This window comes from Thermobia domestica, unplaced genomic scaffold (genome assembly GCF_964235325.1).
Source record: "Thermobia domestica unplaced genomic scaffold, izTheDome1.hap1.1 HAP1_SCAFFOLD_433, whole genome shotgun sequence".
Classification (NCBI taxonomy): domain Eukaryota; kingdom Metazoa; phylum Arthropoda; class Insecta; order Zygentoma; family Lepismatidae; genus Thermobia; species Thermobia domestica.
The window spans coordinates 1-72,089 of NW_027656143.1; the positions used below are offsets into that span (position 1 = coordinate 1).

Below are 72,089 nucleotides of genomic sequence, written 5' to 3' on the forward strand. Positions count from 1 at the left end.
TGTAGGCTTTTTATTTTGTTCACTAAGTTTTATGTGTATTAATTTGTAGCATAACTAAATACTATAATTTAATACGGTATGTGTAACATTTTTTTGTATCTAACTATGTCCATTATTTATTTTTTTGCATAGATTTATCTCCATTAACTTTAAAACCTTTAAGGGAAATTTTTACGAGTCCTGTTCAATTTCGCTAGTCAAGTTTTACTAAATGCTTATGCTAGAAATGTTTATTTACTTCTCTGAGTATATTTATTCTTTATTCACAGATACTTGGTGCATTCTAATCTTTTTTATTTGTGTATATATATATATATATATATATATATATATATATATATATATATATATATATATATATATATATATATATATATATATATATATATATATATACATGGGGGTAGATGTATTTTGATTTCACATACTGAGCTGTTTGAGCCCGAAGAAACCAAATGTATACAAGAAGCCGTGGATACTTGCGGAGCTGAAAACATTAAAAGCGAACTTCGTTTATCAATACACATTTCAGTTCAATTAACAAAGATCATCACGAGATGAGAAGAGCGATGTTAGGACTTTGTAGTGCATTTTAGCTGTTTGATTCAATAACGAAGCAGGCTCCGCCAAAACCAATCGGACAAATATTTTTTTTCGAAAAACACAGTCAATAGATGCGAAAAATCCTGGCATAAAATTCTTGTCTAATGCAAATAAAGTGTTACTGGGAACAACGACGCACGAATTACAGATTTATCGGCAAGTAAAATTGCTTCTTTGAAATACTATCCCTTAACGACCCGTGACACGGAAGGAACATTTTCAATGTACAGTATTGTTTTAAATGACAAACGCGCGCTTTTGCCAGAAAATACCGAAAACTACATAGTTGTCTATTGTGACATGAATGCATCATAGTTGTACAACAAATATATGTAGTTCAAGTAATATCTACAACTTTTTTTCTCTAAAGATAATAAAATTTCTAATTTAACTTTAGGTTTTGATTGGTGCATATTTATTCTTTTAAGTGCATATTTGCATATTTTCAGTGCATATTTTCGTGATTTTTAGCGCATATTTGCATGCATATTTTGCCGTTTTTTAGTGCATATCGATCCGAAGTCTACTAATAACTAATCAATCTTATCATTTTGACACTGCAAGATGGCACTACACCAGGGGCGTACTCATGGGTTCCAGCGGGTTCAGACCAAGGGCACCGATTTCTCTGTAAATTTGGGAGAGGGGCATTCAGATGCAGAAGGTATATATATATATATATATATATATATATATATATATATATATATATATATATATATATATATATGAGGATTTTAAGACAAATTGCATTCAAATTATGCCAAATATTGTATATTCATAAATACAATAGGGGCTTTGGGGCCCCCCAGAATCGGTGCCCTTGGTTGGACCCTCAATTTCGTATAACTCAACATACATTTGTATACTTCATCTCTATTTGTTTGAGTTCATTTGAATTCATCAGTATTCATCTGTGTTCATCTATATGTGTCTCATATTTGTATTCATCATGTTTTAATTGCGAAAGCATTATGTTCGACATGTTCGTAATGCTATATACATCTGTTTTATACAAAGATTGTTCTGCAATAATACACAATGTCACAGACAATATCACAGTTTGCATGCGAATAGACAGGGGCGTACGCAGGGGGTGGGTCCTGGGGGTCCAGACTTCCCCCCCCGAAATCCCGACTTTTTTGTAAATGTAGTCTACTTTTAGGGGCAATTTTAGAAATGTTCATATAATTTAGCCTCAAATTGTATTTGGACCCCCCGAAACATTTTAGACCCCTCCCAAAATAAATTCCTGCGTAGCCTCAAATTGTATTTGGACCCCCCGAAACATTTTAGACCCCTCCCAAAATAAATTCCTGCGTACGTCCCTGCGAATAGAGTATATAAATAAATAAGAATGTACTAGTTTCGATAAAGGAAAGGGCATGAAATGCAATGACTTGTTCAAGAACTCAACAAATAGATTCTATTACCTACAGGCCTGTCTTCCCAGACGAGCATACCGCTAGTAAATTATTTCCAATCAGCCCATTCCATTGTGTAAGCTACATGTAATTTGCAAAATATCTATTAAAACCAATCAAAAATTAAGAAATATGTAATATGATATAGTTACTTTTCAATTTCCGTAATAATAATAATATAGTGTCGAAATTTAAATCCCAATTTCTTAAACTACAGTAGGTCTAAATATTTCCCACACCCAGTGGAAGAGTATTACAACTCAAAAAATGGAAATTTTGAGTTATCATGGGTCAAAAGAGAATAGAGAAAAGAATACTACCCCTACCTGGTGGTATTTTCGCATAAACAAAATTAAACATTTTAACCTCTAGATGGCAGAAATACCAGTATTTCAGGCAGCAATTTTGGTACAGTAACAAAGTTTAAAATTTATGTATGCACAAATGTGTAATTTTGACTTGTAACAGTCTTCCACCGAGTGTTGTTTAGAAATGAAATAATAATAATAATAATTATAATAATAATAATAATAATAATAATAATAATAATAATAATAATAATAATAATAATAATAATAATAATAATAATAATATAAAAAGAATGTTAATGGTCCGGAAGATGCTAATTTAAATCGAGATTTTATTTTCTTTCCTTTTCACCAAAACAAAATAATAACTACACAAAGTGAACTAAAATGAACTAATAATTTTTCAGTTTTTCCTTTTTTCTTCTTCTTCTTCTTCTTTCTTTCGACCACTCAAAGTACTGGCCTTTTGTAGTATGAGTTTCAACACTTCCGACACAACCTTCTGTAATATTATAAACAAGGGTTGCCATTAAAATGAATAATAATAAAAATTAAATAATTATCGACATTAAAATAAATAATGATTAACATTAAACAATGCTTGCTATTAAAACTAGGGATACACACAAGACAACACGAGAGGAGATGGCCCATGAAATATTTTGTCTTGAATATGTAAAAGGAAAAAACTTACAAGGTTAGTTTAATTTTTAAAGTTATTTCCAAAGAATATTCACTTAGAAAGATACCAGCAATTATTATGTACTTTAAAAGGGTACACAATGACTAAACTTCATAATTAACTCTTCAAAATTAAGCTATATTAACTACTAGCTGAAATACCCATTCTTCGCATGAGTAAGATAAAATATCTAGGTAGACAAACTGAACAACGGAAGGAAAAGAATATCGGTCATATTCTACTACAGGCTGTCTACTAAAATTCCAAAATGAAATTTCTTGACTTTTTCGTGACCTTTTCTTTAGCAAACCAGAAAACTGCGTTGCACTCTCAAGAGCAAATTTGGATGCAAATTACGCCGAATTTTTATGCATGCGATAGAAGCGTGCTTTGCTTGCGATTTGGTAGCGTCTAAAGCCGATCATAGATATTTTCGGTGATGAATTTTGACGTTTTATAGAACAAAATTTTCCAGTTTGTACTTATATTTGTACAGATAAAAAAAAATCGTGACCCAAAAGCTAAATTTCTTGACTTTTTCTTGACTTTCATGACAGTTTTCTGATTTCGTGACTTTTTCGTGACATTCGTGACTTTCGTGACCGATAGACACCCTGTACTACTTTTACATATCTCGGTAAACGCCCCCTGATACCCTTTGGTTCGAATTTTGAAAAAAATAGACGCCTCTGACCCCCAATCGATAGGGGCTGTATTTGGAAGTCAATGCTTCTGGAAGCATCACCATTCATCTCAGCGACTGCAAAAACTATGGATTTGACACTAATATCTGTCATTTTGGATTATTTTTACATGTCTCAGTATTCCCCCCGATGACCCCCGGCCCGCATCCGAATAGGGTGAATTTGGAAGTTAATGCGATTGAGTTTCACCATTGATCTCAGCGACCGCGAGATCTATGAATTCGATACTAATATCGGTCATTTTCTATTATTTTTACATGTCCCAGTAAACGACTCCCTGGTTCAAATTAAAAAAAAAAAACGCTTCGTCTTGGTCTGGAGCCTGGACCAAGGTACCCGTGACCAAAATTTCGTAACTCTCGGTCCACTCGTCTGATCCCCAGGCCACACACAGGCACACAAACTCTATTTTATTTATATTAGATTATGTAAAAATAGTGAGTGCGGATATATTAGATAATACAATATAGCATATATATATATAATTCCACACTCATTCACTTCTATTAACCATCCGTTTCTTTTAGCCTAAAGGCATAACTATGGGACGTATTATATAGAATACTGTGGATATGGACTTGGTATGAATCTTATACCATCTTCATGAAATTCGACGTACGCCACTGGCATACAGGATAATATGTATATAGGCTTGAAGTTTGTTCTACAGGAGATATTCAACTATCGAGATCGGTTAGTTGGTTGTTTTGCAGTCTAACGTTCCTCTCAGCAGTGATGCTAGCGCTATTAATTTTCTTAAATATTTGGAGAGAAATTTTAGATCGTATAACATGGATCTTTAATCGCATAGCATAAGGGATAAAAGAATGAAATCGTAGTAAGAATTGTGTTGAAAGATAAAATGCAATTAGGCCTATGCCAATTTATGAAGCTATCGTGTAATTACTGATGTTATGTGTTCGTTTGTTTGGAACTTGATTTTTTAGCAGCGAGACTATATGAGACTTTTCTCATCTCTAAAGCGAGAACATTTACCACTTATTAACATACAGAATTAAAAATAGACGTATCTGGCAACCCTTAGCTGATACGTGAGGTATGTGTCAATCTTCACGATAATGAGATCTGATAAATCCACAATGAAAATATCATGTGAAACAACCAAGGACGCCGATTTCTCTGTAAATTTGAGGGGAGGGGCATTGAGATGCAGAGGATATATATATATGACGATTTTTAGACAAATTGCATTCAAATTATGCCAAATATTGTATAATTCATAAATACAATAGGGGTGCACATGAGCTTTGGGGGGCCCGAGCCCCCAGGATCGGCGCACTTGAAACCAACACCAAAATCAAATTATGTCGAACAATACCTTTGCCAACTACACGCCAGTTTCTGACCATCATATAGCAAATCTCACAAGATATGACGGAAGCAACTGACAATCGAACAAGACAACAAAAATGATCAGACAATTAACGAGGCAGCAATATTTTTTTCTGCCTTTTGGGCTGCCCGACTTTGAGGCCAAAAATATTTTTAAGCCTATGAAATTTAGTTGTTGGCTGCTCATCAGTCGCGCCCCCACTTTTCCACATTTTACAAACTATTGAGAAAATGAAAAAAATCCTAAAATTTCTCTACGTAAGTTTCTAGTAGAGGAAAAGTATCAAAACGGAGAAACGATTTTATGTTTGACACGGGAATTGGAACTAAAGGTCCAGAATGAAATTTTATTTGAATTTTTACAAACCAGGGCCTTTATTCTACAAAACATATGATAATTTATAAAATATAGTGCGTATTGATATGTAGAGTTAGGGATGCGCATGAGACAAGATTTGTGGCTGTCTCGTCTCGAAAATGTGCTGTAAAAGTGATGTCTCGACTCGAAAAATGTATATTTCTCTATTGGAAGAGCCGTGTCTCGACTCGAATTTTGTCAGGAAAATCCTGTTTCGACTCGTCTCGTGCGCATCCCTAGTAGAGATCATCTTTTTATTTCTTTATTTAGATATGTTATTAGAAGAAGAATTACATATTTAGAATGTTGTTAGAAGAAGAATTACATATTTAGAATGTAGCCTCTAAAAATGACATACCTAAAATACATAGTAGATATTTTGACAAAAGTAAAGCCCTGACAATAAATCCCTCGAAATATTTTATTACGTATCCTGTAATTTTATCTTTAATCTTACATGTTCTTGTGAATAGTTTGCGTAATACTTGTAGGATGGAAATTATAAGCAATACTAATCTCTGTAGTTAATTTGAAAACAACAAATAAGTGCTAATTAGAAAATAATATCATGGAATAAGTTAAGTAAGATGTACAACTTGATTATGATGCCTACCGTCTATCGGCAATAATCACAGACATAAAAGTCTTGATCCTCACCGATGCAGTCGGTGTGTACCCATGCTACAAAAGGTATGCACTGAACTGTTCTCTTCGACGACCCGCTCGGGAGAAACTCTCGGAAGTAACTCCCGGAAGTAACTTTTCCGCTCGCTACCCTAGTCAGCTCTTTTAAGTTGGTCACAAAATTTATATCATGGGGGTCAAGGTGAAACAAAACGAACCCTGCGGGGCTTCTAACCGGTCCCTACTCCTACTTCTTCTTCTACTACTACTACTAGTACTACTACTACTTACCTGCACAAAAGTAAGTAAATCACGTTTTTGAGTATTACTTTCATCCTATTTTAGTGAAAAGTGTTATGAAAATTTTAAAAAGAAATTGAAAATGTCCTTGGGCCGGGTTTCAACCCACATCGAAAGCGATCTTCGTCACTAGCCCGTAGCGCTAGAACGCTCGGCCATGAGGGCCGACAGCAACCAGCGTTTGATTTCTGATTTCTGCTATATGTATGCTTCATGGCAAGACACGGATAACGCCAATCAATCAGAACAGTGTACTTAGTTCCTACTTCCGGGTGTATTACTCTCCCGAGCTGGTTCTTTCTCTTCGCTGCTGTCTTGTGAATAGGGCCTTTCATAAAATATACATTCCGCATTACCACTATCTGTTGCAATGCATTTAAATCTTTTTTTTTTTTTCGTATACGATAAGGCATTGTCTGCTGTTTTAGATGGGTTTCTTCTCTGGTATTGACGTAATTTTACGTGATGGTCAATTTTTGTTGCCAGAAAAAGAAAAATCACACAAGATTCTCCTAGCTTTCTACAATTGCATATATCATAGCGATATTTACGTATGTTGGTTTATAGACCAATGAAAATAGAAATGTGAATTTACAGGATGGATTTCTATTAACCTTATATTCCACACGTTTACCCACTAAATAATCATAATTAGCCAAAACAGCTGAAATCGGAATTAGTTGAAAGCAAATAGCTAAACTGATTTTAGCTCATCAAATGTTAAGTTATACAACAGCAAAACCAATAACTTACCATGCATTAGTTACACTACTGTTCTCATAACGATACAAAAAACTTAACCACAAAGCAGAAACACGCAGCACTTCTCACAAAACTATAACCAATACTGACTATGGTTTTAAAAATATCAGTTTTACATATTGCACACCATAGAAGATGTACATAATGTCTCCGACATGGTTCAGCACCTAACAGTAGAAAGAAGGATGTGTCCGTTTACCTTACCAATCTCAGTTTTTGTAATTTTCCTCTACTTAGAAAATATAACGAAATTGAACAGTTTCTATTGTCGATATGTTCTCCATTATCAAAGCAAAACCAATTATGATTTTATTGGCTTATGTGACGAATTAAGCAAGGTAAGACCATCTAAAAATATTCATTAACTTATTAAGTAGTGTTTTGCGTTCTGTAGATAATTACAAAAAGGAATGATAAGATTTATTCTTTAATCCGGAACGGGTTTGGAGAAATGAAACTGATAAGCACTTACGGCTCGAATACACAAATCATAAGTTGCCACAAAGACGCTTTCGCAAGTAGGTGTCGCGCTACTGTATATAACCAATCTCCAGATGCGGCTCGTGAGGGAAGTCACGTGGATAAAAATTTAAATTTTATCGTTTCAAGCTAAAGGGTTTTTATATACGACAATTGGAGTATTAATTAAATTTCCTTTCGTTAATTTGATGCGATAAAACATTTCGTTTCACAGATGTGACTTCCCTCACAAGCTGCCTCTGGCATACACTTGATCAATTGGTATATATACACCCGATGTCGACACAGAGCTGTCTGGTGGTTAAATGGTGATATACGTCTCGAGTTCGATTCCAGGTGTTAGCTCCTGTGGCTTGGGTTGGATTCCACGTTAAACTGTAGGGCCACGTTTTATATAGCGTCAGTGCTGAGAAGGATGTTAAACTCGAAAATAAATAACTAACCGATCTCGATACATGTGTATCCCGTGTAAACCGAACTTCAAGCCTATGTTTATACGCCAGTGGCGTGCATATGTATGCCAGTGGCGTGCATCTAATTTAATGAAGAGAGTATATACTTCATACCCACTACATATTGATAATATTCTAATAATAATGGTGTAATATGACAGAAATCAATTACTAAAAGGTAGGGATAGCCAAAATTTTCCAGGATCCGGATTCCGGAAAATTTAATTTTCCAGAATCTGAAATTTCACTTTACGGATTTCGGAATTATTGTGAAATTAATTCTTGTGCTCTCTTATCGGGAATTGAATCCGGGATCATGTGCCCCAAAGGCGCACGCGCTAACTACTAGACCAACGGGAAAAACACCTAAACGTATATTATTATATACATATATATTGTCTATAACATATCCGCACGTCACTATTTTTACATCATACCATATCATACCTTGATTTCAAAGGGTTAATTATTAAGTATAGACATTCTCTGCCCTTTTAAAGTACATCACAATTGCTGGTGTTGTTCCAAGACAAATAGCTCTTTCTGAGTGAATATTTCTTTCGAAACAATTTTAAAAATTAAACAAAGGTTTTTCGATATATTCAAGACTAGGCATTTCATCAACCATCTCATTTCTTGTCGCGTCTCTTCTTGTTTGCATCGCTACTTTTAGTATCAATCATTGTTTAATAATAACCATTATTTATTTTAATGTCGATATTGTTTAATATTAATTATTATTTAACAACAATTCTTGTTTATAACATTAACCATTGTTTATGTTAATATCAAACAAGGTTTCTTTTAACACACGTCTTTGTTTAATATGAATTAATGTTAATTTTAACAGCAATTCTTCTTTATAACATTAATCATTGTTTATGTTAATTTCAAACAAGGTTTGTTTGAAACACATATTTGTTTAATATGAATTATTGTTTATATTTTAACATCAATTCTTCTTGATAATATTAATCATTGTTTATGTTAATTTCAAACAAGATTTGTTTTAACACACATCTTTGTTTAATATGAATTATTGTTTATTTTAACAGCAATTCTTCTTTATAACATTAACCATTGTTTATGTTAATATCAAACAAGGTTTCTTTTAACACACGTCTTTGTTTAATATGAATTAATGTTAATTTTAACAGCAATTCTTCTTTATAACATTAATCATTGTTTATGTTAATTTCAAACAAGGTTTGTTTTAACACACATCTTTGTTTAATATGAATTATTGTTTATTTTAACAACAATTCTTCTTTATAACATTAATCATTGCTTATGTTAATTTCAAACAAGGTTTGTTTTAACACACATCTTTGTTTAATATGAATTATTGTTTATTTTAACAGCAATTCTTGTTTATAACATTAACCATTGTTTATGTTAATATCAAGGAAGGTTTGTTTGAACACATATCTTTGTTTAATATGAATGATTGTTTGTTTTAACAACAATTCTTGTTTATAACATTAACCATTGTTTGTTAATATCAAACAAGGTTTGCTTTAGTACATATAATTTTTAATATCAATTATTGTTTATTTTGATATCATTGGATATTTTAATAACATTTTTATTATTAATTGTTGTTTAATAGTAACTTGTCCATTTCAATACCAATCATTGTTCTTGTTTAATAGGAATTATTGTTTAACATTAACTGATTCTTCGTTCAGCAATATTCTAATTCCAACCATTATTCATTTCAATATCAAACCAATGTTTATTTTAATGTCAATAGACCATTTTAACAAAGCATTGTTTATATTAATGTCAAAAATTGGTTATTTTAATATTAATTGTTGTTTGATATAAATTTTCTTCATTTTTATGTCTTTGCTAGCTTAACCTGCGCTCTGTACATAACGCATCATTCACACATATTAGCACGAATCTCCTTGTCATTCCTCACTATATCTGTACATGTTCCTTTACAGACACAAGTGAAGGACGTCTTGATAAAAATCGGCAAGGGATATCATAAACGGGAAAAATTTTCTATTATTTTTTCCAATATCTCGCACCGTTTGCAAGAGTTGAGCCTACTTTCGGTTGGAGTTTCTAATTCATGTATGCTCAGTGTTTTCTTTCTTCTTGCATGCAGTATGTAATAAGCAAATACATTACACCCACAATTATAATATCAGTGATATATGGTGTTCATTGGGCACAACACTCCAGACAATCAAGATTCATCTTCGACTGGAGAAATGGTTATCCTTCATTTTCATTATAATTTGGCCATGAAACAAACGCCTGAAAGACATACAACCCATGTATACAAATACGTTGTGTTGGAATGTAAAACTCGTAGGGTTAGATGCTTTTTAAAAAAAAAATTCAACACTTCCAGTGTACCCCTAAAAATGTAATAAAGAAATAACGGTCATGCTTTTTTTTTTTAATATTCAGTTAGAACTGGATAGTTACACAAAATTTACAATGGACCAGCGAAAACGGCACGTTTCTAGCACTTGTGCTTTTCGAGATCTCATTGCCGAAAGGATTGGAGACGAACATATAAAATTTTCTTTGGAGACAAACATATAAACCTAGCATTATTTTAAAACTATTGTTTATTTTACTATGAAACATTTATTTTGTTTAATACAGTATAATTCATTGTTTATTTTAATATTGGCTATTGTTCGCATTAATATCAATCATTTTTCGTCTTCATGTCAATTGTACTCTTTACATTATGCTTCACTATAAATTAACATGTTTAATTTCACGGCAGCATATTTGTTAGTGGTTTGTTGACACTTTACTGAAAACAATTACAATTGACTCGTTTTTGCATGAATTAAACCAGTGGCGTAACTAAAGATTTGGGGGCCTCCCCGCAGACAGCGTGGAGTGGGGCCCCTTCTAAACGTCCAACTTCACGATTTGGGGGCCTCTGATGGCTTGAGCTTCCCCTCCCACAATACGGGGTCTGCGGGGCCCTTATTTACGCCCTTGAATTAAACTTTATTCCACGTCCACATATTATGTAATTACTAAATTTTATCTTCTACTTAAGTGCATTCTGTAAGTGTGGACAGGTGGACAACATCGTGTCCGTGGGTATCTCGGGGTATTCCCGTTTCCTCCCACTTCCTCATCCCACCAATTATTCCATCATCCGTCTTCCTTAGCTTAACAGGCGAGACGTTAAATTCAAAGATTCCATTTCAGTTTTGCTGAAGTGCATTCGTTTTAAAAAATCATACAAGTAGGGTCATTTAGGGAGATCTCGACACTTTAAAGGTCTGGCAAAGCTAGTGATCATACATGCACGCGAGAAGAAACATTCAGTACGTCGGTGACAAGTTGCATATGCAGAGAAGTTAATTTTGCCTGTTACAAAGGAAGCAGAACCCTCTAAAAATAGATATATACATAAAGCTTTACTTAAGAAAAAATGTCCATGTTATAAGTTTCAATAAGTCAAAAATAAGGTATAGCGGTAATATATATTGATAAAAGGAGGAAAAGGATTGGTATTATGATAGAGTATACCCTCTCTATGCATGTGTGTCACGCTGATATATGTTGCTTCTTACATGTTACAGTGACAACTCGTGCCAGCTTTTGTTAATCAATGCATTTAGAGGATAAATCGACAGTGATTATAGGTATTTCGACATGTAGTTCCTTTTGTTATAAAGAAAGTCATCAGACAAAAGGACTACTGTCTGGTTCATCTTAGTGTATACATCATAGGTTTAGGTTACATAACAAACACGATTTCTCAGCTTCTGGGTCTTTTAGTCCGGTATAAGCCTAATGGTAAAGTACACTCATGTCCAAAATTATTGTCGTATGTCTATAAATATGTTGGAGGAATATAATTTGATAACAAATTCGTACAGTGTTTCTTATAATGTTAGTTTATGTATAATCGGCAAAGACATGTATGTGGCAAATTTAATGTCAAAATAGCAGTAAATAAGAACAATAAAACGAAAATAAAATTTTCTTGCTCATTTAGCAACATTTTGGTTTACTCATTCTAATTTTCGTATTTATAATTATTTTCCTATGAAATTTACCACAAATATACATTTTCCGATTACACACATAGTATCAGTATTTAAAGTACCCTGCAAAATCATTATCAAATTATATTCTTACAAGAAGACAGTTACAGATATGCGACAATCATTTTGGACATGAGTGTACCTTTGGTTTTAGATTAGCAGAGTACATGTGTCAGAGATCCTGATATGTTAAAGAAAGCCTCTAATGCTCCCACTACACAGTACTCAGAATTGTCAATCTTTAATGTATCTTTCTTCCGCAGTTTAGTTGTAGTGAATTGCAGCAAAGTTTGCAAATAAGTCATATGTAGATAGTAGAAACCTTACATCTAGTATTGCATTGCGTTTTATGTTTGTTGTAAAGGACACTGTTTTCAAAGATGTGAAGGATTTCATTGTTTATATAGTGTCGACATCTCCCATATTAAGTGTCGAGTTCTCCCGCAAGATTTCCAAAATCTACTGATCCGCACCATTCCGTTTACATGTTCTTGCATTTGCAAGTACTGCATTCATGCAGAAGATTTTGTGTTTTATAGCTAGGGTAAGAAATATTGTCAAATATTATCGCTTTTGCAGAATAAAATTATCGTAACTTTCAGAAGTGTCGAGTTGTTTCTTAAGGTTAGTGTAAAGGGACAAATTTTGCCGATAGATGTCACTGCAGTTTTCGTATATCTCCCATGTATTTTTTACCCTTCACGAAAATGTACAATTTCTTTTATAAATTTCAACCTAGAAATTTCAATTTTTTAGAGAAGGAGCTTCATAACCTATTAAAGGGAACAATCCGTGCCGATTTTTTATTTAGAATTTTCTTCATTGTTGAAACAGTTCCATTGTCAAAGGCTTGAATATCCATTTCAATAATCAAGCCATTTCAACAATGAAGAAAATTCTAAATAAAATATCGGCACGGATTATTGCCTTCGATAGATTATGAAGTTCCTTTTCTAAAAATTTGAAGTCTGTAGGTTGAAATTTGTAAGAGGAATCGTGAATTTTCGTGAAAGATACAAAATACATGGGAGAGATACGAAGACTGTAGTGACATCTATCGGCAGTAGGCCTAATAACAACAATGATGAATAATTTGAATATCTTAAAAATCTTTTCTTATTGGCTACTAGTTATTCTCTCCAATCTTTTAAATAGTGATTTCTTTCTTAATAACGTGATGTTAAGGACCAATATGATAATTTTGGAAAGTATTTATTTTAATATAGTAAAATATGTGAATAATATTCACCTATGAATCATTAGTATTGCGCACACCTCTGGTTTGAAGGATCCCTCTTTTGATTCCCGGCCACGCGAGTTTGTGGTGGCCAACATCTTGTCTGTGATTTTTCCGGGATTTTCCTCTTTCCTCTCATATTCTCATTCCACCAAATTCTTTTAATTATCATTCTCCTTCACTAAATCATCCGTCCCTTTTAGCCTCAAAGGGGCAAAAATCGTCGGACGGAAAGTTAGAAATTTCATTTTCATTTTGATACAAAATGTGTATCCTAAAGGGGAAGGAAAAAGGGGGGGGCTCAAAAATGTGCCAAACGCAGAGAATACTCAGGAATAAGGATGACCTTTTTCGAAAAATATGTTCTCTGATTTTCGGAAAATTCGTTTTTTTTTCGAAAAAAATATCGTTTTCGGAAAATTTTTTCGTTTTCCGAAAAACTTTTCAGTTTTAGTTTTCGAAAAATTCCTTTTTCAATATAATATTTTTCGAAAAAAAAAAGTGTTCGACTCTACTCAGAAGCCCTTTAAGTTAAGCAGAGGAAACTCGGTAACCCTATATAAACATAAATACCTAATTAGAAATAACTCTTAACGTTTTCTAGCACTCCGTTTCTAAATAGAATAAGGGGCCAATTTCTGTAATATTTTAATTTTAACCAACTTAAAAAAAGATGATTTTCAATTCGATTTGTTTATGTATATGTTGTGATATATTGACTCAGAACTTCGGCATGGGTATACCGATTTTCCTTATTCTTTTTTGGTATGAAATAGTGGTGGGCACAAAAACAGGTTTTTCGGTTTTCGGTTTTTAGGAAAACTGAAAGCGGTTTTTGAAAATTTTTATGGGTTTTCAATAAGTTTTCACGGAAACCAGTTTCGGTGAAAACGAGCCGGTTTTGAAGAAAATCGAAAACCGTTTTGGAGAAAACCGAAATGTCGGTTTTTCGAATTTTGGTTTTCTGGAAACCGGTTTCCGGTTTTTACATAAAACAGTTTTGCCCATCCCTAGTATGAAGAAGTATACCTTCCTGGTGATCCCACATACATTTTATCAGGATGTTGTTATAATCTTCGGAGATAGAGATGAAACACGTTACCTGGTGCAGTAAAGTCTGTTATTTTATTTTTTTTAAAAAAAGTTCTTATATAATTATCCATTTTGTATTCATAGAATGTCAAAAGTGAGAAAAAATGTGCTGTTTGAAATGAATTTTTGATCATAGGAGCTGGGTTGATCTGTTTTTTTTATTATTACACTCTGAATCATCGTATGGGGAAGAAAGGGGTTACCTTCAAAATATTTTGCAATCATAAAAAATAAAGTAATTATGTTTGTATTATACACGTATACAAAATTATCTATTTTGTTTTTTCTGGTCAAATGGTTATGCAGCCCGTAAATTCTTACGAATACTGTGAATTATTCGTATCTACCTGTATTTTTAATTAAAAATTTCAATATTTACGAATTATGATAAGTCGACAATTTCGTCTCCAATCTGTCAAATCCGGGACTTGTGGGATCCGTGAAAATTAGACAGTCATACCCTTGAGAATTTGTGGTTGTTGTTGGAGGCAGTGGCGGATCCAGGGGGGGATCGGGGCGATCCCCCCAGAAGAGGAAACTTTCTTATTTTTATATATAAATAAAACAGAGTTTCGAGCTCTTAAAAGTAGCTCTAAGTAGCAGTATTACAACTCACCGCCCCCCAGAAGTCCGTCCTCAATCCGCCCCTGGTTGGAGGCAGGGAAAGAAACTATTACTACTTAATTAAAAGAATCCAGAATGAATTACGGAACGTTTTTATAACCCAACTTGAACTAGATTTTTGTCATGTTACTTTCTTTCGAGGGCTAATCCTAAGGAAATACGAGAGTGGATCAATATTTAAGCCAAAATAGAGTAACTGATGAGCCATTCAACTTGAGGATGAAGCTCCGTAGGTAAAATTTATCATTAAAAATAATCCAAAATTTCGGTTTTAGTAGAAAAGGAGGTAATTTCTATGATTGTACTCTTCACATTGTATTCGACTTTGTTATTTGTGATTGCACCACGGGAAAACGACTGACCAGTTTAAAATGTATTTTGAAACATAGTTACTACCTACCTAAAATAGGACTCTTATCATGTGACTTTGTTGTAAGGGCGTATTCTAACTAGGGTAGGGGTTCAAAAATTTATGCCAAAAATAAAATATGTTACGGATTTTATTCATTAAAATGTGTGTTCCAGGGGGGAGATGTTTAAATAGTTTCCAGAAACGTATTCTCTCCGTGAGTAAAACGAGCATTTCAGCTAGTTTTTTTTTTTTTTTTTTTTTTTTTAATGTCATTGAATGTATTAGCGATATAGACTCTACTTCGTTTTTAGTAAACAAAAAGGTACAACGTATTTTGAACGTTATTATTTTTTAAAAAAATGTTATGAACTAATTTGTATAAAAGGGAAAGAAACGAAATAAATTGAAGGCCAAGCTTGCACTATATAGATCCCAGAATGAATGAAGGATACTTATCATAGAGTATAAGCCACGGGTTATCCTGTGGAAATCTATACGTGACCGCTTTTATGTTCAGGAAGCGGGACTTCTTGCGCGGTTCCAGTAAGAGCATTCCTGCTCCCTTTATTCCGGGATATTCACAAGACATTTGAACTTCCAAATAGTTGTCCTGCGTGAGAGACACATTCATTCGATTGAAAACCAAGTTTTTTTTTCCTTTTGGATGAGAAGGTCTAATATATTTGAATGAAAAAGTTTCTTGTAGGTCTTATATCTGGAGAACTACATATAGTGTAGCCAAACCCAAACTATCACTTAACTCAGTATGATGTGCTTATTTGCTCTTATTTCACTATTTACTATACATCATCAAGTATCAACAATTAGAAATTATTAATTGGTAAATAAGCCACCCAAAAATTGACCCAACAAATTTCCTATTGAAATTGTGACATGAGCATAAGTCACAGATCGTTTCCTGGAAGCGGTGGTTAGAGGTCGTGTAAAACTAATTATTGGTCAAGATTGCAATCTTTCGATTCATTCTTTTGATTTATTTTCATCATTCCTAAAATTGTCTTTTGTACAAATCATTTCATAAGATACTTAAAAATAGATAAATAAATAAATAAATAAATAAACATAGAAAAATGTTATAACATTTTGTTTACTAAAAACAAACTATACCACTAATGCTACATGCATGGGCGGCGATTGGGGGGGGGCAAGAGGGGGCAGTTGCCCCCCCCCACTTTTTTGAAGTGACCACTTAACTCTTTTAAATTATATCATTTATTTTTCGGTGATAGGCTAGAATCTTCATTATTCGATTTTAAAAACATACCAAGAAAGCTTTTTACTTCTTTTTTTCTTAAGTCTGGAGACATTGTAGAACACGTTACATATGCTTTCACGCCTTTCTGCGTCTAGACGTAGAGTGTGATGATGTCATAACTAAAAAAATATTTTTTGTTATGACTTTTAAATTACTTTTTGCAGGGCTTACTTTTGTACCTAGAAGATTGAAATTTTGCACACACATTCAGTGCACCCCTTAATATTTTCCAGATTATTTTCAGATTTCTGCGATAAAACAGGGGGGTCCAGAGGAGCAAAAAGATTAAAAAAAAAAATATCTTTTTAACTAAGATCCCTTTTTTCGCGATTTTCCCTCCTCAGATACATGATGGAGACATGTGAGTGGTACCGTTTGAAAAGCTGTTCTGTTCTAAAAAGAATGATGTACGAACCGTGATTTTAGTATAAATAGGGATGTCTCAGGGAATTTTTACCTGAGATCCTTTTTTATACGGGAATCTGGAGTATTGTAGAGATATTATGTTTGGCGGGCTTACTTTTGCACCTAGAATTTTGAAATTTTGCACACACATTTAGTGCACCCCTTAATATTCTTCAGATTTGTTTCAGATCTCTGCGTTAAAACAGGGGGTACAGAGGGGCAAAAAGGTACAAAGAAGGAATATTTTTTAAACAAATAATCCATTTTTTTTTCATGATTTTCCCACCTCAGGTATACGATGGAGACATGTGAATGGTACCGTTTGAAAGTATTTTCTATTCTAAAGGGAATGATGTACGAACAATGATCATAGGATAAATAGGGATGTTTCAGAAAAATTTTATATTACATCCGGGTCATCTGGGGCATTATGGGAATGTTCTTAGTTCATTGGTAAACATTTTCCCGCACTTAGTTTTCAAGATAGAAGCTTGAAATTTTTTATACACATTTAGTACACCCCTTCAAGGGCGCCCATGGGGGGGCAAGGCGGGGCGCTCGCCCCCACTTAGAGGAAATTGTACTTCAGAATATCGAAAATCCAATAGAATTTTTACACTAGTTACAGCAAAATTTGGAACTATTTTTGAAACGTCGCTTATACTTGCCCACCTTGGAAACCCCAACATGGGCGCCCGTGCACCCCTTCGTATTTTTCAGTTGATTTTGAGATCTGTGGGTTAACAACGGGGGTCCAGAGGGGATCAAAGTGTGAAAAAAAATCCAAATTTCCCTCAAAATTTCCCCTTCTTAGGGACACGATAGGAAAACGTAAATGGAACCGTTTGAAAGTTATTCTATTCTGAAGAAAATGAGGAACTAACCTTGATCCTAGGATAAATAGGGATGATGCTGTAGCTGATTGACTGAAATTCAATAATTTACCTTTAAAAAGCCATAATTTAAAAGGTTAATGTATATAGTTTCATTTGGAAATGTAAAGTTTTTACATATATTACTGGTTCATAGAAAAAAAAAATGGTACCATATAATATTTGTCGTTGCGTAAGTGTGTATTGGTTATTTGTCTTCCCGTGGAGTTAAGACAGCTACAGGAATTGCGTTTTAATTGCAATTCAGAGGAATTAATATTACAATTGCGTCGTAGCATATGCTTGTAGTATTTACTGTCTTTCATTTTCTAAGAGTAATAACATACATTTAATGGCAAGTGTGAAATTAAAAATGCAAGTTGTTCATTAATCCTCAGTTTCAATATAACTTCTACAATACAAGTCTGATTATTCATTAGTAAGATTAATAATATCCTTTTTATTTATTTGTTTTACAAATATGTTATTAAATAATTTGATCACACAATTTTCTGACAGAATTTTAAGATGCTCATGAGCAAGGAATCAAGGGTTAGTACCTATGTGCGTTGCTCTTGTCAATTTACCTAATTAAATATGAAACACGATATACAGTATTTTAACTGAAAAAGATAGTATCCTATTAGTTATACAACCGTTCGTCAAACAAAGTGTTAGAAACAACCAGAAACAGTTACATTGATATACACATATTCAGATCATATCTTGCACCCCCACTTTTAACGTCCAAACGCCGCCACTGGCTACATGGCCAAAAAAATCTAATTAGGCTAAACATTTAATTTTTGTTTGACTAAAATATTGTCCAAAGATAAGACATATCGAGCTGAACAAAATTACATCCTTCAAGGAAAATTCTTATGCGTCGTTTTCGAAAAAAATAATTATAGAACTATATGAAGCTAAAAGGTATGTCGTTTGTTGCCAGCAATAATAAACTACATAGCTTTTCTTCTGCTGGGAGAATTTATTCATTTATTTATTTATTTATTTATTTATTTACAGTATATTGTTACGTAGCAAATTATACTGATTGTTGCTTGTCTCGTTTAGTGATTACAATAACAAAATACTTCTATAAGAGTACTTCTAAATAAAACAGAAAACAAGTATTTTAGAAATGATCCAAAAAATGGATCAAAATATTGCGATCTTGGTTAATCATTACTTTTTGGATCACAGGCCACAAAATTGTTGAACGACCCCTAAATCGAGTTTTCGTATTTTCTACGGAATAAGCACATCATACTGAGTTAAGTGATAGTTTGGATTTGGCTACACTGTATGTAGTTCTCCAGATAAAAGACCTACAAGAAACCTTTTTGGCTGAAATGTATTGGATCTTTTGATCCAACAAAGAAATGGATACAAAAATCAATCAGAACTACGAGATGTTAGATACCCGAAACTGTTACGTATTATAATTTAAAATACAGTGGGTTTTAAGCTTTGGTCAGTGTTTCTTTTGTTAAGAGAAAAGCTTATCGAAAAATACAAAAGTTTACTCAGAGAGTATGAAAACAAATTTCAAACAAAGAGAAAGACAACTTTACACTACACAGGAGAACGGAGTTTTGTAAGAAACAAAAAATAAATAAATAAATAAAACAAATTACAATAGAAACGCAAGGTTGTAGTGCCATTAAACAGAAGAGACGGTTTAAATCTCTCCCATTCACATTCAACAATCCAAATAAAATCAAGCAACAAAAAATGAAAATTATATTGTATGAGATCAAGTCACTGGGGAAAAATTAACCGTTTAAAATGAAATTTTGAATATTATCATATATATAATGGATATTATAAGGGAGATCAAAATTTATGGGCGTAAAAGGAAAAAAAGGAATATATCACAATCTCATAAAATATCCTGTATGTTATACTGTACATGCTATCTACAGAACATTTTGGTTGCATAACAGCATAGGATATATAGTTACCAAGAAAATAATTTTAAAAATACATAAAATTATCAATGCAATACTGCATTATCACCCAACTGCTTTACAAAATTTCATCTTTGTGGATGTAGCAAAATGAGTTAAATTAAGGTTGCATGATTTGAAGACGCAGTTCAACCATTGTAAATGAAAGAAAAAGCATGTAATAAAAGGACAATATGCCTGATCGTTTTTGAAAATTACTGTTTCAAAAAGGGGAAGACTGGCATTTTCTATAATGTTTTCGGCGCACTGAAAGTGGCGTTGTCCATTGTTTGTTGCATCCCGGGAAACGGCTGACGCGTTTGAAATATATTTCGGAACATCGTTAATATCTACATAGATTTAGAAGTAAATGCAGATAAAACTAAATATCTGGAAGTTCGTCGGGATAGTACCGTAATACAGCAAATTATGGATGCGTTAAAATTCCAAATAATACTTTCGAAAATTCGATACTTTCAAATATTTTAGGATCAATGTTAACAGACGAAAAGCATATTTATGAATAAATTAGATGTCGACTAAAAGCAGAGAATTCGTGTTATTATTCAGTTCAAAATCTTTTGTCGTGAATTCTGTCGAGGAATTTGAAGCTTAAAATATATAAAACGATAATCATGCCTGTTGTTCCATATATTCTTGCGAAACATGGTCGCTTACTCTCAGGGAAGAACGTAGACTGAAAGTATTTGAGAATAAAATCCTAAGACGAATATTCGGACCCAAGAGGAACAGGAATGGGGAATGGCGTAAAGTTCATAACAAGGAACTACATAATTTATACGGTTTACTAAACATTGTTAGGGTAATCAAATCGAGGAGGCTTAGGTGGGCAGAATGGAAGAAAACAGAAACGCTTTCAAAGTTTTAACTGAAAGTCCAGGCGGGAAACGACCATTAGGAAGTCCTAGACGCAGATAGGAGGACAATATTAAGATGGATCTCGCAGAAATAGGAATACAGACTAGAAACTGGATCCAGTTGGCTAAGGATAGAAATCAATAGAGAGCTTTTGTGAACACGACATTAAACCTCCGGGTTTCATAGGCCGTAGAGTTATAGTTAGTTAGTTAGCATCTACATCAAGGTAGTTTTTTTATCGTTTCAAATTTATGCCAGAAATAGAGTATCTTATGGGTTTCTATAACCGGAATTTCAATATATCTATCCTAAAGGGTAAGGGAGAAGGGTTCATTTTTTTAAACTTATTCTCCCCGTGCGAAGAACGTGCATTTCAGCTAGTATCACTACTACCAATCCAACAGTATATTTTACGATTTAGTATATTATCAATTAGAAAATTAGATGATTAATTTTATTATCAATTAAAATTAGCAAATAATAATATACCATATTGTTTCATAAATCTATTTTAACACGAACAGATAGAGCCTAGACCTACTTGTGTCTTGTCATTTTCTTGCTCTTAGAAATTTAGTAATTGGGTCTTGAAATTTAGACAACGATGTAGTTCAGACTTACCTAATTTCGCAACATTTAATTTTTGTTACTGATTTTGCGATACATAAGCCTATGTTATGTTTTATATATCTAATATAATTAATAATTAATTTATTACATGGAATAGGGTTCATAGATGTCCTGATATAACCAGGACAGTCCCGAATTGATATCTTCTCCCAATCTCCCAAAATTATTCAAAACTGCAAATGTCTCGATTATTCAATAACATCTAATTTAATTTAATTCATGCAATATTTAAAAGCTACTGCTTTTCATTAGACAGTAATATTCAATTAATAGGAATAATCTTCTTTGCCTTACCTCACTTTTGGTGAGTGTTTATCTATTCTGATAGTTCAGGTGAGAAATGAACAAATTATTTGACATAAGTCTCTATCTTTCCCACAATCTTTCTATTACCTTCGCCTCACAGAATTCTGAAATGTCATAGTTATAACTGTAAAGAGATTATGTGCAAGATTTATACTATAAATTGAAGAATTGTTTGCAAATTGTCAACGTGAGAAGTCAATGATCACCAAGTGGCTTCTCCAGACCACATCCCCTCCTTGACGTAGCAAATATCATATAATTAGTGAATTATCAAGCGATAAGTGTATAAAGTTTTTTTTATTATTAACCCCTTTCTGCATGATTTTTTTCTTTTAACGAAAAAAATAATCAGTATTGGAAATCCTCATATGGGAACTTGAAAAATGAATTAAAACTTGAATTTTAGATTTTTCACTTAATTCCGACGAGAAATAAGTAAGTGCCATATATGACACTTACAACTCACAAAGAACATGCCATCCCAGATGACACCAATATCTCTTATTCATACGCATTAATATCTCACACAGCAGACAAAACAGTCATTTGATACCTTTGATAAATCACAAAAAAAAAAAAAAAATGCTAAAGTGAAAAAAAGGGTATGTGCCATATATGGCACGGCATGCGGTAAGGGGTTAACATGAAATAATGGACAGCTGAAATACACGCATATAATAATATTCGTAATGCGAATATTTTACGTGCAAAAAGGAGATTGGAAATGGTGAACACTTTTAATATTAACAAAAAGGCGTCTGTGAATAATCAAACCAGCTTAAAGTGACTAAAAACAGTGAATATCTCAGCAATCAAAACAGACAAATATTTTTTTCGTCATGTTAACTTGGTAGTAAACATCTTGTTATCAATTTAGTTGTAAAAACACTGATTTTCGTCATCAGCATAAGAATATTTATTAGGAAATATTATTTGGACTTTCTACACTCAAAAATACAGTGTCAAAAACTTCCCGAAAGACAGAAATAGTTGGAAAAATAAGGACAATCACGAGTATATAGACAGACTTTTAATCAAACGATCATTCGTTCATTCCAATTCGGTCTACATCATTCACTTCGAATAATTAAACAGAATAAATCTCTGAGTAACAGTCACCAAGACATTAATCACATTAAAAAAAAAAAAATCACTAAATATCAGAACACTGTACGGTAGACATATGAGAACTCATTGGCATTTACATATTTTTTTGTAGTAAGCCTATATGTATGTTTCTTCCTTTTAGTATTTTGATTTTATGTTACTGACTTTAATCGAAATTAGAAATTATAAATTTAATTTTGGAAATTAATGTCCTCTAATTTAAAAAAAAAACAAAAACAAAAAAGAAACATATCACAGAAAACTATAAAATGACCTAATAATGTTTAAATGTTTAAATGCGTTTATAGAGTTCATATTTGTACACACATATACAAAGTATATGCTACGTTACTTGCGGATGAGCTTTTTATCACCAAAACCCTTTGCCTGTTTTTATTTATTTATTTATTTATTATTTAAAATGGCGGAGTTAAGGCATAACCTTTTCTTCCACTCAACCATTTACATTTTTTTCTTTTACAATCGAATCTCAAATAGAGCTTTTGTTAATTTTTTTGGAGTAGTGTATGTTTAGTGCAAGGGGTCCAGAAGCACGTAAAAACACAAAATTTACAGGAGAAATGAATGATGCAAGTGCTTAGACGTAACATAACGTAACCAAATCTAACATAAACTAACCTGAACTAACCTAAACTAACCTAATATTAGACTAGTAGAAATGAGCGAAATTCTATCATTTTTTGGAAAATTATGCGGGACCCCTACACTAATATAATGCAAACTAAACTAAACTAACCTAACCTACCCTAAACTAACCGAATGTTAACAGAAATTACCAAAATTGTAACATTTTTTTTTTAAAGAAAAGAGCTGGACCCCTTCTGTTAAACATAGGCCATTTTTTTTAACTACTACCGGGATTTTTATAAAGAATGAATAGAAATAAAATTAAGGCTATAACGGACTTTCAAACACGGCTAAGGAACTCTTGAGTATATCATTATAACCTTAGTCTTTTCACCTCTACATGTATCTATATGTATACGAATGATATAATGCTCTAAAATCTATGTTACATATATCTGGTGAAATAGGGAGCTGCATTTCAGGTTAATAACACGTCAGAAAAACCACGCCGTATATTTCATCAAAGTCAGTTTCTTAGAATTATTCCAGATGACGAAGAAGGAAAATATTCCTCCATATAATGAAATATATATTTTCAATTATCAGTGATGACAACTTCTTTGCAACCTTTCACAAGTTTATAATATTTAGTTTTATGAGGAACTGTGAAATTGGGGATATTGCGAAATTAAACATGCTTGCAACATCATAATATAATAAAATTTATCTAGTTTCTTTATGTTTAAGATGTTATGTAACCCGAAATGAAATTATGAATAACGGGTTGCATAAAGTCTCAGCGTTATACCCAATTGCCCGCATTCATCTTTGTGCTAATTATAAAAGGTGGGTTAGGGTATTCTGGAATATTATACAACTTTCAGTAAGAGATTTGTAATGCTGGTTGTAGAAAGAGCAGGGGCACAATGAGAATTCCTTATAATAAACGGCAGATGTCTCAATGCCTCATGCTATCCTGGAATGTTATACAACCCTACTTAAGAGATTTGTAATCTTGGTTATAGAAAGACAAAGGGTAGAATGAGAATTCTTTATAATAAACGACAAAACACTCAATGCGTGGCGCTATCTGGAATGCTATACAAAATTTGCTTAAAAGATCTGTAATGTTTGTTGCAGAAAGACAAGGGACACAGTGAGAATTCCTTATAATAAACGACAAACGTGTCAATGCGTCACGCTATCCTGAAGTGCTATACAATCTTGCTTACGAGATTTGTAATGTTGGTTGCAGAAAGCAAGGAGCGCAATGAGAATTTCTTATAATAAATTACAAGTATCTCAGTGTATCAATCTAATCGTTAATAGTAAAGAGTCACGCTAACAGATGTCACTACGTGATCTATCATTTGCTTATCTGACCCTAATAGATCTCGCTACCTGCGGGATTGTTGTGTATGGCGAAGTCTTGAATAACTGCCTGAAATATACATGTATGGAGTTTAGCAAACTAATAAGAAATAATAAAAGTTAAATGTGAACAATCGGAGTTTTTAACTGTAATGCTTGGACCGAGTGGTGGGAACAATTGGGAGTTTTTAACTGGCTGGAACGCTTAGATCGAGTGGTACGAACAATTGGAGTATTAACTGGAACGCTTTAACCGAATGATACACTGTTAACAATACTTTCTTAAATCTAAGAAATCGTTTCTTATCTGTGCACCGAGAATATCTTTTCTTAGAAACAAGAGTTTGAAACTTTAATTAATGAGAAATGAGGAAAAATAGATGACGTTGTATAAAGCTGAACGAGAAAATATATTGTTACTTTCCTCATGAATGAGAATTGCCAAATCTCATTTCTAAGAAAATATTGTCTCGGTGCACAGATAAGAAACGGATTCTTAAATTTAAGAAATTGTTTTTAACAGTGTATGATCAATTGGGGTTTTTAACTGGAACGCTTGGACCAAGTAGTGTGAACAATCAAGGGTTTTTAACTGGAACGCTTGAACCGAGTGGTGTGAACAATCAAGGGTTTTTAACTGGAACGCTTGAACCAAGTGGCGTGAACAATCAAGGGTTTTTAACTGGAACGCATGCACCGAGTGGTGTAAACAATCGGAGTTTTTAACTCGAACGCTTGGACCGAGTGGTGTAACTTCCCATGAGATAACTTTGAACTTCAACATACCATGTAAATCACATGAATTGAATCGAGTAAAAATTAGAGGTGGAATATAAGGAAAAAATGTAACAATCTATCAGGGAGGTAGAATTTTTTAATCTCCGTGATGGTTTGATTACTTCGTATACTTGGGCCACCCAATGGATTCATGACAACGTGAACCGGAAACCAGTGGGATTGTACGTTTCAAATTTTTAATTAATGAGGAGAATTAAAAGTAATTATTAATAAATTTTAAAATGTTCTGTTGTCAAAATAAAGAAATAAGGAAATTCTTTAAATTATAAGAACTAGATTTTTTTAGAAAATAGTTTTATTCACTTACCAGTTCATTTCGCCGCCGATCGTCTGTCTTGTCGCTTTTCTTTGTAAGTTCCGCCTTAAAGCCTCCTTCGGTAATCGAACTAGGATCCTCACTAGATAAAATGTCCATAAGATACGCAATATACGAGGTGGCCAATCGCAATGTCTTTATTTTCGACAGCTTCGTATCGGAAGGAACATTCGGAATACACTCTCGCAGTTCGGCAAAAGCGTTGTTAATACTCTGCGTTCGCCGTCGTTCTTTCTTGTTCGCCGTGTTTCGTTTCCGGACAACACGTCCAAAAGGTGGCCGGACACTGAACTCGGGACTGTCCGATAAAGCATGTCCATATTCTGCAGCTGACGGAGATGATGACGGAATTGGATATCCACCACTACCCGGATATTCGGATACTGGAGACATATCCGGGATTAACGATGAACCTATGCTGCTAGCAGCCGGTGACGTAGGGGTTGGTGGGCCTGTATTGTTGTATGATGCCCACGCCGTGTAATATGCACCAGAGTTTGTTCCCGTGGTAGTATCGGCTACCGATACAGTTTGGTGATGGTGGTGTAATTGATGGAGATGATGATGAGGATGATGTCCAGTGTAATAGGCTTGGTACAGCGGATCATTGCTTTGAGGTCCTGCAAGACTATGTTGGGAATAACTTCCAACCAGACTCATAGTTTGCAGAAATCACCAACACACACACACACACACAAAGCACTTTTCACAGAAACCAGGTCTCTCTGCTGAGTCTGGTCCACTCAACCCCTTTGGAGATCTGTTCCGTTTGATGAGATGCAGAAACTCTTCTGGGCCAAACTATGGCTCGTGTAGGCGGGGCGGGGCAGGTGAGTTTTTTTCTCTCCCTCTTTTGTGGAATCCCCTGAAGTCCAATGCGGAAAAGAGTCCAGTTGATACACACACTTGTTTAACTCCAGGACATGTTCACTTTTACACAGCAGTCATATGTGTAGATACGTGCAATAGACGCGTGCGCATCAACATATGTATATATATATTACATACAAACACACGCGCACAAGAGCTGGGGAATTTGAACAACAAACACTTCACTTGCATCCAGATACTCTTTGGTGTTTTTACCGGAGACACATCGTTCAGCAGAACTACCAAACAGTTCTGATAGCACTCGTCAAGTGTCAAACTGTCTGCAAGGACTTTTTGACGAAACTCAAACCAAACAAACTTGTGCAGGGGAGGGAACTAGCGAGTCACGCAAAAAAGAAAAAAAAAAAAGAAAAACGAAGAGCCTTTGGATACTCGAAAAAGTATACATAACGTTCATATGTGTATTTGGGGAACAACCACGCGGGATTTGACGTCGACGGCAAAACAGTTGCCTGGATGTTCGATCACCACGCCCGCTACAAGGCTCTACGCATGCTCCGTAACGACCCCGTCATTATCACCACATTTGTTCTCAATAATGGGCGGAGTTTGGTACGCCCCCCTCTCTCTCTCTGGCTGTGGTCCAGCTGGAACTACCTTACCTTTCCTCTTCCCTCCCCATTTACTAAATTCAACCTAGTTGCACCTGCGGAATTTCATTGCTTGAAATGTTGCCCTCGCTTGCTGACGTAAGCGAAATAAATAACCAATTCCACAGCAGTATCTAATGGGTGGATAACGAAATAAGGCCTATAATGTAATTTGTTCTTTATTAAATTTTATTTTATTTTATAACAGGGAAGAATAGTAAAGGGTATTAAAGAATGTGCATTTTTAAGATTAAAAATACTGCAAAAAATGAAAGAAACTCTAGAAATATATTTTTCTTAGTTACAAAATATAATAAAATCCACAACCAAGAAAGTGGGTTCTTTTTCTTTCTTTCTTTCTTTCTTTCTTTCTTTCTTTGATCTTAGTGTTGAGTTTTCTCAAGTCAAAGTTCTACACAAATAACACCCGAGCGGTACAAAAACTCCAGAAGGAAATTCAACGAGTTATCAGTGAAATTATCCAACAGATGTGCAAAAACTGTAACCAATTTATTTCATCGACAGAGTGAAAACTTGTAGACCTACAGTAAGATGCCTGATTGTCATATTTCGCCCTTAAATCGGGGGTTCTTGTACTTGCAATTATGTTTTAACATTTGTAAATTTCCTAAATCACAATGGCTATTCTGCAGGAATATTAAATGTGTGTTTTATCCAGTCCCCTCGTTTTTTTTTGGGGGGGGAGGGTACCTGAAGTTCTAGGGAATTTTAGTAAGTCGAAATGACAAGAGAATTGGGAAATATAAAAATTGTACCATGAAAAAAAAAAAAGAGACTTTTATGGAATATGAAAAAGAACATCGACCATAGACGAGAAGCACATGAATTGAAAAAACATAAACTGAACGTTAAATTTGAAACCAGCAATATCTCTCTCTCTCTCTCTCTCTCTCTCTCTCTCTATATATATATATATATATATATATATATATATATATATATATATATATATATATATATATATATATATATATATACAGTGGCGGATCCAGGATATGATCGAGGGAGGGGCTGAACCATAGTTTGCCGTTTTATCCAGTGTAAAGCAGGATTGAAGCCCATTTTATCCAGTGTATATCTGAGCGTCAAAGGGGGGCTATAGCCCCTATAGTCCTCCTTGGATCCGCTCTTATAGGCCTCTCTCTCTCTCTCTCTCTCTCTCTCTCTTTCTCTCTCTCTCGAGGAAAATCATATTCACGGAGAAATTAAAAGTCGACCAAAAGCAGGGAATTCGTGTTACTATTCGGTTCAAACTCTCTTGTCGTCGCGAATTCTGTCGAGGAATTTGAAGCTTAAAATATGTAAAACGATAATCATTCCTGTTGTTCCGTATGGCTGCGAAACATGGTCACTTACTCTGAGGGAAGAACATAGACTGAAAGTATTTGGGAACAAGATCCTGAGACGAATATTCGGACCCAAGAGGAACGGGAATGGGGAATGGCGGAAACTTCATAACGAGGAACTACATAATTTATATGGTTTACCCAACATTGTTAGGGTCGTCAAGTCTAGGAGGCTTAGGTGGACGGGTCATGTTTCATGTAGCTAGAATGGAAGAAAGTAGAAACGCTTTCAAAGTCTTGACTGGAAGACCAAGCGGAAAACGACCATTAGAAAGACCTAGGCGCAGATGGGAGGACAATATTAAGATGGATCTCGCAGAGATTGGAATACAAAGTAGAAACTGGATGCAGTTAGCTAAGGATAGAAGTCAGTAGAGAGCTTTTGTGAACGCGGTATTGAACCTCCGGGTTCCATAGGCTATAGAGTTATATATATATGACTTTACCTATATCTTCAAAAAAATTTGAGGGGAAGAATTTTCCCCTTCTATGGTGCCTGGATAAAACGCTGACTAAATACTTGCTCGTGTCGGGACAACAATTACCTAAATAATTAACATTATTTTCGCACACCCGGTGGAGGACTCTTACAAGTCAAAAATACACATTTGTGGGAACATGATTTTTAAAGTTTGTTATTTATCAAAATCGCTTCCTGGAATACTGGTATTTCTGCCATCTAGGGAGTTAATTTGTTTAGTTTCTGCGATAATACCACCAGGTAGAGTTTGTTTTCCTCTCTCTCTATTCTCTTTTGAGCGATGATAACTCAAAATTTCCATTTTTTGAGTTATAACACTCTTCCAGCGGGTGTGCGATTGCTGTTACGTTGAATAATAAGAAGGAATTTTACAAGCAATGTTCCTGTCACTATTAGGATTATGTGTAAATATTAGAAGTATTGTCTCAATGTTAGGAGTACATTTGTCACTGTTTAGGAGTATGGTCTCATTATTAAGAGTTTGCATCACTGTTAGGACTATACAGGGTGTTTCAAAACAACACCGACAACATTTGGGAGGTGATACCTAACACCAAGATAAGACGAAAATTATAGACCAAGCTGGGTGCACAAATGCTTCCTTTCGGAGTTATAGGCTGCCGAAAATATGAAAAAAAAAAGAACTATAAAGGTAATGAACCATAGCTGCAATACTATGGGATCTGTCGTAGTCGGGTCAAGACTTTATTTTGGAACTAGTATGTGCCCTATGCAAATATCCATGTTTCAAAATCCTGCTTTACTTTCGCAACATTTTTTTATAAAGGTAGTTGGTGAGTACTTTAAATTATATGCCCGTAGCCAAACTACCTCTATAAAAATTTATGCGTGAGTACCTTAGGATTCTGCACAATGAATATTTGGATAAAACACATACTAGTTTTTAAGTGAAGTCTTGACCCGACTAAGTTTGGTCCTATAGTTTTGGAACTATAGAACTTTAAAATTCATCCTTTTTCATATTTTCGACAGCCTATAACTCCGAAAGGAAGCATTTTTGTACCCAGGTTGGTCTATAGTTTTTGTCTTACCTTGGTGTCAGGATCAGGAATCACCTCCCAAACGTTGTAGGTGTTGTTTTGAAACACCCTGTATACGTGTCACTATTGGAAGTTTCTGTGTCACTGTTAAGTGTTTGTGTGTCACTGTAAGGAGTTTGTGTGTCCTTTTTCTGTGCAACGCTAAGAATATTGTACATTTAGCTATGTAACTAAACAATGTTTCCCCAATGTTTTAATAATAGGAATAAGGATGCGCACAGACAAGATTTGTGGCTGTCTCGTCTCGAAAATGTGCTGTAAAAGTGATGTCTCGACTCGAAAAATGTATATTTCTCTATTGGAAGAGACGTGTCTCGACTCGAATTTTGTCAGGAAAATCCTGTCTCGACTCGTCTCGTGCGCATCCCTAATATAGGAAGATAAAACAAAAAGAAAAGAAAATATGATAAGTGTTTTAGTTAGTTTAACGTCCCACGATTATGCCCTTTAGGCTAAGGTAGGCAATGATTAAAACAAGTGAACGAGAATGGAATAATTGATAGAATGAGAATGTGGGAGGAAACGGGAGTACCCCGAGAAAACACACGGACACGATGTTGTAGACCACAAACTACAAGACCGGGGATCCCACGCACTAAAGATAAGCACTCAAAAAACAAAAGGAAAAGAAGGAAATTTGAGTGACAAGTTTTGCCGATAGATGTCACTACAGTCTTGGTATATATCTCATGTATTTTTTTTACTTTTCACGAAAATTCACGATTTTTCTTACAAATTTCAACATAGAGATTTCAAAATTTTCGAGAAGGAACTTCATAAACTATCGAAGACAACAATCCGTGCCGATCTTTTTATTTAGAATTTTCTTCATTGTTGAAATGGCTTGTTTTGTTGAAAAGGATATCCAAACCTTTAACAATATAACTCTTTCAACAATGAAGAAGATTCAAAATAAGAAATCGGCACGGATTGTTGCCTTCGATAGGTTATGAAGTTCCTTCTCCAAAAAATTTGAAGCCTCTAGGTTGAAATTTGTAAGAGAAATTGTAAATTTTTTGTGAAAGTTAAAAAATACACGAGAAAGGTACGAAGACTGTAGTGACATCTATTGGCAAAACTTGTCCCTTTACACCAACCTTAAAGGTCTAGAGCAGCCATATGCTACAGCCAGCCCTCGGACCGCCCCCGACAGATGACCCACTGATCTGCCACCTAGTGTGATCCACAATCCACTGTACCCACGACTCACTGTGGCTCACTCTAACCCACCGTGATCCAACATGACCCACTCTGATCCACCACCCCACCAAATTCCATCGTCATCAACTCTGATCCACGATTCACGCCCTCCTCTCCACTGACTAAAGAGTTGACACTTGTAATAACACAAGGCTGTGAAATTATCACTAATCGGAATTTGAATTTCTAAGGTCAATCGCTCAAGCACCGCTCTGTTATAATACCAGTGGATCTGACCTTTATGATATAAAATGGTAAAGTGTTTGTCATATGCATATTACGATTAATTTTAATTTAATTATCATACATCAACAATTATTTCCTTGTTGAATTACAGATACTTTTCAGTGGAAAATAGGATGAAATTTGAAAGTCTCAAGTCAAGATAAAGTAGGCGAATGTAAAGGGAGAAAAACGTCAAATTTGACTGTGTCTAGAAAGCCAAGTAGTAAGTCCAATTGCTATTACAGTTCATATCAATATCCAACAGGTGTGTGAAGTTCTTTTTCATTTAGATATAGCCTACTTGTTTCAAGTAAGTAAACAGAAACAAATGAAAGAGGAAGAAAAATGAAGCCTTGAAATAAAACGTAGACACATTCACCAGTGTTCAGAAGATTATGTCTACAATGCACTGAGAAGAATGGGTCGGTGGATGAGAATGAGTCGAGTGGGTCAGAGTGGGTCAGAGGATGTGGTGGGTAACAGTGGATCACTTCCTGTTGACCCACGACCCATTGACCAACTCACAAATCTTGGATCACTTGACCCAATACCCACTTCATCTCTGGGCTCCGGTCTACTGAGTCCTTTACAGAGTGGCTATTTGAGAAAGCGTTTTTGATGCGTTACCCCCTGTAGCGAACGCGGCCAAGGTAGCTATTCAGTAATTTTACTTTTCCCAGAGTTGTAAATCATACTGTGAGCCAGTCAGGGTTTCCGGGTCTTTTTGCCAGGTCCAGGTCTATAGACCCTACTAGCAGAGTTCCAATACTCTGCTCAAACCATCTTTCAAGCAACTGTTTCTTGCTAGAATCCCCTTGCCTGGCAACACGTCTTTTCTTTTTTCCCTTCCTTTTGAAATATTTTCAACAGCAGGCGGTCTATTGTTTCGAAACGCACCACCTACGCTCGAGCCGACGTTTTCTCCGCGTTTTTATTGCTTTCGCGTTTGAGATTAGCCACCTACATTTAAATACATGGTCAGCGTATTCCAAGCATACGCATGAGCAATAAATACGCTTTGCTATCACCTCAAATAGCCGGATACTTAATCCGACTCGCCAGACTCACTATTGAAAATGAATTTCTTACGTAATATCTCAAACTGAGCTGAACGTTTTTCTTGGATAACTGATGTCTGGCTTGAAAATATCCTCCACGTTGAAACATCCAATGTAGAGTGTACCACCGAACATTGACAGACTGGTCAAGTGTTCCAGTAAGATTGTAAATAAATAGATTTTTCTGCTTTTCTTCAGTAACTAAATATTTTTTATTACCGTCATAACAGTTTTTATGTTCATGTGATATTTGTGTACGATGAACGATTTTCTAAATTGAATATGGCTACGCAACTTCTGTGAATATGTTATGCATTGTCTCCTACGGCCCTTGACGCCAGTAAGGTCTCTGTGATTGGCCCACCCTCTGTTCCAACTTGCACTTTCCACATGGTGTAGAAAAACTTTTATTTAAAAAAAAAAAGTGGTGGTTCATAATTTATATTTTTGTATTTTTTTACCGAAAAATGCAACTTAATTGTCTTTTAGCACTCAAAAAATGAGGGAAAACTTTTTTTTAGGGGATCTCCGGTGTCACTCAAATAGTCGCGGTGACCTTTAGTAGACGACAGTGGCACAAGAGGTCACCACTTCTACTTTACTGGGAGGAAAAATTCTTTCTGGTCTAAACATCCGCAGAAGCGACGAATGATATGGCGCCGGTAGACACAGACTCCTATCCACATCTTCTCCCTTGGATTTTTCTTTTTTTTTTTTAAAAAAAAAAGCTTTTTCTCTGTTGTCATTTACAACTGTCAGTTGGTCAATTTTTCTTTTGGTCATCACGAGGACAAAATATTCGCTTAGCTCATTCGACTTTACTTCTCGCATTCCGGAATTCGACTCTCGGTCTGGTTTTGTACACTTCAGAACATGAGACCTGACACACAGGAGCCACTCTATCCGGATTGATTTGTATTGGAAGAGACAGGAGTCTTTTCCGTTATACGGGAACGTGGTGGTAAATTTTCTCTCAAAGAAAAGTAACTTAAATTCCCATGGGCATTTTAAGATAACGGCGAACCCGGCGGCGGCACAGGGCCTTCAAAAGGTACCGTTCCCTTTCCATCCTAATAATAAACAGTACACGTGTCAGTCCATTCTATGCATCGTACCCTAACAATATTCTACATAATTCAAGAAATAATAATAATTTAATTTAAAACTAGCTGAGCAGCGCATCATTTACATATGAGCATGAATCTCCGTGTCATTTCTCACAACATCTGTACATGTATCACCTTTACACACACAAGTGAAAGACATCTTGATAAAAAATCTGAAAGAGGTATCATAAAGAGTATTTTTCGATTATTTTTTTCAATATCTCGCACCGGTTGGAGTTTCTAATTCATGTATGATCAATGTTTTCTTTCTTCTTGCATGCAGTATGTAATAAGCAAATACATTACACACACAATTAATTATAATGTCAGTGATATATGGTGTTCAATGGTCAAAACACTCCAAACAATAAAGATTCATGTTAGCCTGAAGAAATGGTTATCCTTCGTTTTTCATCATTTGGCCATGAAATGAGCGCCTGAAAGATATACAAGCCCTGTATATAAATATGTTGTGTTCAAATGTAGAACTCATAGGATATGATGCTTTAATTTTTTTAAAATTTCAACACTTCTAGTATATCCCTAAAAAATAATAAAGAAATAATGGTCACGTTTTTTAAATATTCAATCAGAACTGGACAATCTATACAAGATTTGTAAGCGACCAGCGAAAACGACACTTGTAATTTTCAAGATCTCATTGTCGAAAGGATTGGAGACAAAGATATAAACCTAGCGTTTTAATATATAGATAACTTTAAAATACATAACAATGATTGTTTAAGTTGATACCATTTAAAAGCTGCAACCTATTCAATTAGTGATGGTGTAAGTATAGGGTCTACCTTAAAATTTTGATTACAGTACAACCCCTCAAATCCGAACCCCGGAAATCCGAAAACCCGGCAAATCCGAACACGTTCTCAGGAAAAAAAAATAACTACAGCTGGAAAATAAAAAAAAATAGATTTAATCACACAAATTTAGTTTTTTTTAAGGTTTTAACATTTTTAGACTTAATATTTATTCAAAATCATTATCTAATTATATTCTTACAAGAAGACAGTTATAGATATGCGACAATCATTTTGGACATGAGTGTACACCTGCCAGTCAAGGTCACTGCCCTTTAGACCACTGGGCCACTCTGTCTAACCTCAGTCGTTGTTTTACCGCCAATTCAGTGACGAAATAAGTACCTAATATTATTTCCCGGGTAATCCGAACCCCCCGAAATCCGAACAGGCTTCAGCCCCAATTAGTTCGGATTTGAGGGGTTGTACTGTATTTTAAAGAACCATAAATTAAAAATCGTTTTAGTAATAAATTTAAAGGGATTCTAAGGTGGCAACATCTTAAGACAATCCTTATTCCTACCTCTTTTCTTCCGTTCTGTGTAAAATAAATAAATAAAACACCTAAACATGTTTCTGCCAGTCAATGGAGTGACGATATTGAACACAAATTCTTTCTATCAGTATACTACAAACTTTTTTTTTTTTTCTTCATCAAGTTATGTCTAGCTTCTATATTGTTTCGAATTTTCAGTTGTAGTTCTCGATATTATGCTTCGTTTACTTTGTAATAAGTTACGCAATATTGTTAATCTCGTTTCTTTATTGGAGGAGTAGGACGGCTCAGTGTCGAAGTGCTTGTGGTCCGTGGAGTCGTTGGTTCAAACCGCGGCCACGTTAGTTTGAAATAAAATGAAATGATTAGGTTTTATGTCGCACGGTAATGCCGGCTAGGCTAAAGGTGACAGTGGTGATTAGAAATAGATGAAATGAAGAAAGTAGGAGGAAATGGGAGAATCCTGAGAACAGTAGCGTACGCAGGAATTTATTTCGGAGGTCCAAACTCAATGTGAAGGTATTTTATATATATTTAAGTTCCTAAAATTGCCTCTAAAATTAAATTTACACAAAAGTCGAAATTTTGAAGGGGGGGTCCGGACCTCTAGGACCCATCCCCTGCGTACGTTCCTGCCCGAGAAAAACCAGCGCACTCGGTGTTTGTCCACCACAAATCTCACTTGTCGCGAGCTGAGATTGAACCAAGGACTCATGCACCAGAGGTGAACGCTTTACTACTGAGCCACCACGGCCTCTTGCCACGTAAGTTTGTGGTGAACAACATCATGGCCGTGGGTTGTTCTCTTGAGATACTCCCGTCTCCTCCCTCATCCTCATTCCACTGACTCGAATCATTATTCACTTGCTTTAATCATCCGTCTCTCTCAACCAAAAGGGCATAAGCGTGGGATGTTAAAACGAAAATTTTCAATCTTTTGTTTCTTTATTTACGCATAGAAAAATAATATATATATAATTTTCTGGAAGTCTCTGTTTGGAAATCACAACGATCACACCGATAAAATAATTATCTACTGTGTACGTTTTCAAAAAAATTGACATCTAATACATTATGATGAATAATAATTCCATTACTTAAAAAGAAATCTGACTGACTGTTCTACTTTCATTCATTATCTTATTATTATGGAGTCATTAATGAGCACAATTACTCCAAGGTGTAACAAACGTAGTTGCCATGCTTTTTTTTTTCGGTGAATCTGAATTGTATCTTACACTTATACAATACAAAAGAAGGTTCCTAGGGGACACGGTGGCTCAGTAGTAGAGCACTTACCTTTGGTGTGTAGGGTTCCTGATTCGATCCCCGGCCAAGTAAGTTTGTGGTGGACATCGTGTCCGTGTGTTTTCTCTGGGTACTCCACACACTATCATTTCACGAATTCTTCCATCATCATTCACTTCCTTTAATCCTCGTCTCCCTTAGCCTAAAAGGGCATAATCGTGGGACGTTATACTGAAAAGAATGTTCCTCATACAATACACAATAGGTGCCATTACGTAAAACAAGCAGAATACCGCGGTGTACGCCACGTGAGGAAGTTCGGTTTATCACAATGAACACAACGTGAAAATTGAAGTATGAATTTTTATATTTCTCCTAACTTTCCATTCGCCAATCAAAACCTGTAGTCTTACGATAGCATACAGTTATTTGGTTAAGTCAAACTCCTTAATGAAAAATAATGGAATTAAATTAGTCATATCCTACAAACTATACAACCCATCGAAATATTAAAGTAAAATGGGTTGCATGTTTCTCAGGCGTATTTACAAAATATCTTCCCATAAGAATACGTCCGGAATTAGATTAGCCATATCCTACAAACTATACAACCTATCAAAATATTAAAGTAAAATAGGTTGCATATTTCTCAGGAGTGTTTACAAAATCTCTTTCCATAGGAATACCTGGGGAACCGATATTCCGATGCTGCAAATAATAATGGATAGTTCTTATTTTGCTGGAAACAATTATAATTTATTCATGCACTGTGTACACTGTTAACTGGCAAGACTGTTTCTTTATCTTTCCCTTACGGTAAGACATAGATCTACTCTTTACGGTTATACTACTTTGTAATCTGTTTACTCTCAAAATAGAAACATTTCAAGTTATTACCATAAATCAGTGGTTCTCAACCTAATTCCTACATCACGACCCCCATTTTATTACATCTTCTTGCAAGCGACTCCGTTATAATTTCTGGTTTCAAATAAGCTTGTGAGGGATTTTTAATATACCTATTGCGGAGATCTCACTATATCTATCTATTTCTATAATAGTAGAACCCATTTCTTGTATATTTAGTGGATACAGTAACTTCGCTAAAAGCGAATGAATTAACACCAAATTTGGTTAGTTCATTCATACACAACACACTGTTTCAAAATGAATACCATTGGCCGGAGTGTTTTTTTCTTTCACGGTAAGCATTAAAACAAAGATAAGAAATCGCGTATCAGTTGAAATTGATTTGATAACATGTGTCACGAAAATTGAGCCGGACATTGCCGCACTAGTGAAATCACACCATGCTGAGGTAACAAATCAGCTTTCAATTGTAATTGTATATTTCAATATGCAGGTTTTGTTTCATTTGTATTTTTATGGTATTTCAATATGCAGCACTCATTAGTTTCATATCGGTACCTCTTTCATTTAAATTGATTTTTATACAACTCTGCATCTGTTGAAAATGTTCAGTAGACTTATTTTTTATTGTTCTTAAAACGATGCCTATCAGAACAAAATTCAAAATAATATTTACATTTTTTCCGGTATTAGATTATAATTATATTTATCTCTTCCATTTATCTTCGCGATCCCCACGAAACCGTCTCGCGACCCCTAGAGTTCGCGACCCCCAGGCTGTGAAACCCTGCCGTAAACTAATACCTTGCTCTACATAAACCACGCTCATTAGCGAATTTGATGAAGGTTTTGCAACAGAAGACACAGAATACATGAAAACTTTTCCAAAGATGCGTAACGAAAATGAATCCCAGTGACTGCCCCCTTTCTAGAGGTCTGTTGTAACAAGTGCTGGACAGGACTCGCCTCATTTTTCGAGGGACGATGAATTCGTATCGTTGTTACAACTTACAAATCCGCCCACAAAACTGATTAAGTTCCATCTGCTGTGTAATTCCATCATTTGTGTGAAATTAGCTGAAGATTTGACGGACGGACGTGCTGGGTTGCGAAGAGGAGAGAGAAAGGGAGAAAAGAAAGATGAAATGGGTCTGTGACGTCAAGAGGTCACAAGAAGCAACATGGAGTGTCAGTGCTAAGTAGGAAGATGGAGAGAGAAGATGAAGGCAGGGGTTAGGGGTCGTCGAAAGCCCCCCACAAGGCTAGGTCAGCACACACAAGATCAAATTCCAGAAGACACCATCTTTCGTCCGTGCCTACACGAATATGCAATATTCTTTTTCCTCTTCTTCTCGGAGGGTAAAAAAAAAAAAGTCTGGAATGTCTACAGGGGTGTTTTTTTAAAAGCACGGAAATATTTTAACTACCCCCTATTATCTTTCTTACGTTATAAGTTACGACTTTACCCGAAAATTGCTTTCATACCAACTCATAACTTTTCTACATAAACAAACATTCTCCAGTAAGCTACGCGTATCTTATTCATAGCTAACTAACTAATCCTATGCATTATAGGGGTGGCCAAACTTTTTCATTCAGTGATTCCATCTTTGTTAACTTGCCAGAGCCCTTGAGTACCTATTGTAGCATGACTCTAATTTTGGGAATAATATTTCAATATATAATTTATGTATGAAGCATTAAGTTAATCAGGACAACGAACTAGAAACAGCAAAAGTAGGGATGGCCAGATCCGGATATTTTTGGATCCGAATATCCGGATCCACTTGGGTCCGGATATCCGGTATCCGGATATCCGGACACTGGATCCGGATCCGAGATTTCGGATCTTGGATCCGGATCCGAAAAAACGGATCTTGGATCCGGATCCGAAATTTCGGATCTTGGATCCGGATCCGAAAAAACGGATCTTGGATCCGGATCCGAAAACACGAATCTTGGATCCGGATCCGAAAACACGGATCTTGGATCCGGATCCGAAAACACGGATCTTGGATCCGGATCCGAAATTTCGGATCTTGGATCCAGACCTGAAAACCGGATCTTGGATCCGGATTCGAAACTCCGTGTCAGAAAATTCGGGTGTTCCGAATCAGCAAAATTTTCGAAATTATTGACAAAGTGATTTTCATTCCTATGCTTAAAATAAGATTTTAAGACACTTTTGGTATCTGATCGTGTGACAGCCTTGCGTTCTCTTCATTCTGTTGATATTTGGTTTTCGTGCCTTAATATGTCACAATTACTCCAAATTTGATTGAGTAAAACTGTCGACTTAGGTGAGAGCAATCTCATTGTCAGATTCGATTCTAGTAGAAATACTTGACCGAAAAGGTAGTAAATCTTTTTTAAAGCGGTCGTCCTGATGGAAATTTGTCCTTTGTTTTCTGTAACACTAGTCAAATGCTGGGATGAAACCTTAGTCTCAAGCCCAAGCTTCTTCATTAGACTCAGGCTGCTTACTTTTCTAATTCTTTCTGAGTTATTGTGGTCACTGAATGAGGCCATTTCCTAGTCGTGATGGGCTAGGCCATTGCTAATAGAACAGCCCATAAAATATAGATCAAATCAAATTAAGGAGCAACTTCCTTTTCTTGCTCTTGATGAGATTTTTTTCTTTCTTTAAAAATACGTTTCTCTGTGACCATACCACTCCAGTTAGAATTAAGAATTGTAGTAGAGATGAAGTTCTAAATGGCAATTAATGTATCAAAATCAATGTATTAATGTACTGTATGTGTATACAAAATACCATATGGAGCCTCGAGCAGTAACACGTACCTTTGTAATTAGTAATCCACTACTATTAACTCTGCATAGGTTGTATAAGGAGGTATATCATTCATGTAAACACATAGGCGGATGCAGGGGGAGGGCGAAAAGTCGTTCGCCCCTACCCAGCGCCACCATTAAGGACGTTTGCACACGGTAACGATAATATCGGTGGGACCACCGATAATATCGGTGTCGGTGTCGGCGTACTTTGCACACGTCGCCGACAATATCGGTGGAAGCCCCGACAATATCGGTGTCGGCGATAGTTTGCACACGTGGCCGATAATGTCGGCGCTGAGACTAGTATTGGACAGGACGTGAAAGAGAGAAGATGAGTCCAGCTAGCTGTTTTAGATATTTAGGCTTATACTAATTACAGGTTAAAAAATGGTCTTGTATAGTGCAGCCATTGGACTATGGACTTCTGACTAGTTCTCTCAAAAGTCTTCATACTCGATAATTTTCTGAAACTAAATTTACGATTTTTCTAATTTTGGGACTTCCAGCACTTGCATTCTGAGTACCTCAGTTACTACCAGAGCTGTGAAATTTATTCGAATAACCATAACTCAAGTAATTTTCACATATTAGAATATTTGAATAATTATCTTAATATAATTATTCGAATAATTTTAGCTTTTTATTCAAACAACTATTTAAATGAAATGCATTTTCACATACAACTTTTGAACGCATATTAAATTTTACAACATACAGATATAAACTAGGAGCACAACCGGAATATATTATTATTATTATATCTGGAAATTATTAATTTTGTACTGCTTACAATCTACACATAATCCATTTCACATCCCAAGCAAGTAGTGCCTCACAGCTATTTTGATTTCTTCACCTGCATTGAGTTAGATTTTTACAATAAATAATGTATTATTTATGCAATCTTCCGCCCTTTCTATTATCTACCATTGCTTGTCGAGTGGGACCGAGCGAAGTAATCGACACACACAATATATTCTGCACTGTGTTTCTAAAAATCTTCTCCATATATGAAACCAAAAGTTCTAATAATCGGGAAAATTATTTTTTAAAACAAGGACTACAAAAACTGTTCTGAAGAGGTGTGAAGGACGGTACAAAAACTTATAAAAATATGCCTAAACATGTTTAGATTTCACAGTGCCGTTTAAATACGTAGATTTCGTAAACATAATATTTTCGTTTCGATGAGAATTATTGCTGTGAGACATTGCAAACTATATTAGGTTAATTTCTGTTGAAACACTGTTACATATCGTATGTACCTGTATGTACATTATTTTGTTTTCCATGCAATTAACACTAATGTTATAGTAGATTAAATGATAAGATTTGAATTTGTTATTTTGTTTTACTTGGTCCATACATACCTGTAGTTTCTCGTTTCTTTTTGTCTATGAATTCAAAATCCTCGGCAAGGCTTGCATAAACTTCTCGCCATGCTTTTTGCTTTTCAATTTTGTCCTTAAAAGAGTCTGTTGTCTTATCCCATATGCAAGGTCTGCATTCCACAAGTTCGATAAGGGTTAAAATATCATACGGAAAAATTTTTGCCATCTCTAAAATTGTAAGCAAAACTACAAAGGTAAGAACACACAACCTTTTCACCCACTCACTATAGCTAAACTGGAGAACTCTATCAGGTGGTCGATCCCGGTACAAAGGGAAGAGGGAAAACTTGCATACATAGCTTTGGTCTTTGTTTCCATTTGCCATTCCACAAATTCTTTTAAAAAATGGGGGTAGCGTTGGAAGTTAGAGAAAAGATGTGCGACAAGTGAAGCGTGGAGTCACATCCCTGTTTTTGAGATCACAATCAAGAGAATGCCAAATGAGTCACTTGTCCTCGGGAGCTTTGAAAAGAACGTTTGATTATCCTAGGTTCGTTTCAAAATAATAATAATAATAATTCTACTTGCCAATAAATATTCTATTCAATCATTGCTTATCGAGTGAGACCGGGAAAATTGTGTGCACACAATTCTGATGTAAATAAAAAAAAGTAATAATAATCAGGATTTTTCCATATGCTTATGTTCACAGAGTATCAAACTTTGAAAATTACGCTTGAATTAATTTCCAGAATATAATAAAACTTAAATGCATTAGTAGATTTAAAAAGATACAATCAAAGAGAGAGAGAGAAAGAAAAAAAAGGGAGTAGAAAATAATCAACGGAAATTGGTTATGTAAATTTCCTATATTCTATTTGATAACTATTTAGAGGGAAATCAGTACTCTTCAGACTTCCCACATTTTATATTTATTTAATAAAGGGAATTAGCTACTCCAAAACAGAGACTGTAAAAAAATAATAATCTGTTCCAAAGTTGTTTATAGGACAAGATAATAATAATATTATACAATTGTAATAGAAAAAATGGAAAAACAACAAAATTCCAAAGAAAAGAAAAAAACAATAATACACAGCGCCTTGTCACTCTCTTCATCTAACCCGCTGGCCGGCCGACATTATCGGTGGCGTGTGCATCCAATCATAAGAAAACATTGCCCCCGACAAAATCGGTGTCGGCGGTACCGCCGACAGTATCGGGGGCTTGGCCGACAGCATCTGCGTGTCGGAGGAACGGCCGATAATATCGGTGGCGTGTGCAAGCTACGATTTGAATACATTGAAGTCGATTTCACCGCCGACATTATCGGTGGGACCACCGATATTATCGTTGTCGTGTGCAAACGCACTAACAGTGTACTTTAGTAGTAATTTGTGGCAATTTCAGATCATCTAAGTAATTTTTCACTGCTAGCATCCCCAACCGCCCCCTAAGAATCCATCCGCCCCCTCCAGGAGTCCGTTCTGGATTCGGCCCTGCGCAAACATAATATACAACTCATTCAAGAGTACATTTTGGTAGCTTTTTAAAATTTTTATCTTAAAGGATTATCATTTCTCGTGGCTACTTAGAAAATATGCAATTTTGTCCACAGGCATACATGCAATTTCCAGTCATTACGCAAATACATTTATGTACTTAATAGACCTCGGCTAGTTGGGGGCTTTGCCACTAGACCCCCGTTATTAGGGCCTCGCACCACTAAAGCCTCTAATCATAATCAATTTAAAAAGAAATGTCTGGGGATTTGCCCTTAGACCCTCTGATATCTCATTTGATCGGCCTATGACCTCGTACCTCGTAAACCTACAACCATACCGAATCTCAGTTCAAATATCAAATTTTATGTAATAACATTCCGGTATCCCGAGACATACCGAATTTCAGTGCGAGTACATGGGGGCTTTCCCCCCAGCCCACACATTTACTCGGTCTACGGCCTCGCACATCATACGCCTGAAAACATAACGAATTTTTAAGGGGGCGCGGTGGCTCAGTGGTAGAGCGTTCACCTCCGGTACTTGGGGTCCCAGGTTCGATCCCAGCTCGCGCCGTGTGGACTTTGTGGTGGACAAACATCGTGCTCGTGGGTTTTCTCGGGGTTTTCCCGTTTCCTCTCACTTTCTTCATTTCATTTATTTCTCATAATCACCGTCTCCTTTAGCCTAACCGGCATAAGCGTGGGACGTAAAACTCAAAGATTTAATTTCATAACGAATTTTTGTTCAAATAACAAGTTTCATTTCTCTAACATTCCAGGATTCCGAGATATAAAAGTCTTTTCTCCCCGCCCCTTTTCTTCCCCTCTAAGACATACATCAAAAAACGCTTAAGTACATACCTAATTATTTTAAATGTAAAGTCCAAATACCAAATTCTATGCTCCTAACCTTCAGAGGTTCCCAGATATCGACATGTTATTATAATAATTACAATCCCCACCCTCTTTCCTTTCCATCTCTTCTCTTTTCCTTTTTACTAAAACGTCAAAAAAACACTGAAACACATGTCAAATTATTATCAATGAGAAATGCAAATACCAAATTTCAAGTCTCTAACCTTAAATGATTGAACATATTAATACAATAATTCTAATCTCCACTTAATTTTCTTCTCGCTCTTTTTCTTCCCTTCTGGGCCACATATCAAAAAAACGTTGAAATACGTATCTAATTATTTTAAATGAGAAGTCCAAATACCAAATTCCATGTTTCTAACCCTTTAAGTTTCCAAGATATATGCATATTATTATACTTATTGCAATAATTGCAATTACCACCCGTTCTTTTACTTTCTACATCTTCCCTGCCCCTTCTAATTTAAATATCAAAAAGCACTTAAACAAGTATCAAATTATTTTCAATGAGAAACCCAAATACCAAATTTGAAGTATCTAACGTCAAGAATCATCATTATTTTCCACCCCATTTCCCCCCTTCCTCGTCGAATTTCCCAAAGTCCTTCCTTAGTAGTATCCTACGTCACAAAGCCTATAAACTGTCCAAATTTCACGTTTGTAGCTTAAGCGATTTGGCCTGTACGGTGATCTGTCACTCACTCACTCAGGACTTTGCCCTTTTTATATAGAGATATTTAAGATTTTATGGGAAAGTTATGGATTTTGTCCTAAAGCCGCCAGTGTCTTAGAAATGTAATAGCTTTGCTATAAACTTTAAGCAATCAACTGACTGAACTGCGTCTATATGTATTATGTAAAATGCCGCTTATCATATTTATTTTGCTCGTAATAAAAAATAGAAATAATGACGAAAATTCAAAGACATCCATGATTTTAGCGTAACGCTGCAGGAGTTCAGATCATTGAATTAATCATAAGAGCCGACTGTATAAGAAAGACTACATTAAATTCCAATGTGGCACAAAGAAAATATGCAGCATTACTATGCAGTTTTTCAACGTTATAACTCATTCTGAAAATATTATCATAGGTCTCACAAACAATCGAGTTTTAATCCTAACTCGATTAATATATAACAAAAGGCAGATCTATACAATTACTGACTTGAGATGAAAGTGGCATACTTGTATTACGTTTAAAGATATACTAAAGACTAAATGATGGGGTGTGCGCAACAGTGGTCTAACCCCGAAAAATGTGAAAATGAGATTTTCATGTAATCTTTTGTCATTTAAATTGAATTGTCTTCCCACTGAGTTAGATAAAATTCACCTAGTCAATTTTATACATATGGATATTTTAGTTCTGGGTCTCAATCTAAGGCCTAAAATATTCAAATCAGGAGTCCGAATCTGAACTTCGAAATTTCGGGTGTGGATAGAGGAACCGAATATCCGGATCCAATATTCGAAACTTCGGATCCGGATCCAAGATCCAAAATTCCGGATCCGGATTCAAAATACAAAACTTCGGATCCGGATCCAAGATCTGAAATTTCGGGTCCGGATCCGAGATCCGGATCCGTCTGGCCATCCCTAAGCAAAAGTTACAAAATAAATAAAAGCAAAGATAAACTTTAAGAGAATAGAAATGCAGACGCGCAAATCTTGTAACGCGGAATTAAAAAATATAACTCTGACGTTGTAATTTCCTGTGTGTGTTCAAAGAATGTTTCGTAGAGTTCATGAATTGTCAAAATTTCATTTTACGCACACATATTGTGCAAGCCGAACATCATCCGATAAAAGACCATAAACAAAGACAACAATTCAAGAATAAAATGAACAATGAAAAGAAGGAAGTGTGAATTTATATAAAACATTATGATTGGGAGAACTGGTGGTCTTTTTGCCGATGATCTTCTCTCATGGTCTTTCATGGTGGACATTCTGATTATTAGGCTTCTGGGCTGTTGGTCGCCACTCAGACAGTACAAAACTCACTTTTATTGTCTTGAAAATTGATCCAGGGACAGAGACAAAATGTTAGTTAGTCTACGTTCACAATTGTAGTCAGAAACAAACAGACAGTGCTTAATCGGATCGAGACACCATACAGAGAAAGAAAGAACACAACCTTCGTCAGGTTCATCGCCGCAGATCAACAGGAGTCACCAGATCCATCTCTCCGGAGACAAAGAAGAAGGCTGAGGTGTTCAGTACCAGTTGGAAGTACAAGATTAGTCTTGTTTTATTATGTGATGTTGCATTCCTTGGCAAATTGTGCATTTTACTAACTTGTAAGACACTTGAAAACAAACACACACTCTTTAACATTCCTAAAAAATTGAAATTACATTAAACTCATTCAACCATTTGCATTGATGTTTTCATTTGTACTACATTACACAGCGAACCAAATGGAGGTTACCAATATAGAGTGTAAGTGGATATCGCTCACTCTCATTGGTATTGGAAATAACTAGTTTTCTCGCCCCTTAAACCATACCAAAGAGAGGAGGAAGCAAAAGAGAGGAATTTTCATACCATCTGCACTTTCATTTCCTTTTAGGAACGGAGCCGTGGTTATATTTCTTCTTATGCAATGTAGACTAGTAGTATCTTTTCGAACTATCATCTTTGGTCAGAATAATACAAGCGTAGGAATACAATCATATTCATTTATTCCTCGACATATCAAAAGCAAATAGTATTCAAGTTTATCATACACGTTAGAGCTCTTCATATTTCATGACTTTTTTTTTTTTTTTTTGAAAATCCACTGAAAATCGATTTTCGGTTTTGGTTTTGAAAACCGAATTCGATTTTTCGGTTTTGCAAACTAAAACCAATTTACGATATTTTGATATCAAACCTTTGTTATAAAAAATGGACATTTACTTTCAATTTTGAAATAATAAAATAGTTTCAAAATTCAATAACAACTGGTGAATTTTTGGTCCTCTCTTCGTTACAAAAAATACTTTTAACAGAAATAAGATTTCTCGAATTAAAAGGAGGTAGGGATCTCAGTGGCTTAGTAGTACAGGCGTTACCTCTGGTGCGTGGGGTCCCTGGTTCGATATCCGTTCAAGTAAACTTGTGGCGGACTGCATCGTGTCTTTGGATTTTCTCAGGGTACCTTCGTTTCCAAACATATTCTCATTCCACCAATTTTTCCATTATCGTTCAGTTGTTGCCTTAACCATTATCTCCCTTAGCCTAATGGACATAATCGAAGAACAGTACACTCAAAGATTTCATTTAATTTTCGAATTAAGAGAAACAGAATTGCATTTCTTTTCACTTCTTTAAGATTATTATTCTGCCAGTTTTCGAAAATTTCTCTATATAGCCAGGACTCGAAACGAGAAATGTCAAACGTGAACACTGGTAGTATATATATATATACAGTGGCGGATCCAGGATATGATCAAGGGAGGGGCTAAACCATAGTTTGCCGTTTTATCCAATGTAAAGCAGGAGTGAAGCCCATTTTATCCTGTGTAAACCTGAGCGCCAAGGGGGGCTGTAGCCCCTATAGCCTCCCTTGGATCCGCCACTGATATATATATATATATATATATATATATATATATATATATATATATAGATAGATAGATAGATAGATAGATAGATAGATAGATAGATAGATAGATAGATAGATATAGATATAGATATAGATATAGCACATGAATGTTCAAATGTACCGTCCAATTGAAAGCTTTATATTACAATCTCACGTCAAAGACAAAACGAAATATTCTGTTTATCATCCCATGATATTACCCTATGAGCCAAACCAGACGGATAATTAATGAAGCGAATGATTGTGGAAAAATTAACGAAATGAGAATGTGGGGGGGGGGGGGGAAGCCGAAAAATCCCAAGAAAGCTCGCAGACATGATATTGTCTAATTACAAACGACATGGTCTGGGAGCGAACTAGAGGTCTCTCACACCAGCGTTGGGCAATCTAGCATTAAGCCATTATGAACCTCACAAAATTATTACAATTAATGAAACTTAATTACGGGAACAGTAACTAATCTAATTAGAATAAATAAATAATGGTTATACATTTATTTAACACGTTTAATTTAATTTATAATAACAAGTGAACTTCGTTTCACACTGCAAAATTACGGTCAGATTCCAAAATGTATGGGGTCCAATGTTTTAACAGAAAGTTTCGATTTCAACAGATTTATTGTCTGACTTGAATAGATTTATCAATTCCGGTTTCAATAGATATAGGCCTATCAGTTCTGGCTTCAATAGATTTATCTGTTCCGGTTTGAATAGATTTATATGTTTTGGTCTCGATAAATTTATCTTCCAACTTGAATAGATTTATCTGTTCAAGTTTCAATAGATTTATCTGTTCCAGTTTCAATAGATTTATCTGTTCAAGTTTCAATAGATTTATCTGTTCCAGTTACAATAGATTTATCTGTTGTTGTTTTAGTAGATTCATCTGTTCTGGTTTCAATAGAATAAGCTTCCGACTTGAATAGATTTATCTGTTCTGGTTTCAATAGATGTGTCTGTTCCGATTTCGATAGATTTATCCGTTCCTGAGGGAAATAATAGAATATATGGTGGAAGGAAAAACATGGAGGGGCGAAAGAGGCTACAATTACTGGGCAGCATGAAAATGAAGTTAGCTGAAGGCTATGGTGTATGGAGGCTTGCGGCTACTGATCTGCCAGTAGCGTTCTCCACGAGCCGATCCTATATATATATATCTAGACTTGCATCGTAAGCTTTATAAAAATATCGTCCCGTCTCATTTCTTGAAGGATTCTTTTTAATTTCGTCTCAATTCTCGTAAAAGTGTTTCCACATATGGTATAGTAAACTTTGTAAAAGTCTCGTTTCTTGAAGAATTCTTTCTCGACTTGTCTCAATTGTCTAAAAAAAGCTACTTCTCGTCTTATCTCATAAACTTTGTAAAATTTGGTCTTTTTCTCGAAGAACTTAGACTTTATAATTTCATTTCTACTCTTGTTTCTGAAATATTTCTTTCTAATCTGTTCTCGATTCTCGAAAAGCTTCTTCTTGTAGAAGTATAGTCTCGTTTCGTCTCGTCTCGTCTCGTCTCGTCTCTAGAAAGAATATTTCTAATCTCGTTTTGATTTTTAAAAAGCTTCGTTCTGTCTCGTCTCGTACTTGACTTTTGGAAGTAGTGCAAATAGTAATCTCGGTAGAATTCTACATTTAGTAAAAGTATAAGGGCATGCTATATAGAGAAAGCTATCCAATAAATTACTGTAGTTTAATTTCCTTTTAGTTTAACGCCTCACGATTATTGCCCGATGCTAAGGACACATGGTTAGAGTGTTTGACTAACATCTGCGTGGTCCCGGGTTCAATTCCCGGCCTGTGCTTCCCAATTTTCCTTCATGTAGCGTCGTGAGACAAACTGGGGTGTCACGTGAATAAAAGACGTGATGACCACTGGGTCTGGAAAGCTCTTGGTACGCCTGTTAGAGACAGAGTGACGTAGTGGGTTGATCATATGTTCGTCGCTAGGTTGGGCGTAGTTTAATCGGTTGCTAACAGATGGTGTTGGAGAAGCTCAAGGACTACTACATCAAGAGACACTGATGATGTTAATCAACGAAATGATGAAATGAAGAAAGCGTAAGGAAATGAAAAAAATCCTAGAAAATTCACACATACAGTGTTTGTCCATCATAAATCCCATTGGTTCGTGAAAGCTGGGATCGAACCAGGGTTCTTATCCACTAAAAGTAAGTACTCTACCCAGTGGCGTATTTATGATATTGTTTCGAACGGGGGGGGGGAGGATTTGCTAACTTTATTACTGGAAATGTGAAAATTCTGCAATATATTTCGTTTACTTTAATATAGTTTCTTGATTTTCAGGGGGCTTAAGTCCGGAAGCCCTCTTTAAATACGCTACCACTGACTCTACCACTGAACTACTTCAGCCTCTTATAATTTTATTTTTGTCAAAGAAGGTTGCCGAGTTGAAGTTACACAATTTGATCATTAACAACTAACCACTGGCATGACATCCCCTATAGGCTTCAGCCGCTTGAACACCATCTGTTAACGACCGGATGAACCAAGTCCGGTGTGGCCTAGCGGCGAACACGTCATCAGGGCACTCCATCGCCCTGTTTTTAACAGCCGTATCAATAGCTTTCTAGACCTAGTGACTGTCACGTCTTGTTTTTAAGTGACTCCCCAGTTTGCCTCACGACGACACCAAAAATTGGAAGCATCGGCCGGGAATCGAACATGGGACCACATGGACGTAAGTCCAACGCTGTAACCCTAACCACTACACTACGGTGACTCTAGTTTGATCATTAATCTCATAGTAAATACAGTCGCAATAGGTGGGATGAAATCCCATTTGGTTCAATGTTAATGTATACGAAATTTAAATCTATTCAATGTAAGAATGAAACGTAGCATAGAGTCTATTCGATCGGTTTTTGAGTCTACTGTGCGGAAGAGAGTTTTCCTTTGGGGTCAGACCCGGATTTATCAGTGTTCTCCCACTGAGCTACTGTGCTTCAAAAGAAAGAAACAAAGAAAAAAGTTATAAACAAATTAAAAGCTTTGCAGAGATAGGATCACCCTAGAGCAGTGGTTCTCAACCTTATTTCTATCACGATCCCCACTTTATCACATTCTCTTGCCAGCGACCCTTTTATAATTTCTGGTTTGTAATACGCTTGTGTGGTATTTTTAATATACCTATTGCAGAGATCTAACGATAGCCATCTACTTCTACAATAGCAAAATCCATTTCTTGTATAAACTGGATAGAGTAACTTCCCTAAAAGCAAATGAATTGGAACCAAATTTGGTCAGTTCATTCATATTACAAATATCGAATCCGTTCCGTCATACTGTTTCAAAATGGAGGCTTAATTTTGGGTCATATGGTAAAAAAATAAAGCAATTTCTAATGTTGGTTAAAAATTTTGGACAGTTGTTATAAGAGTTATTGAGTATGACTTGATAATGCGCGTCAGGATGATTTAACCAGAGATTGCCACACTACTGAAATCACACCATGCTCAGGCATCTCATTAGCTTTCAATTTTAATTGCATTGCAATATGCAGGTTTTCTTACATTTGTATTTTTATGGTATTTCAATATGCAGTTCTCATTAGTTCCATATGGTGCCTCTTTCATTTAAATTGGTTTTTAAACAACTCTGCACCTGTTGAAAATGTTTAGTAGACCTATTTTTTGTTGTTCTTAACAGTATGTATATAAAAATATACCTATCAGAACAACATTCAAAATAACATTTAAAAATATTTTCCGGTATTAGGTTCTAATTATATTTATCTCTTACGCTTATTTTCGCGACTCCTATGAAACCCTCTCGCGACCCCCCTAGAGGTCGCTACCCCAAGTTCAGACACCGTGCCCTAGAGATCACAACTCAACAGCAGAGTTCCTTTGGTGTGGGAGACCCGGGTTTGATTCCCAGTAGGAGCTCTTATGGTTCGGATTCCACGTTAACCAGTAGGTCCACGTCTCATATAGCCTCGCTACTGAACGAGATGTTAAACTGAAACTCAACTCAACTCAACAGCAGAGTCATCTGTTGGAGGAATAGATGCAAATTGTTTATTTTTAAAAAAGTTATTTGCAAATACCATAATCCTCCAGTTCAAAAATTAGTTCCAACGTTTTATCTTTCTTGACTCCCCATTTCTATCTTCTTTTTATCCTCTTATTTAGTTCTTGACTTTGTTTCGTTTCTTCCTTCTTCTCCCCCTCTTAACAAAAATACATCTTGATTACTCTTATGTCAGGTTTTGGAAATGATGTAAAAAAAAATTGAAAACCTCAAGTGGTCGGCATAAGAAGAAAAAAGAGAGTGGCACTATTTGTGTTTTTAGTAGAATGAGATTTTTTAAAAAGAAAACTCAATTTCTAACAACTCACCCCAATTCTCTAGACCGCCATTTTGTTTATGGCGGTCTTTTCTTTTCCTGTTTAGGCAAGAGACAGAAAGAACGAAATAAAATAAAAAATACGATATCGTTTCTTCTCACCCACGCATTTTGAAACACTCAAAAAGGGAACACTTCAAAAAACATCTAGAATCCATTTCCATTTGGGTTGAAAACCTTTGCATTTTCCGCTGAAAGAAAAAGAGAATGAAGAAAAAATATGGGCAGTGAGTCTGTGGTATTAAGTTACCAGATGCACTCCTTGTTGTCTGGGTCGATACTGATACCTTTTTTCAAGTGTGTGTGGCCACAGCTTGCATTTTTACATGGTTCTGGTATTTTAAAACGTTTTTCTCTTATCCGTATAAGAGATTGATGAACGTGTTAGTATCCTACAGGGACGTGCACTCTGTAAAGTAGATAGAACAGTGATCTTCAACTGGGATGTACTCAAACTGTATGATTTTAAAACCACAAAGCATTTAACGCTTTAAGCGCCATCTACACAGGGCCATTTATGTGCAACACGCGCATTTACACGGGGCGACAAAATCTGTCATAACTATATTGTTTAAAAATAAGTATTTCTTGTTGGAAATATACTTCATGATAATGATTAGTGTTGTAAATAGAAAAAAAACCGTTCGTATTTTTTCAGAAATGTACGTTTTTTTAGAAAAAAAACATCGCCTCTCGTTTTTTTTCTAAATTTCGTTTTTTTTTAAATAGTCATTTGTAATGCATCTTACGTCTATTTAAGTATTAAATATTTGTATGTAGGTATAATCACCGTAAAATGCAACATAAATTAAATGCTAGATACTGATACGCTACAAATATTTTACAATTTACATGAATACCATACCTATTAACAATTCGGGTTTCAGCAGTTTTCATCAATATCAACTAAGAAATAAAAGTAGAAATGAAATTTTGTTTTTTCGTGAAAGCAGTCCTTTAATAAGTACGAAAATAATGTCACGAATAGCAGTGGTGCCCACCCCCCTCAGGTCCATGACGCACCCCCCTGAATTGTCTATCCGTAGGTGTTCTTCCATGAAAAAAAAATTGATTAATTTTTACACCCCCTCAAACATATTTATATAGATTTAGCCCCCCCCCCAAATATTTCAATGACGCAGTTTGCGTCATAGTGCCCCCTTGTGGGCACCCCTGCGAACAGTATAAAATTCAAATAACTTGTCTAAAGATAAAAACTAATACTAATTTGCCTCTACCATATATGCAACACGTGCATTTGCGTGGAGCGGCAAGTTTGGATGGTCCGGCAAAATCTGTTATAAGTATATTATTTAAATTAAATATTTCTTGTTGGAAACAGACTTCATGATGATGGTAGTTACATTTACTAAGCTGACCTTCTATTTGAATACTACATTCATAAATTATGTTTAGGTTGCATTAGTTTAAGGCCACATGGACAATGCTAAAGCAAATGGTCGAATAAATCCGAGCACAAATTGCTTGATTGTTGCCAAATGCAAGAATTCAATTCTCGAATAGTAGTGAATATCTGTTCCATTTAGTAAGTTATCACAGTTTTGATATGACAACTAGTCGTGTTTTTGTCAGAAACAAGTTCCTTATCATTGAAAATAGAAACAAGTTCTTTAAAAAATGTTAACAGATATAAAAGAGAAATCAAGAAATAAAGATAAAAGAGCTAGTTGCACTGGAATTGCAAACTGATACATTGAGATTGAAGCTCGATAGTGAATTCTATAAAAAGGATTACCATCTTTCCTCTGCAGGTGTGTTTGCTTTATCTTTCACTAACATAACAGATTAATATTTAAAGAAAAAAAACAGACACAAGGGGATTGCATTTTTAGTAAGTATTTAAGCCTTTCTGAGTGCAACTGCACTTACCCTCCCCTTCTTGCTGGAGTAGCATAATTAAAATCATGACTTTTAAGAGCCTGCCTTACTAAAAATAATACGAAATTTACCATTTTCTTTTGCTTGATTATTCATCAGTGAAAGGAGATAATGAAATGCAAGTCACCACAATCATAGACAATGCTATTCTACAACAGAAAATATAAACCTGAAGAATGTTCAGTGTTGCAATTCATAGAAATTACAGTGTTGCCAGAAAAACAATTTCCCTAAAATCTAAGTTAAGACAGCGAGTAGAGGAATGGATTCAACTGCATTTGATTACGTGCCATGTTGTTCTGGTTTCTTGTGAACTACTTTTTAATTAACATTATTATTTAGTTTTAATAACTGTATGTTAAAACTATTTTGTTTATTACGAACTAAATACAACTATTATTTAAAAAATAGTTCACAGGAAACCAAAATAATATGATACGTAACCAAATGCAGCTGAGTTCATTCCTCTACTCGCTGCCTTAACTTAGATTTTAGAGAAATTGTTTTTCTGGCAACACTGAATATTCTTCAGGTTCATATTTGCTGTTGGAGAATAGCATTATCTATGATTGTGGTGACTTGCATTTCATTACCTCCTTTCACTGATGAATAAACAAGCAAAAGAAAAATGCTAAAATTTAGATTATTTTTAGTAAGGCAGGCTCTTAAGGTTTATTCTTTCTATAGAAGGGGGAGGCGGCAAATTATGCCATTGCACGGGGCGACAAATTGCCTAGGGCCAGCCCTGATGATATGTATATACAAGACATGAATATAGGATGACACAATTTGAAGTAATGCAGGGTGTTTCAAAATTAATATTAAGGTTTTGAAACTTTGTAGTATCTATTACAATTAACTTACAATTATAAATATTATATCAAATGAAAGAGCAACTCAAACAGTTTTGTACTCACGCATGTACGTGCATTGTTTCTTCTGCCTGCCGTTAGAAAGAGCAAGCAGCAAAGATGTAGACTAGAGAGCAGAAAGTTTTTTTGTGCTTTAATAAAGACTGAATCTGTACAGTGCAACGGTCTGTGTGAAGAATATTAAGGAGACGCTTGCAACTACGTCCTTATCGTTTGCAATTGCTACAGGTCTAAAGCCTACAGACTACGGTTTAAGTGCCAATTTCGCAAGTGAAATATTGCTGCATAACAATGAAGATTTTCTGGATCGTTTCGTCTTCAGTGATAAATCGACATTTCACCTAAGAGCTAATGTGAAAACTGATAATGTTTGTATCTGGCCGTCAGCAAATACTCAGGAGATGGTACACTTGAAACGAGACTCCCCTAAATTGAATGTGTTTTTTGCCATATGGCGGAAAGTTTATGGGCCTTTCTCGCCTATCGACTAGATGTGTGCCGTGTGACGAATGAATCTCACATTGAACAATTGTAGCAAAGACTGTTTGAGGTGCCCTTTTACTTGACGCATTGCTTATATTTGTACGTAAAATGTAATAAGTACTGTACTACGAAGACTTAAAACCCCAAAATTCATTTTGAAATACCCTGCATTTCTCACCAACAGTGTTGGAACTAAGATGTAAAAAGGAGAGAAAATTTTCCTTATAAAGTTATTGTTTACAACAACGATATTATTATTAGTCGAGACTATAACTACAACAAAAACACGAATTAGTAGTCAAAAAATGTAAGCAAATGTATACTCGGTGGCCCAGGTGGCCAAAGTGGCACACACGGGTGTGTCATTTGTTTAATCCACTCCTGTGTGGACACTAATAAAGATATCGGGATATTATTCTTTCAAAACATGGTTAAACTATAGTTTATCATATATTTTTTTTTCTTCTGGTGTCGAATTTCCTTCTCAAATTTCACCCCAGTCAAAAATTCGAGAATTTTCTGATTTCATATTTCCTTTACTTCTTTTTTCCTTGTAGCTTCCTTCGTAGTAGAAAGACCTCCTTAAGACTTGCTAGGTAGATACCTCGGATGGATACCTAACTGTTGACATCAATTAGACGGGCCTGCGCGCAGTGATGCTAATTAGGAAATTAAATTTTCCTAAAATTTGGGCAAAAAATTAGAAATTTTTGTTTATAAATCCGTACCTATACGTCCGAGTGCAAGTCAACTTACGCGAATCGAACATTTGTCCTTACGTAACAAACGCAAGTACAGATCGTTACAATGGGGTAATTAGGGAACGCACGAAAAATTCGTATTTAGGTTCTAACCCTTGATTTTCTAGTTTTTCCCTACTTTTCTGTTTACCGTAATATATTTTTTGGTAATTAGAAGTTTTGTTCCTTAAATATCGTCATAATACTTGTAGGATATATTAGTGGTGTAGCAATGTTTAATTTAAGATAGTTTACGTCTGTCTGGTAGCAGTGTTACCAGCTACAGAAAATTTTAATTCCAGATTTTAGGAGCAAATTCTGAAAAAAAAATCCCTTTTTATTTCTATTATTTCCTTCTTGTTGGCTACATTCGAACAAATGTAACAATGTCTAACAACCTCATCCTTAGCCTACACAGCGTACCATAAAAAGTTTCACTAGAATAATTAGGGAAAGTACAGTTGAGGTTTATAATAAACCATGTTCTGTAAATGGTAAGAAAATGGTGAATTTCTGAGGTAGAATGAGATTTTTTAAAATTTCTTGCTTACTTTGTTATATATCGCCATGATACTTGTAGGATATATTCTTGGAGTACTAAGGTTTATTTTCAGATAGTTTTCGTCTGTCTGATGGCAGTATTTCCAGCCAAAACAATTAATTCCCGCTTTCATGTAAAAAATTCGGAAAATTTCCATTTTCCCCTCTATTATTACCCTCTTACTGGCTACATTGAAACAAACGTACCACTACCTGAAAGCTTCCTTATTGCCCTACAGAACGCACCATAAAAAGTTTCAATAGGACAATTAGAGAAGCTGTAGCCCCGGCATATTTGATTTTTGCTTGTGAGGCGTAAAAAGTGTCAAAATTTCATGTGTATGACAGAATTTTTTCTTTCCCTCTTTGGATGGAAGCAAGCGACTTCAGGATTTCACTGTAACTTGTCAATACACCAAAGATTCTTTAAGGTGATTTGAACCCATATAGCAGGAGTGGTACTAGATACAAAAAAAAAAAAAAAAAAAAAAAATTAAAATTCGGTTAGGGATATTTTTGTAAATTTTCACCCCTACATTTCCCTCAATAATTTCCCACCCATTGGCAACACTGTAATGCAACTTACACCAAAAAATAGTCACATCCATTTTCTAAAAAAACAAGGCCTTAACATACCAATCGAATGAATGGCTTTTGAGCAATAAGTCACTAACTGGAAATGTAGGAAAACGCCAAAAATGACCTCGGGCCGAAAGGAGTAATCACACAATTTTGCTAGTATATAGGTACAAAGAAACAAAAGATTTGTAAGTTACGAGGGCTTCGACTCAAGTTCTGTTTATTATTTCAATAATCTGCAACGTAAATCAATAAATAATAGTTGCCAGAAAAAAAAACAGACATTTGAAAAAAAACATGAAAAAGAACGGTGTTTTTTATTGAAAAAAAACTTCACAGAAAAAAAACCGTTTTTTTACAACACTAATAATGATAGTTTCTATTTGAATACTACATTCATAAATCATGTTTAGATCGCATTAGTTTAAGGTCACATAGACAGTGCTAAAGCAATAGTCAAACAAATCTCAGCACGAATAGCTTGATTGTTGTCAAATATCAGTTCTCGAACAGTAGTGAATATCTGTTCCATTTAGTAAGTTATCACAGTTTTGATATGACAACTAGTCGTGTTTTTGTCAGAAACAAGTTCCTTATCATTGAAAGTGGAAACATTTTTTTTAAAAAATAACAAATATAGAAGGGAAATCAAGAAATAAAGATAAAAGATTGGAATTGCAAATTGATCTATTGAGATTTAAACTTGATATCAAATTCTATAAAAAGGATTACCGTCTTTCCTCTGTAGGCGTGTTTGTTTTACCTTTCACTAATATATTATTATTTAAAACAAAAAAACAAAAACAAGATTGTATTTGTAGTGTTTAGGCCTTTCTGAGTGCGAGTGCACTTTCCCTGCCTTTCATTGTTCGTGATGAGGTAAGATACTTAAAATCGTGCCTTTTAAGATTTGTTCTTTCTGAAGAAAGGGGGCGGAAAATCATGCCATTGCACGGGGAGACAAATTGCCTAGTTCGGGCCCTACATGTACATATATTTTATGCTCACTTGGTCTACTACTTGATATTAGGGCCTATATACATTTATGTTATGCACGCTTCACGTGTTATTCAACAGGCCATGAACGCCCCGGAATAAAATATCTCATTTATAAGTTCATCTTAATAACGAGTTGAAATAATTTTTGACAGACTGGGGAACTCGTTGCAATATGTTTAAGTAATTCAAATGTAAGGTAATTTCTTACTTGTTCAAGGTTGAAGTGCAGGAAAACAGTTGTTTTTTTTTTTTTTTTTTTTTTTTTTTTTGAAAAATAAAGTGATTATTTGGAGTTTTCTGAGGACTAGTGTTTGTAATTGGGTGTTCAATTCACTGCTACTGACATTTGCTGTTTATCAAGTAGATACGTATGATCAGCGTATCAGCAAATATGTAGGCCTACTATACAATCATTGGGCGCAGATTATGAATACGGGGTCTTTTTTTCTGGGAAAATTTACAACTTTAAAAGTACTTAATCAGGAAAAGAAGAGTAATGTTTAAGAAATGAAATATTTCAGTTTAACGTCCCACGATTATGTCCTGTAAGCTAAGGGAGACGATGATTAAGGAAAATGAATGATAATGGAAGAATTGGTGGAATGAGAAAGTGGGAGGAAACGGGAGTAACCCGAGAAAACCCACTGACACGATGTTATCCATTACAAGTTTACTTGGCCCAGGATCGAACAGGAACTTTTTTATGTAGACACCAAACATGAATAAGTCATCTGCGAACATAGAAACTAGTAATGGATGCGAGACCGCGAGAAATGTCGTCTCATCGTGGATTTTTGCGAGACGAGACTTTAGTCTCGTGAGACTTCTGGCGTTGAACAGGGAGCCCAGCGTATCGCCTCGCAAAGTATCTCACGTCAACTTCAAAATCCGTTGGTTGGAAACTATGAACATTACATTAAAAACTCCTCTGATTTTGTTAAGATTCTGAAGAACCTGAAAGTGAATCTGAACGACCTCTTAATTAATTACGACGTAGTTTCTCTATTTACAAGAATTCAAGTCAAGGATACGATGCAGTTGACATGAAATCACTTCAGCCCGGAAATAACTGATCTGTTTCATCATACACTTACCTTCACGCAATTTTTGTATGATGGATGATACAATGAACAAACGGATAGAGTAGCCATGAGTTCTCTCTCCAACCATTGCCAACTTCTACACGGAGTGTTTTGAACATGAAACTCTTGATGCGGCGGTTCTTAAGACGCCCTGTTTCTTTAGATATGTTGATGATACTTTTGCTATCTGGCCATATGAACCTCAAACACTATAGGATTTTCTGGAATTTCTTAACCCTCAAATCAAATTCACCATGGAATTGGATTGGAATGTATGGCTCCCTTTTCTTGATATTCTCGTTCGCTACAAACCTGATAGAACACTATGACACAGCGTATGTAGGAAACCGACACATACGGATCCTTATCTCAATGCAAGCAGATGTCATCACAAGTCACAACGTACTAAACACACAGTACTAAACACATTGACATACAGAACAGTCTCCATGAAAGTTTACAAGAGGAATTCAATCACCTTCGTTCGACACTACATGACAATGGCTACAGTCTGCAGATATCAATATGGCCATAAAAAGGACCGTTACTTCTCAACACAAAGTGATTTAAAAAGTTAGAGTGAGAATTATTTCTCTATTACCGTATTGCTTTTCATCGGCCATACATCTAACAAAATCAACAGAATATTTGCCAGGCATGGTGTAGAGTTATTTCATAAACCTCAAGCCAACGTCAGATGGTTACTCAAAGAAGTGAAAGATAACCTCCACTTGCGCACTCCTGGAATATATCGTATACCATGTGAATGTAGCAGATCATACATAGGGCGAACTGGACATAGAACAATCCACCTCCCAATGGAATCGATGACGACAAACTCCATACCAGGTAAAATCTTTATCCCTTTTGCCTCGGAAATAACCTTTTCCCCGTAAATTAACCACTCTTCCTCCCGAACTTAGCGTTCTGTTTCCCAAATATACTTTTCTCTTCGCCCCCAAGTTTACCTTTCTCCTCCAGTCCCGGGTTCGATTCCTGGTGGGAGCTCATGTGGTTTAGTTCCCACGTTAACCTGTAGGTCCACGGCTCAGATAACATCGCTGTTGAAAGGGACGCTAAGCTAAAAATCAAATCAACAAGTAAAATTTATTTCAAGAGACTAAGATTTTGGTAATCACTGTGCATAAAATTTTATTGTTTTACTTTTAATTGTATTGTAGATATAGAGAGGTTTCTTTGATTATATCTAAGATCTATCTGAACAAACAGTCGTTGAGTTGATTTTAGTTTAGCGTCCCTTTCAGCAGCTAGGCCATATAAGACGTGGACCTACTGATTAACGTGGAATCCGAACCACATGAGCTCCCGCCGGGAATCGAACCCGGGTCTCCCACGCCAAAACAAACAGTCGTATAAAATGTATAGATGTTTGTCACTAGAACTTCATACAAGAAAATTTAGATAGCTCTAGTACAACATATGATAGTCAAGTGTGATAATTTACAGTGCTTTAATCCAGTTTTCTCGATTTCGAAGAGGGGGAGGAATATAATACTTATAGAAGAAGATCGTATTCATTATCTTTTAAAGCTCTGCTTCAGTTAAAGTTTAAAATTGGCGGGGATTTTTCCCCTCCTAACACACCTGGACAAAATACTGATCGTGTCTATCCGGCCCAATGGATAAAGTAGCCGAATTCCTAGAAAGGTCGGTTGCCCCATGATTGGAAATATATGTATATGCGTATTATAAATGCTCGTGCGTTGTACTGTGATGTAAGCTTTTTTGTTTCTAAATATGGAACCCAGTATTTATTATCAAGAGCGTTCCAGAAGGTCTGCTCTGCTATGGGAGAATATAAACTATGACTCTCTCACAAGCCACTTACTCTTTTATCTTGAAAACCGAAATGGCTCATAAGCACAGAATCAGAACGAAACGGCATCTGCACACTCTGCTGAGCCAGGAGTGTCGCTTGACTACACAGAAAGACGTATGGATAAATTGCTAGCTCTCAAAGGGACGCGAAAAAAAATAAAACAAGGGTTGCATTGGTCGAAAATTCTTCGTTATCAATTCTTTTTAACTACTTTCTTTCCTTATTGGCTAGAACAGAAAAAGAAAATGGAATATCTCAAGCTTCTTTTTTATGATTACTAGTGAACAACGATGAAGATCCAGCACAAGCTAAAAGCGTAATAAATTTAAACAAGATTTGTCACTAAATATGATGTAATGCCAAGATTTCTTTCTGTTTTCGGCTTGAAATAAACACTGACAGCAATGTTGCCACTAAAATAGGTTTCAGCCCACTAGTTATACTGATAGAAAGCACCAAAAGTATTCTTTCTTCGTAAGGGACGGGGGAGGGGGCTTTAGTCATAAAAAAAACTTAATCTATATAAATAAAAATGAAAGTGACTATGTTTGTGACAACTCTTGAACTACTTGAGCGATCTTGATTAAGTTTTCAACACAGACCCGCAACCCGAGGGGGGCCTGGCCCCTCCAAAACTTTCCGTGGCCCCACCAGACCTTAACACAAAACGCTATTATTAATACAAAAAACACAATTTAGCTAATTCAGCCTCGCCAAATATATATATCCCCCTTCCTCTCCTTCAAGCTGCGAGGTTGAACTTGGAACTAAACGGCATCGGAAGTGTCACTGTTCATCTCAGCGACTTCAAAAACTATGGATTCGACACTAATGTAGGTGATTTTCATTCATTTTTTTATATAACTCCGCCCCTCCCCTTCCCTAAGCTGCACCGATCGAAGATGAATGACAGTGACACTTCCGATGCCGTTTAAAGTCCAAATTCAGCTCGCATTAGTACCTCTAAGGGGGATGGTGACATGTAAAAATAGATTAAAATAACCGATAATTCATAGTTTTTGGGGTCAGTAAGTTAGTTGGTGACAATTTTTGCGCCCTCTATATCCAAAATGAAACTATTTTCCCCGTGCGAAGAACGGACATTCTCCTAGTCTTTGATAAAAGTGACTCAAGCACGTTTTGAGAATTTCTTAGCGAATTCGCATCTTGGTCAAGACGCTATTTCTGTCTTGCAGAAAATATGGAAGCATTTCTGCTACCAACTTCGTTTGAGTATGAAATAGCGAGATCGAAAGTTTGTCTTGAGAAATGTTTCTTAATAAGATCAAAATGTCATTTTCATCAAGACCTTCTTACTGAAAACCTTGTATATATCTTAAAATCTTGCTTGAGTGGGATTATGAAACAGCAATTCACTTTTCAAGGCAGATCTTAAGAAAAATTTTCAAATAAGACACATCTATGAATACAGTCCTTCACAGTTTATGGAAAATAATTACGTTTCTCGTTTGTCAATATGTGTAGTTTAGGATTATGCAATCAATGGTTTGGATTGGACATTTACCAGTAAACTGTAAGATTAACATTTGTCATCTCAAATAAATTTGGATCACGTTTACTCTAGTGGAGCCAATATTCGTAAGATTCACAGATACAAATTAAATGAACAGGAATAAAAACCGAGTGCTAAGTACAACAAAATATTATGAATAATGTTAGGAAGGTATAAGTTTGTCTCGACAAATTTGAAAATAAAGCCTACTTCTAGCCTTCTCTACAGTGCATATTTATCACCTATCTACACCACCTATAAACTCATGTGGCTCTATCATCCTGGGTTCAAGCACACAACCTCATTGCCTTTTAGAACAAGCTTGATTCTTGTGTTGATTGGTGTCAAATATAGAAGTAGGAAGGGAGCAAATGGAACAGGTGACTAGTTTTCGATACCTGGGTAGTATTACTAAAGGCCTGACATACTAAAAAGTACAAAATTTACCTTTTTCCTTTTGCTTGTTTTTCATAAGCGAAAGATGATAATGAAATGCTACTTACCATATTCATAGATAATATTATTTTAGAACAGAAATATGAACCTAAAGAATTTTCAGTGTTCCCATCCAAAGAAATTATAGTGTTGTCACAGCAACATTTTTCTCAAAATCTAAGTCAAGGCTGCGACTAGAAGAACGAACTCAACTGCATTTGTTTATGTATCATGTTGTTTTGGTATCCTATGAACTACTTTTTTTTTTTAAAAAAAATAACATTATTATTTAATTTTAATAATTGTATGTTAAAACTATTTTGTTTATTACAAACTAAATACAACTATTATTTAAAAAGTAGTTCACAAGATTCCAAGACAACATGATACGTAATCAAATGCAGTTGAGTTCGTTCCTCTAGTCGCTGCTTTCACTTAAATTTTGGGGGGAAATGTTACTGTGGCAACACTGTAATTTCTATGGATAGCAACACTGAAAATTCTTCATATTTTCTGGTGTAGAATAACATTATCTACGATTGTGGTAAGTTGCATTTCTTTATCTCCTTTCACTGATGAATAAACAAGCAAAAGAAAATTTGCAAAATTTTGTATTATTTTTTAGTATATCAGCCTCTTAATGATGATATGAAATGCGAACATGAAATAAAACAAGAATAGGAATAGCGAAAAAAAAGCGTTTCGGAGGAAGAAAAGTTTCGTTTTATGGAACCTTGAATAAAGTGTTGAGAGAAAGACTAATAAAATGAAATGTATTACTGTATGAAGCAGAAATAACTATGGACAGTATGCAAAAGTGATGAAAAAACGAATGGAAGCTTTCTAAATGTGGGTGTGGAGAAGAAAAGAGAGTGTTTGTTGAGTCGAGCGGAAAATTAATGAGAGGGTGTTACAAATGGTGAGATTGAAAAGAATAGTTATATATATATTATTAAGAAGAGGAAGAGAAACTGGTTGGGACATTGGCTAAGGAGGAACTGTATCATGAGGGACGTGCTAGAGGGTATGGTGGCAGGAAAACGAGTGAGGGGGCGAAAGAGATCATAGTTGATGGACAATATCAAAATAGAGAAATCGTATGTGAAGACGAAGAGGTTACCGGAAGATCGTGGAGCATGGAAGCTTCTTACAAGTCAATTGCGGCAAATGATTTCCTAGTATTGACTGATTATCTATGATGATCATGATGCTGATGATATATCTATGTGTCTATTTGTATATGTTTACACTGTAAAAAAATGAGATGTTGAAACAACACAAAATGACTACCACTTTAGAATGTTACTTGTGTGTTTATTCAGTACCAAGCACATCGCCTTCTGAGCATATCAGAAATAGCTCGTTACTATCTGAGAGAATTTGCGTTAGTATTTATCGTTTAATATGAGCAAAGCTTTGCGAAATATCTTTGGCACTTATGCCAAGTAACAAATAATGTTCTATGTTTTCTGTAATCGGTCACAATAATATTGATGTAAATTTTCGAATCGTCTGACAACAGCTACATAGGCAACAGTTCTGTCATCTTCTGTTCATACTTGCTAAGACACAAGAATAACAGATAAAGAAAATAGATGGAAACATTGCTATTTGTGTAACTGTTGTCAGATGATTCACAAGTTTACAACAATATTATTGTGACCGATTGCAGAAAAAATAGAATGTTATTAGTTACTTGCCATAAATGCGAAATGTATTTCGCAAAGCTTTGCCCATACCAAACAATAAAAAACAATGCAAAAACTCACAGCCAGTAACGAGATATTTCTGATATGCTGTGAAGGCAATGTGCTTGGTGTTGAATTGACACACAAATAACAAGATAAAGTGGTAGTCATTTTGTGTTATTACAATACACCTGTTTTTTTGCTGTGTACTTTTATATAATATCAAGCCTAAATAGTGGCCTACCCCTCATCCTTGCGTACACAACTGATTATATGTACTAATTTATGATAATTACGGAGCTTTTCGGTTAAGTTCTTCCCCCTTAGCCTTTTGGGAATTAAACCAGGAACAGACAAATTGGAAAAGATGAAGAAACAGATTGTGTGCACTTCTGTTCACGGTGCGCGTGCTCACTTAGAAAAAAGAAACAAAAAATAGACAAATTAAGACAAGAAAGGAACAAACAAGAGAGTGTGACTTCTTTCAAACGCATTTTTTGTTCTTTTCTTCTACACAAAGCTTTTTGATAAGAGACGGTAGAGAGCGCTTATTCCCACTTTTTCTTATTTCTTCCCAAACAAAAGTGAACAAAATACGTTGCCAACGAGAATCGTCAATCATACCGACAGTCATTTGACATTGATGGTTTACTTCGTATGGGTTTAGTTCCTAGTTGAATTAAAACAGACAGTAGGAAATAAACGGTGTTGTGACGTTACCAGCCGCAATGGGTAACACGTTACCGGTTCATTAGCGTCTGTCAACAGCTCTTTTTGCCCCTTTAATCCTCGTGTCAAAGTTTGTTCTGCGACTTCTCAACATGATATTCCACAGAATACAACACTCTTTGCCTTATCTATCTACATACGGTTCAAGGTTACTTTTGTATCGTAATTATATGCGTGTTCGGGCCATATTATATGATTTCATTAACATCTTCATTTTGAAGTTGTAAGGACGTATCTTCGCCCTTACTGGTTTGCTGTAATAAGGTAAAAAGATTAAATATATTTTATACATATTTATATGTTAATTAGTAAGACTATATATATATAATCTATTAGGTCTGGCCAGACACACATCTATATATATATATATATATATATATACATATATAATTGTAGAGGATAACTTGTGTATAGAATTGTGTTCATAGTTTGTGCTTATTTTTTTTTTCTTCTTTCTAACGTACTTTTTTTTCCTTTAGCTTTTAAATATTTGGTGGCTGAAAATTTTAGAATGGAATTACTAGAATCTCGGAGGTTTTGCCTACCCAAGCTGTTCTTTTTCTTTAGCGAAAATATAAACCTAATAAAAAAAGAGAAAGTAACGCGTCCACCGACCATATAAAAGAAGACCCCCAGTCGTAATTTTTTAGAAGATGGTCAGGAGGGCTAAGTGATGTCCTTTTGAAATTCTCTGTCTTCTGGTAGGGAACTATCTAAATGATGATAGTTGCAGAGAGAAGGAATTTTCTCTGGGCCTAAGTGATGGCCGTAGAAATATTATGTTGAAATAAATTTATGTAGGGAACTATCTAAATGATGATAGTTGCAGAGAGAAGGAATTTTCTCTGGGCCTAAGTGATGGCCGTAGAAGTATTATCTTGAAATAAATTCATGTAGGGAAGGCCTGAGTGATGGTTTTTACAGAAGCGTAGATTTAACTGAGTTCTGAGATTCAAATCGCTTATATATTGAAGTATTAGATATTTTTTTGTTTAGGCCAGAGAGACCTAAGTGATGGTGTTCTCTTTAAGGGAGTTAACCTTCTATGTTCACAAGTGGGTGTCATAGATGAAAGGTTAATCTATTTTTTTTACTGATGGAAAGTTGTAGTCAGGCTTTCTTGATAGTAGTAGGACATCGGTCGAAGCTTGTTCGAAGTGGCGGACAGCGGGTTTCCGAGTAGAGTAAATTTGGGAATCTGTGGGCATCGATTAAGATATTTTCTAATCAAAAGATACAAAGGTTAATTAGTTAAGGCTGAAGAACTCTGATGACAGAATTTGATTATTTGTACATATGTATATTTGCACTTTTATTCTAAAAATAAATTAATATCAATTCTACAAGTGTTATATATTAAATATATATTTCTCAGAGCAAAAACCTACGACCTTAGTTTGATAGATTAAAATTAGATTTCAGCTAAAACCTTCGGTTGTAGGAGAAGAAGAGGATTAAGACAATTTATTTTATTATTAAAGGTAAGATAAGAGTAATGCTTTATGAGAGAAGCATTATATTTAATTATGTAGTGGCCTGTTACATGCTATGCATTTGAGGTTATGGAGAAGAACAGGTTAAACCACTAACATAAATGGGGGCTCGTAGCCGGAATTGAACAGCAGACATAGAATTATATAGATATTTGAAAAGCTCTTATCGTAACCTTTATGCTACTGAGATCTGGTAGGTTTAAAAGAGGAAAGATGGAAAATTCAATAAGTTTAGACGAACTCAAGAGTGCTTTGGGTTTAGCACCGGAAACTGAAACTAGCCTTGACAGTCTATTAGAAGAAATAAGAAAATTAAAAACTAGAAATCATGAAAGTAGAAGTGAAGAACAGTGTAATTGCGGGAAAGTAGAAAATCTTATAGATATTAAGTTATCTACTCCGACATTTTCTGGTACAAAAAATGAATGCCCGTTTGAGTTTTTGGATGCGGTAGATGAATTTGTAAAACAGAAAAAAATAAGTGAAAAGGACGTTCTGGATCAGGTTCTTCCGAAAATATTGTTAGAGGAAACGGGGCGCTGGTACAAATTCCGTAGACCTTTCGATAACTACGCGAGTTTTAAACACAGTTTTCTGCAGGAACATTTTTCTTTTGAGTACAATCAGGAAATAGAAACACAGATTGTTAAGAAAATACAAAATCCCGATGAATCTTTGGCAAAATTCATCAGAGATATGGCAACACTGTTCTCACGCCTAAGAAATCCGCCGACAGAGAAAGAGCAAATAACTAAGATAATATCCAAATCGCATCCTAAATTCAGACAATTTCTTCATGGAAAGGAATTTGAGTCTTTGAAGAAATTAGAGATGGAATCTTTACAGATTCAGTCTTATTTATTAGGAGAGTACAATTATTTGCAGCAGGCTAAAACAGTGAATATCACGGCTTCTCATTCAGTGGCGGCAATTACAGAAAGAGAGGAAACAGACTCTTTGAATACGTCCCAAGTTGCTGTTTCAGCGTTGGATCCGGCAAAATTTAATAGAAACAAAAAAAGAGCACGTTCAAAATAATAGCGTACGGGAAGAGAAAAAGAGAATTCAATGTTACTTTTGCCGTAAATTTAATCACAAAAGTTTTGAATGTTCTGAAAAGAAAAAGCAGGAAAGATCGAAAAACACAGTATCAGCTTCTGTGTTGGACGGGAGGAATCCTGTTAAGAAAGAAATCCAACCCTATTTGTATGGATATTTCTATCTGGGTAAGAAATTTTTATATCTGGACAGTGGTAGTTTTATCTCATTAGTTAGCAAGTCTGTTGCTAACCAATGGAGGAGGAGAGGGGCTACTTTTGAGAAAAAAGAGCTAGAAATTTCTCTAGCGAGCGGCCACACGAAGAGTATAGGCATCATAACACCTTCTTTCTGTGTGAAAAAGGGTAGATTTAGACATAGCTTCTACGTTCTTCAGGACATAAATATTCCGATCATATGTGGGGCAGATCTGATAAAGAAAATGGGGATTTCATTACATTTGAGAGAGGGTGGTTGGAGGTTCCAAAATGAGCATAAGATCACTCCGTTTGCCCAACCCAATGAAGCTGACGACCTCGACAATACAAACACTTGTAGGTCAACAACTAGAAATAGAAGAATGAAGGCAAGCAACGCCAGGGGGTCTGTTTTCCCCAGTAACCTCACCCGGGAAGAAGAAAGGGAGAGGTCATTCACACAAGGCTATACAAAAAAGGTCCGAGGATCAGGTCGGAAGAGCACTATAAACAATGTGACAACTATTGCAAAAAACGGGGACATGAACCGTCTTCCAAGAAGACGGTAGTTCGTAAACAATTGAGGGAACCTCTTGTTAGATGTCGTATTCTTGGGTTCGAAGAAGTTATGTACCTAGACGTTGGGAGCAGTATTTCTTGTATTAGCCCTCAGATAGCTGAAAAGTGGAAGAAGAGAGGGGGAAAAATAAAAAAGAATTCTTTTGAAATCCTGTTAGCTTCTGGTTCTACGAAGACTAACGGTTCCATGACAGTAAATGTACACTTTTATGGTAATACTGTTCGACAAACATTTCACATAGTCCCTAACCTGATAAAATCTGTCCTTGTTGGTAGATGTTTTATTGCAAAAGCGGGCTTGTCAATACATTTAAAGTCAAATGGTTGGAGCATAGACAATGGAGAAACACTTGTTTGTTTATTTGATTCCCCGGAAACAGTAAAGAAAGAAACAGAGAGTGAAGTACACCTCATTGAAGAAAATAAAACAGATGATATTGAGACAATGATCAATAAAGTTAATTTAGAACCTACTTTAATGAAGCAGTTCAGGGAAATTGTTTATAAATATAAAGATGTATTTTCTGAAAAACCAGGGTTGACGGATGTTATTCAACACTCCATTACATTAAAAGATACAAGACCATTTTATTCAAAGTTACGGCCTTTATCTGAAGAAAAAAGGAGAATTATGTCCAAATTGTTGGACGAGATGGAAGAACAAGGAATTATAGAAAAAACAATATCTTCTAATTATATTAGCTGTCCTATATTACATCGGAAGAAATGTGGCAAGTTTAAATTAGTTCTTGATGCCCGTAGGTTAAATTTAGCCACGCAGAAGGAACCGACGAATATTCCGGGACTTTTTGAAGCATTAAGCTATTTAGGTAATCGAAAATATTTTCTTAAGTTAGATTTAACTTATGCATATGCAAATATTATGATATCCCCAGAGAGCCGTCAGTATACATCATTCATAACTCACAAAGGAGTGTTCCGCTATGTCCGAGGAGTTTATGGCTTGTCGGGAATGCCTAGTACTCTAAATAAACTAATGCAGATAGTTCTAGGTGAACTATATTACACGAAAGTAATTGCTTTTTACGACGATTTGGTAATTTCTACTGAAACCAAAGAAGAAATGTTACAAATCTTGCAGGATGTACTGGAAAGATTCAAGAAAGCGAATTTAACTGTCAGTCCATCGAAGGCATTATTTTTTGCAGAACAAATGGAATTTTTAGGATTCCAAGTAAAGCAGGGATACTTGTCTTGTACTGAAGAGAAAAAAAAGATGGCTCAGCAGATACAGAGGCCGAAAACGAGAAAGCAATTACAATCATTGCTTGGATATTTTTCTTATTTTCGTCAGAATATAAGAAATATGGCTAAAATAACTGCATGCTTGAGTGATTTACTAAAGCAAAATAATCGTTTTAAGTGGGAAGAGAAACACGAAAATGCACTACAGGAACTAAAATCAGCTCTGATAAATGATAAGAAATTGTTAATTCCTAGGATAGGGGAGGAATTTTATTTATTTGTAGACTCTTCAGCTGTTAGTTCTGGCTATGTCCTCGCACAGAAGAATGAGGAAGGAAAGCTTTGCGTAGTGGCGTATGGGTCAAAGAAATTAACACCGTCACAGCAAGTTTATAGTACAACAAGGAGAGAGTTACTAGGGATTCTGCTAGCAGTAGAGAGATTTGAATTGTATCTGATACATTCACCGAGAATAATCATTTATACTGATCATGAGGCATTACTTACAATGCTTAAGTCTTATAAGCTATCTGCTACTCTAACAAGATGGATGGCTAGAATTTCTAGATTTCCAGTTATTTTGAAGTACAAAAAAGGAGCTAAATTGTACGTAGACTATCTCTCAAGAATTGAAAGTGGACACACAGAGCCTATGGAATTTGAAGGTTCAGAAGTTGCCAATGAACAATATCCACTGGAATCCGAAAATGATACAGGATACTTCAAAATAGAAGATAAGGATGGTTCCCTCGTGAACTACGATGATTTTAGAAAAGAAGAGAATTTATTTATTGATCTTGAATTTAGTAGAAGAATGAAAAACTTCAAACAGGAAATTAAACAGAAAGGGAAAATGCAAGAACACAGATTTAGTGGAAATATCGAGATTAAGCCGGAGGACAAGATTAGTATGCTATCAGAACTACCATTCTGTTTGGCTGTAGATGGCAGCACGGACCAAAAATGTGGGAGTGAAGAAGACCAAGAAAATTACACAGAAGAAATCTTAGTTGACAGCAAAGCAATTAGAGAACTTCAAGAAGGGGATGAGGTCTTATCACAATTAATTTGCTTTTTGGAGAATGATGTTTCAAGTTTCAGCAAAACAAAGAGAAAGAAACTTAAACTCCTAGCGAGAACAGCATTCCTTGCAAAAAACAGAATTTTGATGAAAACTGTTAAAATCAGAGGTTTAAATCGAGATGTCATTTGGCTTCCTACTAAGTTGAGAGCTGTGGTATGTGATGTAACCCATAATAAGAAATATTCTGGGCACCCAAATTTCAAGGATACTCTTTTGAGAATAAGAAAGAAATATTATTGGAAGACGATGTTCAAAGACATTAAACAATTCTCACAAGCATGCGTCGCTTGTAGTATCTTTAAAGATGCTGGAAAAGCAAAGTACGGATTTATGTCTAGCACACTCGTGGAGACGGCAGGCCAGTGTGCGTATATTGATGCCCTAGGGCCATTAATTAGATCAAGTACAGGGGGACACGTTTTTTGTATAGTAATCCTTGATGCATTCACTCGATTAGTAAAATTTTTCCCTCTTAGAAAAGTAACATCAAAGACAGTAGCTGATTGTCTAATAAATTTTTTTTGTGACAATTCCTTCTATCAGTTTGTCATTTCTGATAATCATGCTGTATTTACAAGTAGACTGTGGAAGGAAACTTTAGAGTTGCTTAGAGCAAAAGCTGTGTATATTTCAGCTTATAGAGCTTGTGCTAATAAAAGCGAACTTTGGGTTAAGCAAATCAAAACAAGTATTTCTATATACAGCGAAAAACACAGCGACTGGTCGAAAGATATAAAATTATTAGAATTTGCTTTGAACTCGAAAACTTGTTCGGCGACTGGCTTTTCCCCGTTTCAATTGACTTTTGGTAGGGAGGTTCAATTTCCTTACAATATGTCTGAGACTAGTGAAGGAGTACATGAGGTCATTCAACATGATTACTTAAAATCTGTAGACGAGCTTAAAAAGAAATTGAAGTCGGCCTGGGAATGTGCTAATTTAACGCAAAAGAAGAAGCATGAAGCATCAAAGAAATTTTACAACAAGGGTCGAAAACAACATTATTTCAAAACAGGACAAAAGGCCTGGGTCAAGGCAGTGCGTCTGTCTTGTGCACCCAAAAACATTTCTGCCGCGATGTTACCAAAATATTTAGGTCCCTATTTATTGGAGAAACAGTTAGCCATGAACACATTTTTAGCTAAAAACATATTTACAGGCAAGATCATAAAAGTTAATACCGACCAAATGAAACCGTTTTGGAAACCACCGTCTTTCAGCGAACATCTTCCAGAGCAGAGAGAAGATTTTGTTATGAGAACGCCGGAAATGAAGGGGAGGGGGAAGAAAGACCCTAAAATAAAACTTCCTTTTTCGGAGAGGAAAAAATAGC

General features: G+C 35.3%; 1 protein-coding gene across 1 annotated transcript; it reads right to left on the minus strand.

Annotated features, from left to right (window-relative positions):
• Positions 1-2,708: 2,708 nt before the first annotated feature.
• Positions 2,709-27,183, minus strand: LOC145676859 (uncharacterized). The gene is made up of 2 exons (XM_081747647.1): positions 25,881-27,183; positions 2,709-2,837 (listed from the first exon to the last, which is right to left on the minus strand). Exons 1-2 carry the CDS (start codon positions 26,547-26,549, stop codon positions 2,739-2,741), a joined length of 768 nt encoding a protein of 255 aa, XP_081603773.1. The 5' UTR covers positions 26,550-27,183; the 3' UTR covers positions 2,709-2,738.
• Positions 27,184-72,089: the final 44,906 nt, after the last annotated feature.

Coding starts and splice junctions, on each gene's coding strand:
- LOC145676859 (XM_081747647.1), bottom strand. CDS start 26,549: ATGAGTCTGGTTGGAAGTTATTCCCAACATAGTCTTGCAGGACCTCAA. Junction 2,838..25,880: donor ATCGGCGGCGAAATGAACTG/GTAAGTGAATAA, acceptor ATAATATTACAG/AAGGTTGTGTCGGAAGTGTT.